At 39.8% G+C, this 72,089-nt stretch overlaps 4 protein-coding genes across 4 annotated transcripts; 3 read left to right on the top strand and 1 right to left on the bottom strand.

Annotated features, from left to right (window-relative positions):
- Positions 1 to 5,226: 5,226 nt before the first annotated feature.
- Positions 5,227 to 6,779, top strand: LOC138884355 (uncharacterized). The gene is made up of 3 exons (XM_070165518.1): positions 5,227 to 5,575; positions 5,788 to 5,966; positions 6,485 to 6,779. The coding sequence occupies exons 1-3, from the start codon at positions 5,500 to 5,502 to the stop codon at positions 6,503 to 6,505; spliced, it is 276 nt and encodes a 91-aa protein (XP_070021619.1). The 5' UTR covers positions 5,227 to 5,499; the 3' UTR covers positions 6,506 to 6,779.
- Positions 6,780 to 16,984: 10,205 nt separating this feature from the next.
- LOC104218721 (cell number regulator 8-like) lies at positions 16,985 to 20,739 on the top strand. Its single transcript, XM_009769284.2, has 3 exons — positions 16,985 to 17,433; positions 18,866 to 19,068; positions 20,270 to 20,739. The coding sequence occupies exons 1-3, from the start codon at positions 17,136 to 17,138 to the stop codon at positions 20,501 to 20,503; spliced, it is 735 nt and encodes a 244-aa protein (XP_009767586.1). The 5' UTR covers positions 16,985 to 17,135; the 3' UTR covers positions 20,504 to 20,739.
- A 443-nt stretch (positions 20,740 to 21,182) lies between these two features.
- LOC104218722 (DNA-binding protein S1FA-like) lies at positions 21,183 to 22,794 on the bottom strand. Its single transcript, XM_009769285.2, has 2 exons — positions 22,670 to 22,794; positions 21,183 to 21,594 (listed from the first exon to the last, which is right to left on the bottom strand). The coding sequence occupies exons 1-2, from the start codon at positions 22,709 to 22,711 to the stop codon at positions 21,379 to 21,381; spliced, it is 258 nt and encodes an 85-aa protein (XP_009767587.1). The 5' UTR covers positions 22,712 to 22,794; the 3' UTR covers positions 21,183 to 21,378.
- Positions 22,795 to 26,300: 3,506 nt separating this feature from the next.
- Positions 26,301 to 26,957, top strand: LOC138883723 (uncharacterized). Its single transcript, XM_070164429.1, has one exon. The coding sequence runs from the start codon at positions 26,301 to 26,303 to the stop codon at positions 26,955 to 26,957; it is 657 nt and encodes a 218-aa protein (XP_070020530.1).
- The last annotated feature ends 45,132 nt before the right edge of the window (positions 26,958 to 72,089 follow it).

The following is a 72,089-nucleotide window of genomic DNA, read 5'->3' as shown; positions in this document are numbered from 1 at the left end:
ACCAAACGGGGTCACACACACCACTTCAAAAGGTTCACTCCATTTTTACTTGAGCTTTTCCGGAAACAGACGTAGCCGGGAGTTGAACAAGAGAACCAAATCTCCCACTTTGAACTCCTTGCTACGAGCATATTTATCATGAAGGTACTTCATTTTGTCCTTGTACAAGGACGAACTGGAGTAGGCATGGAATCGAAATTCATCAGGTTCATTAAGATGTTCTACACGAAGATTGGCTGCGACATCCCATTTAAGATTTAGCTTCCTCAAAGCCCACATGGCCTTGTGCTCTAACTCAACCGGTAGATGGCAAGCTTTCCCAAACACCAACCGATACGGAGACATACCAATCAGAGTCTTGTAAGCAGTCCTATAAGCCCATAGAGTGTCATCCAACTTCTTTGACCAATCGGTCCTATTTGCATTGACCGTCTTTGATAATATGCTTTTGATTTCCCTATTGGAGACTTCAACATGACCACTTGCTTGAGGATGATAGGGAGTAGAAACTTTGTGATTGACACCATACTTTGAAAGCAAAGTGTCAAAAGCTCTATTGCAAAAATGAGACCCCCATCACTTATGATTGCACGAGGAGTACCAAACCTTGTAAAGATGCTCTTCTTGAGAAATGCAACAACACTTCGAGCCTCATTGTTGGGTAAATCCACGGCTTCAACCCACTTTGAAACATAGTCCACCGCCACAAGAATGTATGTGTTCCCACACGAGCTAACAAACGGGCCCATAAAGTCAATGCCCCACACATCAAAAATATCAACCTCAAGAATGGTATTGATAGGCATCTCATCTTTCTTCGAAATTCCACCCGCTCTTTGACATTCATCGCACCTCTTCACAAGTTCACTTGCATCTTTGTAAAAAGTTGGCTAATAAAACCCACAACTAAGAACTTTGAAAGTCGTCCTTGCCCCGCCATGATGGCCACCATAGGGAGAGGAATGACAAGCCTCCAAGATACTCAATTGCTCTTCGTCCAGGACACACCTTCGGATCACACCATCCGTGAAAATCTTGAACAAATATGGCTCATCCCAATAGAAATCCAAACTATCCTGCTTGAGCTTCTTCCTTTGGTTAGAAGAGAGCTCACACGGGATTATACCAGTCATAAGCAAATTAGCAACATCGGCAAACCATGGCATATCATTCATCGACACCGAAAGGAGTTGTTCGTCGGGAAATTAATCATTGATCTCTAGGCCGTCACGGGGCCTCCCCTCCTCCTCTAAGCAGGACAAGTGGTCCGCAACTTGGTTCTCACTACCCTTCCGGTCCACAATCTCCAAATCAAACTCTTGAAGTAACAAGACCCATCGCATCAGTCATATCATTGTTGGGGAATTCCTTCACCATTGTTCTATAACGCTCACAAATCTCATGCAAAGGTTCTGTGGGCTCTTTCTTGAAAGCTAATATCTCATCTCGCAGTGCCGCCAATCTCGCAGTGCCGCCATATGCCCCAGTGAGAAGAATTTTGTAATGAACTTGTCCGCTAACTCATCCTAAGTAGTGATGGAATGGTTGGGAAGTCGCTTGAGCCAATCCAATGCCTTCCCTCTAAGTGAGAATGGGAAGAGTCGCAACCTAAGAGCATCCTTGGACACATTAGTCTGCTTGCTGCTTGTAAGCATTTTGATTTGCAGCGCCCGTGAAGTACCCACGTTGCTCTAGTAAGGTCAACATCAAATTGGTTCTTTGAAAATTGCCCACCCGGATTCGGGGTGGGATAATAGCACTTGCATAACCTTGGTTTGGAAGCACTCTAGGAGCCACTCTTGGAGGTGGTGAAGGAGGGTCTGGAATATTGTCATTAACATTAGCATTAGCCTGACGTCCTCTACGTTGTCCTTGAGGTACAAGAGGCACCTCATCATATCCGACATTATCTACCTCCTCCCCCGCAATCACATTTTCAAGAGGGTCATTTGCGTTGTTCGCTGCCATTTGTTACCTGAGTTGTGACACAAACGAATTAGTAACAAAGAAAGAAGAACAATACACAAAACTAGATAAATAGATAGCCGAAACCGTTAGCTCTCCAGCAACGGCGCCAAAAAGTGATCGAGGCCTACTCTGCACTACTATTAAGTAGCGAGAGAGGGTCGAAGAGCTTTTACCTGATTTAGGATCGGGATCGATTTTCACAGAGAGCTAGAATTTGGAGTCGGGTATCTATCTAGTTTAGAGTTGCGTATGTGTTCCAAATTACACTTCTATACATTTTTGGGGTTTTTGTTTTACTTCTACTTTTATCAAACAACAATGGTAAATGAAATTAGATTAAACTAAGAGTTAAACTAAAATGGGTTGGTCAAATGGTTTACAAGGCACTAGGGTAGTGACTTTCGCCTAGGTGGTCAATTGACAGATACTTGAGTCTAAGGCATGATTGACATGTTTGGGGAGTATGATATAACCGTTGCAAGATTTTACCCACTCTACACCTCTCGGTGGTTCGAGTGATTTTGCTCGAATTGACTTTCTCAAGACCAATTGGATATGCAAATTTGCACAAACAATCAAGGTTCAAGTGAGGTATTACTCTCTCGAGGTTTAACCCTTTAATTGGGGCTGTCAATCTCTTGAGTACGCCCCAATTCCTTGTTGGACCTATTTCGGAGACTTAGGCTCTCTTTCTCAAGAAGAGCTCAAGTCAACTAAACACAAACTAGTGTTTGCAACCACTAATTCAACCATAAAACATGAAATTGGCCCAAATATCAAACACCCATAGTCAATCTAACCCTAAAATACAAGACCCATCAATTACTCACACTAGGGTTGAGCCACAACCCTAGCTTATGGGTCTATCTACTCATAATTAAAGAAGAAAAGCAAGAAAATAGATGAAGAACATCTCATATTAACTAATTACTAAGATAAACAATAAGATTCAATGTTGAAATGTAGATAAAATTGCCGAAAATAGCTAAAAGTATCGAACCCACGAGCGTCGCTCTTTTCTAAAACTATCTGATGACCTAAAAATGGGAAAAGAAGTTATTTATACTAAGCTGAAAAATCTGGACAAAAATACCCTTGCGGGGATAGTGCGGCCGCACTAAGGCTATGAACTTGAAAATTCATGTCTCTGAACTCTGGCAATGTGGACCGCACATAATGGAGTGCGGCCGCGAAGGCTTCTGGTGCGGTCCGCATGAAATGGAGCGCGGACCGCATTGGCTTGAAACTTGGAATTGGCAACTCTCTGATCTTTCTCACTGCGGGTCACACTAAATCGAGTGCGGCCGCGTTAATCCTAGTGTGGACCGCACAAAACCTAGTGCGGCCGCATTTCCTGTTTGCCTGAATGTCATGCTCTCTGAACCTCACTCATGCGAACCGCACAGAATGGTGTGCGGCCGCATTGAGCCTATTTTGCCTGAGTTTTGTCTTGTCTTGGTACTTGTGCAAGTTTCACTTCTTTTTTAGCTAATCTTTGACATCTTGTCACTTTGTTGATCAAACCTGCAATCAAGCACAACTTGTGAGCCTTTTGGGATTATTTTGTATAAATTCCTAATCAAAACATAAGCATTTCACTTCTTTTTTAGCTGATTTTTGACATCTTGTCACTTTGTTGATCAAACCTGCAATCAAGCACAACTTGTGAACCTTTTGGGACTATTTTGTATAAATTCCTAATCAAAACATAAGCAAGACGGAGTATAAAATGTATCAAAACCCCTAGTTATCATGGGTCCCATTTCATCTCGGGGTCATGTCATGTACTGTATCTTTTGTTCATATTTTTACCACGTTTTGAGGTATAGCCGGGGCCTTGTTGCCGGTATTTTCATATTACTCTTTTGTTGTATTTTGAGGCTCCATAGACAGGTTGTGGGTAGTGTTTGATATTGGGAATTGAACTAGAAATGTTGGTATTTAGCAAACATGTTTTTCATTAAATCTATAAACTCGAACTATTTTGGAAATTTTGAATGATGCTATTAATGGGAATGAAATGGAAGTGGTTAATAAAATATTTTCAGTGTTTGATTAATGTAGTACATCTCCCCTTTATTCAGGGATGAATTTGGGTAGAATGAAATCTAACATGCTTGCTCAGTCGGGTTTACTCGGTTGAGCGCCGGTCGCGCTCCTCGATTTTGGGGCATGACATCTTATCTCACTTCATTGACCACTAGGTCACACCCTTAAGTACAAATTAATTATTCGAATAATATAACTTGGTAATTGCATTGAAAATATTCACAGTTGACTCATGAAGTCCAACTAGTACAAGTTAAATTAAAGTAGAGAAAGTAAAAGTTAATAAATAGCACATATTTTCCAACCACAATATGCTACAAAGATGGAGCATAGTGAAGGGTGCCAATCCTCTGCTTAAGAAAAGAAAGTAGACAAGCTGCCCCATATCTTTCAACTGAAGTCCAAATTAACTTTTGTCATAATAAACGTACAACACGAAGTCCCCATAATGTGTAGTGTTTATCCTATTGTTAGAGTTTTCCAAATACAAAGAGGGAAAACAGAAAATTAGCAGGAAAGAAAAGTACAAGGAGGATGTGTTTTTTAGTTGTGGAAGGTGACAGCCAAGGGGTCTGCTAAATGTGATGTCCTTCTATGACATTCACAATAATACACACATGGGACTGTCCAGTCTCCACTCCTTCCTCTCCAGTTCCCACAAATAAAATCAAATATTTAAATTGGTTCTTCTAGCTACTAGTTTTATTTTTATCCACCACATGGCCGGTATAAATGACTTTTTTAATTAAGTAAATATAAAATCAATTATAGGCAATTGTATACATTGAGGATTATATTGGACTTGTCGTTGAGTGAAGGCGAGAACATGAAAGTGGATAATATTCCCTAATAGAGCTTCGATAGGAGAGTGCATATGACAAGTTAAATGGTCTGATCCACTTATTAGCCCCCAAATTTAGGTATTCCTTTAACAGACATGTACATTTTAGCTATTTTGAAACAATCAATAGGCTTACTTCGATGTTGGAGCTTGAATTCAAGTATTAGATTAATAAGCCTTATTAGGGATCTTTTTTGTTGGGAGGGTGGTGGAGGGCTCCCCAGCTCCCGTGTGTAGAAATTTTTTACGTTGAATATGGGTTAAATTCGTCGTATATTAAATTTACATGATCAAACTAATTGAATTAAGTAATAAACCTAAAATGAAAAAAAAATGAATATTATGGTTTTTTTTCTTTTCATTACATAAATGTTCCAACCCAACACATGTACATCAGGACCTTGTAACTAATTGCTGTGTTGGATGGCGACACTTTCAATTGCCAAACATTGTGAAATTCCTCAACTATGTATTCCCAGTACTCCCCTCTACTCCATGCTTATTATAATTCCTTGATCTATTTCCTCCCCATAACTTTAGATAGTTTCTTGATCCTTAATTAGCACAAAATAAATTCACTCTTTTATATATCATTAAAGAGGACATTTATCAGTTCATATATTCTTGATATTCTCTTTGCAATGGAGCTGAAGATCACTAGCTTAACTGCCATTTTCTTCCTCTTCCTCCTCCTGGTTGGACCTTGTTCTTCTTCAGGTTTGTCTTCAAAAGAAACTTATATCTATTGCTTATGATATAATTGTTTTTTTCTTTACTAATTGTGGTAGCCAAAATGAATCTTATTTTGGTTATATCAATTACTATGTTTTCATACGCAGCTTTTGTAGCAAATTCTATTTGTTCTTAGCCGGTTTGGGTAGTGCGGCTTGAGCCCATTTATGACAAAGGAAATGGTATTCTTTTTACAGGAAAAATGGATTTGTTAAACATGGATTCGGGAATTTATGAAATTGATTATAGAGGTCCAGAAACTCATACTTATATTCCTCCACCAACTGGATCAAGGGGAAGGCATAATTTTCAACACCAAAGCATGTTACAACATCGCAAATTCAAAGGCTTGAGAGCTAGTAAGACCAGAGAAAAGGTCATTTTAGACATATACTCCCTCATCTTCCTACACATGAACTATTTAGTGTATTATGAATTCACGTGGAGGCAGATCTACGATTTCAATAGAGTGATTGATATTACTCCATCAATATCTTTTTTGTGATAATAAATTCGAAGTTAATACAAGATTATAGTTCCAAATTATTTTGAACTTGTATGCATAGAATTCAAGTCGAAGATAATGGATGGCATAAATATAGATCATAATAATACTAGTAATAGTCCAATTTATGATTATAACTTAGATGAATAATAATATGGGAAAAATAGAAAATTTTATATTGCAGCTGCTTGATAAAAAAAATGAAAAAAAGACATCTTCTAGTTTCGAAAACCTCTTGTGAGTCTTCTTTTCGATTATAATCGATAGAATCGATTCCCTTGTTCCCATGGACTTTTTTTCCTTATTTAAATTCTCCCAATTTATTAGGAATTGAGGTGTAGTTGTTCTTTTGTTATTCAATTTCTGATTTAGTATGTGGCTTTTTGTAGGGGAAGAAAACTCATGGATGAATTTCTTAGAATTATGTGTTTGGGGTGTTCTTTTGAAATTTGGATCAGCAATTAAGAAGAGGTGTTTCTTTGAGATAATACTTAGAGAAAATGTTGTCCAGCATCTGGAGAATCTAGAGGGGAATTTAATTAAATATCAAATGCATAAGCTTGGGATTTTTTAAATTACCTTATAATATATGTACGAAAAATTGTATAAATGAGCCTTGTGAGACTTTGATTAGTGCAATTATATTCATTATTATTCAATAAAATCGTTGTCATTCAACATTTATTTTGGACTATCCTATTCCTTAAACCTATGTTTTAATTTTTCTAGGACTCGAAGAAAAATTACGTGTAACATCTTCAAGTCTTAGAAAAATCAATCCATATCAATAAATGATAGCTGACTATTTCCAAATGGCCTCATATATGTGTGAACGATACTGTGTTACAACAAAAATCAGAAAACAAAACTGTTAGAAGAATAAAGAAATTTAGAAAACAATAAAGAATCAAAAATATTCCGAGTCCACAATTTTCTTGTGCGTCCTTAAGGAATTTTAACCCCCTCACACGTTGCCAAGGTAATGGATTAAATCCTTCCAGGATAAAGCGGAATAAACCTTTCTGCAACAGTGGCAATACAAACTGCAGGATACCAACGAACTCAAAAACGGAGCAAAATCACACTTACGAATTTGAGAGAGAGAGACTGCGAATTAGGACGCAATGTATTCAGAAAGAAAGAAGTTCTGGAGTGTTTTTCGTGTGTAGAAAATGGAGCCTTGCCTCAGAATTTATAGGCAATTATCGATCGATCATTTGCCAAATCCAAATCCAAAGCCGAGCGAGCGACGACGACGGCGCGAGAGTTCATTCTCTTCAACTCCTTTTAAGAGCTTTAAGAAGTGATTCTATATATAAGCACACAAATGTGGTTGTCCCTCATCAATGAGGGACAAAGTGCAAGACAAAGTTCACTTTTTCAAATTTTTCATTTTCCCTCCATTTTATTTCCCTCCATTTCCAATTCACACTTCTTCTACTTTAAAGCCCACTGGCTTAAAGTCCAACAATATGTTCCAACAATTGATGTCTAACCGGGGGCGAATTTACCTTATAGGGTAGGAATGGTACGCCACCTGCACGGTTCAGTAAATTTTTTTAATAAGTATGTTGATATCCGTGAAAAACGATTATATTGATAAAGTGGCACTCAGATTGCACAAACATCATATGGTGCCATGGTTCAGTGCTGCCTTTGAAGTCTCTCACTGGCCTCAATAATCCGAGTTCGATTACTTATTAGGAGAAAAGACATGATTACCTATAAAAGTTAAAATATTTACCTTGCCCTACCTATAAAAGAATTCTACCCATTAAATAATTACAATCCCCTACCCATTTAATAAATAATAACAGAGTATCTCAAAATAACTACACACGCTAATGCCCTACCTATAAAAACGAAAAAGCTGCTCAAATTTGGCAGAATTTCACAAAAATTAGCGCACAAAAATTGAGATTTCCACTAGCATCACAGAATCGTTGTTGAAGATTTGAAGATCGCGGGCCTGAAAAAACAGAGCAAAGATGTGTCACGACCCAAAATTCACAAATCGCGATGACACCTAACCTGACCCGTTAGGTCAACCAATTAACAATTAACACAATTCTAATAAAATAAATATGATCAACAATTGATGTATTTGGATTCCAAACAACATCCCAAAGACTGGTAGTACAAAACATGAGCAACTAAGACTAGATTATTGTAAAAATAAATGTGAAATAAATTCAACTATGAAATGTACTAAAACATAATTCAATTCTAGAACTACCCAGGGACAAGTGGTAGTCACATCCGAAAGACACGAACATGTGATGACCCAAAATGTCATCTTTAAATTAAATAATCATCTAGGTATTTTAAGACCTTGAAAAGCAGTATCAATAATTTCTCAACTTGCATACGCAGTCCGCATAATTTTCCGGAAGGTTTTTATGTGAAAAATGGATTAAATTCTGAACTAGAGCTTTAAAACTCAATTGAGTTGACTTCGGTCAACATTTTGAGCAAACGAATCCAGATAAAAGTTTTGATCATTCAGGTAGTTCCGTATCATAATTTGGGACTTGGTCATATGCCCGAAATCGAATTCGGAGGTCCCTAGATCAAATTATCGTTATTTAACGGAATCTAGAAAATCTAAGGCTAAAGATTTCTTAAGTTTGACCGGAAATTTGACTTTTGAGAAAAAGACCCCGGAATGGAATTTTGATGATTCCAATAGTTTCGTGTGGTGATTTTGGACTTAGGTACATGTTCGGATTTGGATTTGAAAGTCTGTAGGATAATTCGGCGCATTTTGGCGAAAGTTGGAAAATAGAAGATTTTTGAAAAGTTTGACCGAGGGTTGACTTTTTGATATCGGGTTCGGAATCCAGTTTTGAAAATTTTCATAGCTTTGTTATGTCATTTATGATTTGTATACAAAATTTGAAGTCATTCGGACTTGAATTGATAGGTTTTTGCATCGAACATAGAAGTTGGATGTTCTTAGTTTTATTAGGCTTGAATTGGGGTGTGATTCACGGTTTTAGCATTTTTCGATGTGATTTGAGGTTTCAACTAAGTTCGTATCATGTTTTAGGATTGGTTGATGCATTTTGTTGAAGTCCCGAGGGCCTCATGTGGATTTCGGAAGGTTAACGGATAAAATAAAATAAAAAAGCTGCTGAAATTTTCTCTTTGGACAGTTGCTGATTTTTTCTACCTCATATGAACAATGTCTGTGAACAGTACCATGAATAGTACCCATGAACAGTATCTGTGAACAGTATTCGTGAATAGTCCCATGAACATTGTATGTGAACAGTACCCGCGCGTGAACAATACCGAAATTTCTGGACAGATTTAAGTCCAACAGTCTGGGTTTTGGGTTGAGGCTTGCCTTGTACCACGATAGGCGCCATCACGACGGATGAGATTTTTGGGTCGTGACAAGTTGGTATCAAAGCACTAGGTTACATAGGTCTCACGAGTCATGAGCAGGTTTAGTAGAGTCTTGTAGATTGGTACAGAGACGTCTGTACTTATCTTCTATAGGCTGCAGAACCCTTTAGGAAATTCCACATTCTTGAATTCTTATCGTGCGACATTGATTAAACTTGAAGCATAATTCCTTGAATTCCTTCCACGCATTCGTGTGCGCACATGGGCGCTCGGTATCTGTTGTGCATCGACAGGTTGTGATTCTCTGGATGAGGTGAGAGATGTGATTTCTATGTGTGATGTTGGGCCAGTCTATAGGACTTGAGGCCAGGTTTTGTCTGTGGCTTGAGTACTAAGATTTCGATTGTGTGAGCACGTGCATTTGGGACTTATATGTCCGTTTATGTCCTTACTGGTGGGAGTTGTGACTGGATGACTAGGGGCTGAGTATGATTTAATTGCGAGATGTGTTCAAATTGTTCAAATGTGACGGGAAGAATTTGCTGAGGATGTAGCAAGGATTATTAGGTGTTTGACTTCTGTCTTGAGTTGGCATATGGCCTCGAGCTATGGGTGTATTGAAGGACCTCTCGTGTAGTTTAGTAGTGGAGCGGAGTAAATCTTCATGTTGTGTTATGAGTTCAGACTTAGAGTGGAGTTAAGTGATTATGTAATTGTTATAATTATGGAAGAGTATAGAGAGATACCAGTTTGAGATGGATTATCTCCTGCGGGACGTTTTGAAGTTTGTGTGATTCTTATCTTGTTGGTTGGCAGTCCTCTTTTACCAATAAAATATACGTGTTGCAATTTGAGTTTGGATCACTTATAAGAGTGGGCTTGACTGTTACGAGGGTGAATGCGAGATTTGCAAATGGTTTGAGGAATTAGATGGATTGTGCTGCATGAGATTAGGAAGGATTTAGCTTAATCTCATCCAGTTGGGGCAGCTCAACCAGTTATTGCGGCACAGACCGATGACAAACATGCCTTGTCTTTTAAGGCTTTGCTGAGATTGGATAAGTTTACCTAGCTATTTCCAGTCTATCTCAGTGGTACACCTTCTGAGGACCCACATGATTTTCTCAACCGCTGCTATGAAGTATTGTAGAACATAGGAATAGTTGAAAGCAATGGGGGTTGATTTTACTGTGTTTCAGATAATGGGTTTCACCAAGAGGTAGTGGAAAGATTATATATTTACTAGACCTGTTATGGTTCTGTCTGAAGATGTGGACGCATTGAGAAGATCACCCAGTGAATCATGTAGGGGTGCAACGGACCTTGGCGTCTGGTTGATTTATATGAGTTACAAAGGTCAACATTATGAATTATTGGACGTTGTGACCCATGGCTTCGCGCCAAATGGGGATGTCTACTATCAATGAATGGATCGAATGGTCATTGTTATATCAGTCTTGACCTGAAATGTATATATATATATATATATATATATATATATATATGGTACTGAAAGGCTCCCCAAAAATTTACACATATTTAAGTCCTGAGACATGCAGGGGATAAAGTTAGGACTTGCGGTATGTCTGCCTCCTTAATAATCCAATACTTCAGTTTCAAAGGAGTTAGAAAAAAAAACTTTACAAATCAGAAGATTTGCTCAGTGTGGAAGTCAAGGTTAAAGATTTTGGGGTGCTTCAGAGAAAGTACAATAGTTGACGATCTTCTGGACTATGTAGTTCGTGCCAAGATTTATCTTGATGGAGCTATACTTTTGTGATTATTGTGCATAATTAGGGAAAAGAGTTAACCCAAAGAAGAATCGAAGAGTATATGAAAAAATAGGTTAGCTCAGCAGTGTTGAGTCAACATAGCAAAAGAAGAAATTAGTCGTCGGTGTTTGTCGCAAGCCTATGAAGAGGGCAGACTAGCCAATGCAATACCACCTACATGGCTTAGTTCTCAGGAATGTTTTTTTAAAGGATTTTGTCTCTCGGATTCTTTGTAATATGTGGTATATGGGGTATGAAAGGTTGTGTCAGGTCACCATGACGATGTCATAATAGGTCATCAGGTTCAATAAGTTAGCCATCATACTCCTACTTTGGTTCCTAAACTAGAGAGCGAGTCCACATGCTTATTAAAGGACTCAATTATGATATTGAAATTTTGTACAACTCGGGAAGCTACAGGCTAATGCTTCATCTCGGCTAGGGGTAGAAATTACCAAAATGTTAGAATGTGTTCTGGATAAGGAAAATAGGAAGCTAAGAAGACCAATAGGTCTCGAGGTTTTAAAGGATTCAACAGATTCTACTCTACAATTACAAATCATTATGACAGGGGCTCGGGTAGCCGGCCAGCCCAGTCAATATATCTGATTACTCAGGGTGCTCCAGTAAGTTCTTTTAATGCACTACCGATACGAGCTTCGTATAATGGTTATTCCAGTTATCTAGCATAGACTCAGTATGAGCAGCTGAACCCTCAAAGGGATTGTTATGAATGTGATAGTACTACGCACATCATGGGAAAATTGTCCTAGACTTGGAAGAAACATATTTTTTAAAAGCACTCTAGCTACATGCCCCATTGCAGTTACTACTCCACTTAAATGACCAGCCAGAGGTAGGGGTTGTGATGTTAGAGGTGGAGGTGAGACTCCTAGAGGTGGAGACCGAACCCGTTGATATATTTTTTATGGTATGGCTGAGGTCGCAACACCAGATGGTGTCATTACACGTACGGTCTTGAATTATTATAAAGCAACAATTTTCTTAACTTGATTCGGTTCTGAGTATCGAGGCAAGTCCTCCTATTGTGCTCCACTTATGAGTGAACTTCGTAATTTTGAAATCTATTTATGTGAATACTCCTGTTGGGAGATTCGATGGATATAGTTATGTCTATCATTATGTGTTGTGATTTTGTTAAATGGAAAATTATTCAAAAGAAGAAAATGGAATGTTCTAGTTTGGCACGATGTGCATATTACTTGTGGTACAGAGTTGAGGATGAGATCCTTGTATTTTATATAATGTGAAATATTTAAACAGGGCTACAAGCTGCGGTACATGTTATATAAGGACGAGGTCCTTGTGGTGAAAGAAAAAAAATTATGTGTTTAAATGCCCCCTTGTGAAGTTAAAAATTTATACTATAGTACTTATAGAGAGTCATGCCTATTAGACTTATTTGGGGAAAAAAATCTTGTAGGAATATCTTTGTGCATAATTTGCCAGATTTGTATTGTAATCATTAAGTTTTAGACTACGAGGTGAGTGCCCGGGGGATGTAAATTGTTACTCGTTAATTCAGGTAAGTAACTATGAGATCTCCATGCCTCGTTGTTTGAAACGAGATTTTGTTAACATGAGGTTAATTAGTGATGTTGTTATCTTTTATGAACAACTATTAAGACCAGAGATGTGGTTATGGTCATACATATGATGTGTTTCATGTCAAGATATCATTATGATATTGTCGTGCTTGTAATGCGGAGATTAGTGTTATTAATATATACTTTATGGTGCTTTGTTGGGTTGTGGACATGTTGTTAGGAGCTCTTTTGGTGTTACTCTGGCAGGTGGATAGGCCCAATTATAGGGGAGACTTTACCGAAATTTTTGAAAAATTTGGGAGTTAGAAAAATTTGGGATATTGAGATGTGCAAAGAAAGAGATAAGTTACATTATGTATTTAAGGACACGCTCTACTTCTCATTTGAGGACGAATGACCCTAAGTGGGGGAGAATGAACTATCCCGTATTTGATGGGTACGTAGGCACGAGTCGCTATAGCCAGTCGAGACTAATATCGTGTGTTGATGTGAAAATTGGACCTTTCTGGAAATGATTGGAGTGTAAGAAATTTGGTCTTAAAGTTTATAAATATGGATAAAGGAAATAATCTCGATTGAAATAGTATTATCAGACTTATGTTGAATGCGGTAATGTGGGATCAACCGCGAATATTTGTGTAAAAGTTAAATCATCAATTTGGTAAACTGAGAATAATTCTTAGTACGTTCAAGGACGAACATTTGTTTTAGAGGTGGAGAATGTGATGACCCAAAATGTCATCTTTAAATTAAATAATCATCTCGGTATTTTAAGACCTTGAAAAGTGGTATCAATAATTTCTCGACTTGCGTGCGCAGTCCGTATAATTTTCCAAAAGGTTTTTATGTGAAAAATGGATTAAATTGTGAACTAGAGCTTTAAAACTCAACTAAGTTGACTTCGGTCAACATTTTGAGTAAACGAATCCGAATAAAAGTTTTGACCATTCCGGCAGTTCCGTATCGTGATTTGGGACTTGGTTATATGCACGAAATTGAATTCGGAGGTCCCTAGATCAAATTATCGCCATTTAACGGAATCTAGAAATCTAAGGCTAAAGATTTCTCAAGTTTGACCGGAGAATTGACTTTTGAGAAAAAGACCCGGGAATGGAATTTTGATGTTCCAATAGTTTCGTATGGTGATTTTGGACTTAGGCACATGTTCCGATTTGGATTTGGAAGTCAGTAGGATAATTCGACGCATTTTGGCGAAACTTGGAAAATAGAATTTTTTTGGAAAGTTTGACCGAGGGTTGACTTTTTGATATCGGGGTCGGAATCCAGTTCTGAAAAATTTCATTATCATTTATGACTTGTATGCAAAATTTGAAGTCATTCGGACTTAATTTGATAGGTTTTTGCTTCGAACATAGAAGTTTGACGTTCTTAGTTTTATTAGGCTTGAATTGGGGTGTGATTCACGGTTTTAGCCTTTTTGATGTGATTTGAGGTTTCGACTAAGTTCGTATCATGTTTTAGGACTGGTTGATGCATTTTGTTGAAGTCTCGAGGGCCTCGGGACTTCAACAAAAGAAGTCCCGAGGCCCTCGAGACTTCAACAAAATGCATCAACCAGTCCTAAAACATGATACGAACTTAGTCGAAACCTCAAATCACATCGAAAAATGCTAAAACTTTTACATACTGGTATCCTTAAATGTAAGGCATGGCATAAGAATGAAATAAACATTCAAAAGTATTTATAACTATTCTTGATCCTTCATGAATTTTCATCATGAAAATGGCATATAAGAATAACATAAAAATCTGAAATTTATGCACATATATTAAAATAATCATCTAAACTTACTTACTACTCCAATTAAGTACATATTAACTCTTTTATGCAATTCATCAAACACGTTGTATGCGTGCATTTGTGAGTTAAACCACTTTAGTAAAGGGTTATATCAACTCACCTAAAACTTCTCGAGCCAATACATATACCTCAGTCCAATTTATATCCGTCAAACAATCGATTCTACAACAACCAGTGAATTTTAATTAATTCCAAAGTTTCACACCTAAACATGGAACTTACTGTTGATACAGAGGAAGAAGGAAAATAACTATTCAATTCTTACCTATTTCTACTATGGGGTAATTGACAATAGGAAATTTTATATACCTGAGTTCAAGAATTTGTGATTTGTAAAGAACCCTAGATTTTTTTCGTTGACTGCGTGAGTCACTGCCTCTGTTTCGTAGCCTTCGTGCTTGCTACGCGAACAAGACAATGTTCTATTTCTCTATTTGGAATAAGGCTTTTTAGCCTTCCTCGTGAATGAACAAAGTCTGTTCGTATAAGGCTTTTAAGCCTTGAGCCCCTTTTAATCTAATTTGTTCGACGCTTTAAGCCTTTTAAAAACGTGTCCTCTTTTTTTTTAACTTAACTAATAATTAATAATACCCACTTTTAATAATTAATAATATTAAAGTTATTAATATTTTATTAATTGTATATCCAATTATAAGAGAGAGAGAGAGTGTGTGTGTATATATAAGCAAGAAAAAATAATAATTTAATTCTATAATTAGCATGTCTCGAAACTTTTATAAATTTGAGGAGTGTTACGGTATATCTATATGCCTTTTTGGTATCAAAATATGTACAAAAATAAAAGTGGTGCCCCAAATGCAACATGTGTACATATATCGTTAACAAAATGAGTAAGCTTTGCGGCTCATGTCAGTATTGAAGTATAACAAATTGGAAGCCATTTACATGCAGTTACTGCAGGAAAAAAGGTACTCAAATACAATGTGATACCCAAATGATATATTTGTATTCCTTATTGGTATATAGTTGTATTGCACTAATATGGTTAAACCAAAATATTTGTAGAAATACAAGTGGTGCACCAAAAAATGCAACATTTGTATATACTTCCTCAATAAAATGGGCACAATTTGCAACTCATGTCAATATTGAAGTATAACAAAAAGGTACTCAAATACAATGTGATACCGAATGGTATATTTGTATCCCTTATTGGTATATAGTTGTATTGCACTAATAAGGTTAAATCAAAATATGTGCAAAAATACACGTGGTGCACCAAAAAAATGCAATATTTGTACATACTTCCTCACCAAAATTGGCACACTTTGCAACTCATGTTAGTATTTACATCTAGTTGCTGTAAGAAAAAAGGTACTCAAATACAACGTGATACCCAAATGGTATATATGTATACCTTATCGGTATATAGTTCTACTGCACTAATATACCTGAACCAAAATCTTTGCATAATACAACTGGTACAACGATGCAAAATTTGCACAGAATTTCTTAGATTCAACTACAACTAAAAACTGCCATCAATACAAATTCAAAATCAATTCGCTTTCTAAAAATATTTCTTCTTATTCAAATCAATGGTCGCCTTGTTCTTCAACCAAATAGCAACATAGTTCCTCTTTTGAACGTTTTAACTCCCTTAAAAAGACATCTCCAAAAATAACTTTTGATGTTGTATTACAGCGAACTAACAATGCTCCTCCTACTACAAATGGCAGTACTAAAGTCAAGATTTCAGTAGCAACTCCACCGGTCTCTCCTAAAGTAAAATCGCCTAGACAACCAATTATCAAAAGAGGGAATATTGATCCTAATGGCTTGACTTCAAGTACTGAGAAAATTTGATCTCCGAAAGGCACGGCTAATAAACCAACAACTTTATTGAAAAAGCTTAAGAAAAGCAGTGGAGGAATAACTTCACCCCCTGCTGTGAAGAATTCTTTATTGAAATATTCGTCCTCGTTGATAGTCGAGGCTTTAGGAAGCATAGCAGCAGCAAGAAGGGAACAAGTTGCAACCGCGCAAGTTCAAACGAATTTGACAAATAATAATTGGTTATTACTGCAATTAGTATTTAAGTTATATATGCTAGCCGGTAGTGTTAGTAAATTCTTATGTCCAAAACGCCCACTACAAGTGCACATTTCAAATAATTGAAAGTTAAATATACTTATTCAAATATTACAAAGACCAAATTAGAATTTGTCAAAATTCAAGGATTAAAAGCGCACGTTTCCCTAATTAGTGACCCTTTACTCTTCTATCTCACTCTCCTCCACTATTTACGGTCATCCTCGCCTTAAAAAAAGAAGAAAAAGAAAGATGTTTTTTTATTTATTAAAAAAAACAAAAAAAAAAAGAGAAAAAAGTAATGTTCCTATTTACGCATTCCACACGGTTTCTGTAAACCGTAAAACACACATACAGTGGAGAGATCTTCGAGGTTGACATCTCTTAGATTCCTCTACTTCATTCGTCCCTCTTTCCAATTCTTGAAAATTGCAATATTCAAATCAATTCTGGGTATTCATTTTTTCCTGTTCCGATGGCCAATAATATGGAAGAATCAAGCCCATTTTTACCCAGGCAAAAATCTGAGACGACAAACAATGAATTGAAGTCGACCAAGCTCAATTCTTCAACCCCAGCTCCTCCGGTTGCGGCGGAGCCGGTTAAACCGACGGCTTCAGCTGCTGTTCCGATGGGATGGACGGCTAATGGGTTACCTATAGGCCACGGGCCGGTGGTGGGGGAGCCCATTATGCGTAGGGCCCAATGGGAATCAGGCCTTTGCTCTTGTTTTGGGAAGAATGATGAATTCGTCAGCAGCGATCTTGAAGTTTGTGAGTTTTTCATTCTATATTAGTATTAGTTTTCTTTCCCTTGAAATTTGTTAAAGTTTGTCGCTTTGATTTCTCTTTATATCAAAGGATATATTTTGTTATGTTTAGGATGTTTAAGAAGAATGAAAATTCAAATTAATCAAACCTAGAAAAATTGGAAAACCAAAGTGAAGTTGAGCTGATTTTGTTTAATACTTACTAAATTGTAAAAAAAACCAATAAATATTTGTTTTAATTTGGTGTTAGGAAAAATATAACCATTTTTTGATGTTGCTGTTTAGCTGGGAATCTATGTTGTTTTGTTCTATATGCTTTAACGGCAGTTTGGTTGGCCACATAAAGAAAACATATGTCCTCGCTTAATTAATGCTGCCTTTGGCTGACCACATATGAAAAAACAACAATGTGTATTAGCAATCATCCAATCGTGGATAAGAATCCTACTCCTTAAGTAGGTAATCATTTCAGGTGATCGCAAAACAATTTCTAAATTATTATTATTATTATTATTATTATTATTATTATTATTATTATTATTATTATTATTATTATTATTATTATTTACCACATAACAATTCATATAGTATTATTCATGAGCTGAATGAACTGGTTGAGAAGATTTAATCAAGCATTACCCATTCAATGTTTTTCAATTGCAACCAATGGAAGGTGCAGAGTTTTTCTGTATTAGCTTGTTGATGACTAAGAAGGTTTTTACCAAATGATCTTCTCAAGTAAATTTGAAAGGATATTCTTCCAAGTTTCCCAGTGAAAAAAATAGCTAGAGAAATGTAATTGATAGAGGTGATGATTGTGGAACGAAAGTTATATTTTCTTTAGTTATTGTAAGACTTAGAATTTAATTGTACACCCTTCCTAATCCAAAGATTTTTGTTGCTTCTTCTGATGACTCAATTGAATGAAAGGATGACAATGTTAAGGAGGCAGTATCAGATAATTTTTGTTTCCAATCAGTCTTTATATTGGTTCAAGAACCCAATATATTATATTAATTTGCTACAACTGCAATATATCTGTGGTGCAGATTTATGGGAATGGTCATATGCGTCGATATACAGAGTCAAACTACTATGTCAGAGAGTCAGATTTTTTCATAAATTATTCTTGAAATATTGCTCGTTTTTATGTAATTAGTTCACATCTACCTCCACTGGATTCTGCCTTGGCAAGTTCAATATAAGGACACATGACACTCTTTCTTCTGTATTTCCCCTGTGCTTCACTGAATCAAGTACTACGGTTCAAGTTCTTGCCTCTTAGTGTTATATTTGCATACGGATATCTTTGTTGATACTTCAGACCTTACCTTCTTCTCCTTCCAGGAAGCATTAATAGATGTTATGAGTTTCTTCTCCTTGCTTTCTTGTCTTCTCTTTGTCATACTAACAATGCCAGCCGTGTCACTGCACAGGTTTGTTAGGAACTCTGGCACCATGTGTGCTCTACGGGAGCAATGCTGAGAGAATTGGATCTGCTCCTGGAAGTTTTTCCAATCACTGCTTGCCTTACACTGGTCTATACCTGATTGGACAGTCCTTTTTCGGCTGGAACTGCATGGCACCCTGGTTTTCATATCCCAGCCGTACCGCTCTCCGGCAGAAGTTTAATCTGGAGGTTGGCTGTCTCTTTGCGTTTTTCTTTTTCTTTTTTCCCCTTCAAGTGCTTTATCATTGCTGGTATTATACCTCAGCATTTTGGTTTTTGTCAATGCAGGATTTGATTAATTTGGGTCTAAGAGCTGCGCTTCATATTTTCGCTTTTCTTTTAATTTCAACTCTGAGGATTTTTCTGATTTGTCAAAATCTTGTCCAAGCATGTCAGATTTGCTCTGTGTGTCTTATTCAAGTCCAATGCCTTATCTGTTGGTGCTAGACAAGTTTACTAAGGTTCTTTTTTCCCGTTAAATGCCTGCAAAATTTGGTTGTTCTGGTCATTTGTGTGTGGTTTTCTACACATTATTTAGTATCTACTGACAGTTGTTAAAGATGGGACTTTTGCGGTTGAATTTGAGGGATTAGGTGGTTCAAAACCTTTCCCTATGCTTTATCTCTGTCATTCGGTCAAGTTCTTGGGGATGTGACCTAAGAATTAACAGTTGTTTCGGTGCATGTTTCGAAGATTTTATGTGGCTGTTTCTTTCCTCTATGTGAGGATTGGAATGCTGAGCTTTCCTTACTAAATTCTTCCTATGAAGATAGACGTTCGAAAAGAACTATTCTGCTAATGCTCTTTTTATTCTTATTTACTCTTAACTTATTTATTTCTGGGATTAGATGTTCTAATCCTACATTGCAATTTACTAGGCAATATGTTAATGTTTCATCTTTATCCAGCAGCTAGGTGTTGATTTTACTTTATCTTGGATCCGATTTGACATTATTAGGTTTGGATAAAAGCTTGTAATATTGTCAGTTTAATGCCCTTGTCATGTTTAAACTTCATGCCTTAGGCTACAGAGTAACAACTACTACAACGCCTCAATTAAGCCCAAGCAAGTGAGGTTCGACTATATGAATCCTCATTGACTATGTCGTTTCAATTAAGGTCATCTGAGCTTTAGGCTATGGAAGATGTGCAAAGTGGTTGATCTCTCTTGTTGTATAATGCCTACATTTTGGTTAACATCATCTAACTTTCTTAGTTTCTTCTGTTTCTGCATCATTACATTTTTAACGGATGGTAGCTGGGGGAGCTCTTGCTTGTCTTTCAATAACCTTAAACTGGTGGCAGTAGTAGTTGTAGTAGGATATTATCGTTGTTTCTTATTCCACAAGGAATGCTTGGAAACTAATTCTAAGATTTATTTCCTTTGCAGGGTAACTGTGAGGCAGTCACCAGATCATGTGGGTGCTATGGGGGCTTTGTCGAAGATGAGGAACGACGCGAGCAATGTGAGTCAACTTGTGACTTTGCAACTCATATCTTTTGCCACCCTTGTGCTCTTTGCCAGGAAGGTCGTGAACTTCGTCGTAGGCTCCCTCATCCTGGGTTCAATACCAAACCAGTCCTCGTTATGCTTCCCCCTGGGGAGCAGAACATGGGTCGCTGATAGCAACTACTGTGGCATTGATTCCATACTATTTCCTACTTGGTTTTAGCTGTTACAATGTTCTCTGATATTGTATTGGAACATTTTTACTTAATTGATGGAAAGTTGACAAGTAAAACTTGAGACTATATAGGTGATATTATATTATATAATGTATTGTACACACATAAAAGAGATGGATTTGCAATTTGTATGAAATGATAGGATTAATCATACAAGAAATTGATGTTGATGAATCTGTTATTGTATTGTAGAAGAGATTTGAAATGGATGCAAGTAAGTTAGCTCGGATACCATCTTATAATTAAAAGAAATACAAAATGGGAACAGTATGCAAATGCTTCGGACACCATCTCCAAAAAGCTATTGTTGTTTGTTTCTTTTAGGCTGTTAGAATAAGGAAATGTCTCTTTTGTATTAGTCCAGCAACAGAATTTTCTTTTAAGCTACAACAGCAACAAACCCAGTAAATTTGGGAGGGTAAGATGTACGCAGCGTTACCCTTAACCTGGAAGGGCAGAGAGACAGAATTTTCTTTTAAGCTGTGAGCATTTATTTCAATGCAACTGTCATCTTTCGAGGGCTAAAAGAATTTCACTATTATGCAACCATGAAAGCAACACTAAGCATTAACCTGGCCAGAAATTTGGACATAACAGCAAGGTAAGGAGAGCAATAGTTCATCTAAAAGAGATTAGGAAATGAGTAGCTTATAGGAAAACAACTTCTGAGTCACTATAAAAATAGCAGAATCTTTTGGTTAAGTTCTAGCTATGATGGTGGGAAATTGGTAAAACTATAAAGTACAACCATCTATTGACTAGGAACATCTTCTATCAAAATGAAGAGGGGGAATACAGGTGTGTCCAAGATATCTATTCACCAGGTGCTGAAACACCTTGCTTCAGTCTCTCCCTCTTCAGTTTCTTCTTGGAAACTGGCTTCTTTTTCTTTGGAGGAAGAGTTTTCTGTGCATACATGTAAAGTAAATAGTTCCCAACAAGGAACGCCAGTAACAGTCCGCCGACAACAATTAAGACGATCAATCCTGGGTTGAATCCTTGAACTTCAACATTTTTGGCCGTATTTTTCTGCAGAATAAATATATTAACAAGTGTTAATTCGTGTCAAACTCACACGGTATAGTTCAGTGCAAAAATACAGAGTACACCGAAGGGAAAAAAGCTTCTACTAAGCCCAAAATATGTTGAACAGATAGCAAGTAATGATTTTTGTTGAACTCCCAAGGCAGAATTCAGTGCAACATAAAGAGTACATATCATTAAAAGTGAAAAGAAAAAGGAAATTTTACTATGCCCAGAATGGTGTAGAACAATGTCTAGACTAAACAATGAACATTACTGATTGAACATATTATGAAAATTGTTAAAAAACAAAAGGAAAGTTGAGGGCTTCAGTCTACTGCATGGGTAAGGAAGAACAAGAATGAAGTAGGACAGGTTTTAGACTTGCTTTACTTTTGAATCAACAAAAATTTGCTTTTAAAGTTCCATGGTGAGTGAGCAAGTGTTGCAGACTCGGGGGCAAACTAAATCACCTAGCTTTTTCCTACACAGGGCGGAGCGAGCCTATTAGGTGTACGTTTGATCGAACCTGGTCACTTTTGCTTAGATACTGTATTTATATTAGAATTTTTTTTAAATAAGTCTAAATATTTAATTGTGAACTCAGTAACAAAGATAAGCTATGGTTTCCAAGGTAAATTCAGAACCCATAAACTTCAAATGCTGGCTCCACCTTTGCCCGTACAACTATCTGTAGGTTTGGTTTAGGTATATGGGAAAGAATCACACAGATTTTTGTCTTTATGAAATTTGAATCCTAGTTCCCAATGGACTTAATTCCAACTTCATTGATTGACCTCTACACTTGACTCTTGGATGCATCTAGAAATGAATAATAACAGGAATAATATGCTTTGACCATAATTCTCATGCATAACTTTCTAAAGCAATTATCTACAATACCGGGATTATGCAAGAACAGAATTTATGACATCTGCATCTAATCCAGTTGAATCCTAAAATTCTGATAATCATCTCAAAATCCCCATAAGAAATGTAACAATCAAACTAACCCTTCTCCGACTAAAAGACAGAAAAAGAATGAATTGAGAAACATAAGGAGAGAAGTAGAAGAACGTACCATGGGATCAAAAGACGGAGGAGGATCGCCTTCGTAATCCATGGCTTCTACTTGAAGACCAAATCGATCTTCACAGACTTCTAGAGAGTTCGACAAGGCAGCAAAACAGAATTCTTACTGTTAAATTGTTGCTAAAAGAGTGTGGTTGCACTGTTGCACTCGCTTGCTCGTGGATTTTTTTAGTATATGTAGTTTTTTTTTTTAAAATAAAATATATTTTTACAAAAGTATGTTATTTCTTTAGATAATTTTTTTCGAATACAATTATGATAAAATTTAGATAGAACTATATTATTTAGGCTAAATTTTTTTATTTGACTAAAAACAATAAAGTTTTAGTTAAGCTTTTTTTGAATTTGACTTGAAAATAAATATTTATACAATTGAAATAAATAGTCAAGGTATCTAAAAAGTTATAAAAAATACATAATTTGAAATTAATTATTTTGGCTATAACTTTTTATATAGCTCTAAATTATGGTGCTCTAAATATATATATATATAGATTTACAGATTTTACCTGAAAAGGTAAAAATACACAGTTGAAATAAATATTCATTACATCAAAAGAAGAAATAAAAAGAGTGTACAATTTCTTCAACTGTGTATTTTTATTTCTTCAACTATAAAAAGAGTGTACTCTTTTATTTCTTCTTTTGATGCAATGATTATTTATTTCAACTGCGTATTTTTACCTTTTCAAGTAAAATCTGTAAAAAAAATATATATATATTTTTAGAGCACCATAATTTAGAGTTATATAAAAAATTGTTGCCAAAATAATTAATTTCAAACTATATATTTTTTATAACCTTTTAGATGCCTTGACTATTTATTTCAATTGTATAAATCTTTATTTTCAGGTCAAATTCAAAAAAAGATTCACTAAAACTTTATTATTTTTAGCCAAATAAAAAAATTTAGCCTAAATAATGTAGTTCTATTCAAGTTTTATCATAAATTGTATTACAAAAAAAATTATCTAAAGAAGTAAAATACTTAAAAAGGTAAAAATATATTTTATTTTTCAAAAAATATGTCACATATAGAGGAAAAATTCACGTGGCAGGCGAGTGCACCCGCACTTTTTGCCACATCAGCATCCAGGGGGCAATGTCTCTCAAAAGGCCAAGTTGAGGGGAGTAATTAAGACCACAAATAGTTTAAGAGTGTAACTAAAAATCCATGTCAAGTTTAAGGGGGTTTTAAGGTATTTTGCCTTTTTATTTTTGTTTTTCACTCGCACACACTTTTGATTTTTCATTTTCTGCATATAACGATTACTTACTACAGTAGACATTTCCATAATCATATTTTACAACGACATTTCACTATAACAATCAAGTATTCTTCGAAATTAAATTTTTATATTATATTATAATATATATTCTATATAACAATATTTTATTATAACAATCAAAAAATAATATATATTATATATAATAATACTTTACTATAACAGTCAAAAAAATTCGAAACAAACAAGAATGTTATAAAGTTGTTGAGTACTTTAAAATGTTTTTTCCTTTTCGCTTTATGGCATCCAAATTTGGTGCAAAACAAATTATTGTAAGATTGGACTAAAACAAGAACTATTTGGAAATAATATATGAGGATTGGAAGAAAAAACTTTTGTATTGTGTCGACACACGTTTCATGAAAATTAAGGGTGTAGGATGGACAAATTAAATTTAATCGAATTAAAAGAGACAACATCATTCCTCTAAATTTGCCTTACGTAAATATGTAATGAGTTAATTTTAGGGTGAAATTTAAAAATAGCCAGATTTACAAGTGTTAATTGAAAAACAACTAAAGTTTTAAAGTAATTGAAATTTAGCCACTTTTCATATAAAGATAAATCTAAACGAAAACACTGTTCAAAATTCGGAAAATATTCCAGCATAATATACTGCAGTTCCAGTATAATATACTGGTCCAGCATAATATGCTGGAAGTTCATGCATATGTGCTCCAATCTCCAAAATATTATGCCGGAACTTTCCGTGTTGCAACAAAATAGTGATTATTTTTCAATAACTTTGCAAATGCTGGCTGTTTTTCAATTACCAGTCCAAAAACTGGCTAGCCCGTACTATTTTCACTTAATTTTGTCCACGCATGGGATATTATCACCTGACCTGCCTAATTCAAAATTTTTCCAGTTTTTTTTTTTCTTGTTATAATTTGCTTAATTTTTAAATCAAATTAGAATAGCATTTTTCAGCATTTTTTTAGGAGATAGAAATATACCTACCAGACTAAAAAATGTATTCATTTCCTGTTTTGACAAGTTATTCTTAGGTCAATTTAGGGTATCCGGAGATAGTCCGAATTGATTCGGACTTTTCGACGTGCTACAATTTGATTAATCAATTTCATTAAGCACATTATTCAAATCGCTCGCAAAGATAATTTTACTTTTAGTCATGCATACAGAGAAGGTAGTATTGTCGCTGAACAACTTACTAATTTGGGGGGAAATCTAAGAGTTAAACCACTTTTTATACCATTATCACTATTTTGCTGCAACAGAGACGGTCCACCATAATATACTGGAGTTCGGTACACCTATGTATGAACTCCAGTATATTATACTGGACAATTATACTTGCTGGAACTCCAGTATATTATGCTGGAGTTCTAGTGTACTTATGCTGGAACTCCAGTATAATATGCTGGAGTTCAAGCATATTTATGCTGGAACTCCAATATAATATACCGATATATTTTCCGGGTTTTGAATAGTGTTTTCGCTCAGATTTATCTTTACATGAAAAATGGCTAAATTTTGATTACTTTTGAAATTGGGCTATTTTTGAATGACTAGTTGTAAATCTGACTATTTTTTAATTTCTCCCAGTTTTATATAGTGTTGGCTGATAAAGGCCCATTTGTTATGTTAGCAGATATCTAGTTAGGGCCCAATTGTATTTATAGCTTAGCCCAATATGGCAATAGAGTACGACATTCATTTTATTTTGTACTGGTTTGAGTTGTAAATACTGGACCAAAAACTAATTTTGTATATAATAGAAGACATTAGTCCCTGGAAGGTTCGGATGCTCAGTTTTCACACTTTACACAAAATATCTCACCTTTGTTCTTTCTTCTTCATTATGATTTCGAATTCTCTCTTCGGAACAGTGGGATTACGATGAATTTAACATGGTATCAGAGCAATGTATTTGGGTGATTTGAGCAGTGTTCTTAAATTTCATGGGCATCTCGTTGTTCTAGTTGTCGGACTAAGGATCGCATTTTCTGTTTGCCGGAATATCGTCGGACTTTAGTTTTTTCGCCGGTGATTTCTCTCATTTTCTTTTCGATTTGCATTGAATTCTATTTTACTGCATTCCTTTCCCACAATTTTGTTTGTTTGTGATAGGAAGTTATAAAGTAGTTGAAACCCTAAATTTGTGACAATACTGGATTCACCTCTTCCGTTATGGGCTCTCTAGTTTCTGATAAGTCTCCTTCTACTTCGTGTGAGCACTCTGGTTGTGGTAATTCACCCGATGACACAATTGATCATAACCATTCCCTTTACATTCATCCATCAGACAATTTGGGGCTTTTACTAGTGGGAAGCGTATCCGATGGGACTGGGTATAGCGATTAGCGTAGAAGTATGCTTATTGTTTTCTCGGTTAAGAATAAGTTGTATTTCATTCAACCTGACTGTGAGAGGCCACCTCCAAATTCAGCTTTCTCTCGTCAATGTGATATGTGTAATAATATAGTGATATCATGGATCCATAATCTTCTTTCTCCAGTAATTCGTAAGAATGTCCTCCATTGTCAACTTGCCAAAGATGTTTGGATGGAATTGGAAGACAGGTATGGTCATCCGAGTGGAATTAGGGTTTATCAGGTCAAAAAGGAACCTACCTCAATCTCTCAGGGCTCAATAAGTGTTCCTGAGTACTACGCGAGGATGAAGAGTGTTTGGGACGAACTCAGCATACTGACTGTTCATACGGATTCTTACTGGACTTATGGAGGTGGTAGACTGGATATTCAAAAATGTGAGGAGAATCAGAGGTTCTACCAGTTTCTGATGGGTTTGAATGATAGTTATGCCAATGCTAGGATTAATCTGGTTATGATGAGTTCCTTCCCTACTATTAACAAGGCCTACTCTCTTCTGGTGAATGATGAGCGACAACGAAAAATTCAACCTTCTCCTTCCCATTTCAGCTCAGAATCTGCTTCATTCTCGGTGGGATCTCAAAGATCTACTTTTCATCCTAAGACCACCTTTGATCCCAGGAGGCCTAATGTGTAGCTACTGCAACAAACCTGGGCATACAGTGAATAAATGCTATAAGAAGCAGGGGTGACCCTTCCATAAAGCAAGTAAAGCAACCGCTTTAGGCCCCATATTTGTGGAGGCCCCATTTTTTGTTACATCTAATAGACTATGTAAACGTTTTAAAATAAAGTTCCGTAAAACGAAAAAGTTTGATTTTTTTCTTTAACAAATATAGAGAAGAAGGATTTGCAACTGCTATGATTTCTACCAAGAAAATTGCACTTGAAATGAATATCGAACCCGAATTTTATAAGAAACATGTGATATATAGGAAGTAACAATTTGATGCGAATGTTGAAAATTAAATCTCAAAATCTTTCGAAGAGTTCTTTAGAGTTGGTTACTTTTATACATAATAGACAAGGCTATTTTTTCACTTCAAAATAGATTTGAACAATTCAAAGCATATGAAAATATTTTTGATTTTCTATTTAGCAATAAAAACTAAGATCAATAGATGTTGGAAATTAAAAAAAATATTGCCTTAATCTTGAATGTTCCTTAAAGTATAATAATCAATTCGATATTGATGGTTTAAATTTATTTTCTGAACTAAAAGTATTAACGAAAATAGTACAATTAGTAGATAACAGTTTAATGAATACATTTTGTAATGGATGAATCTCTATAGACTAAGTTTTATTAATTGTAGTTTGACCCTCCTTAGTTTTACTTTTACAGTTTAGCCTTAGTTAATAACCTATTTTCATTATTAGCCATGATAGACTTGCTTTATATTCTCTAAGCAGAGAATTATCGAGGCATGTTGAATGAAAAATCAGAATTTTTATCTTTTAATTTCTTTTCTCCTTTAAGTTTTCAATGGAGAATCTACCGTAGGATTCGCTACATATTTAATCAAATAAAAAGATTTAATTTTTTTTCAAATGCCTAAATTTCTTATGGAATAATGTTAATAACTCATGTTACCGTTGCTTCAGCGTAAAAAAGTTTTCAAAATTAAAATTAATAAAATCTTACCTAAGAATGATAGATCTTGAATATTCTTGTCTTATGTTTTGATGATCTAACAAACTTACTGTTAAGAACAAGATAGGGAACCCGACCTACTTGGATTGCTACAAACTTTAACGGATTCCAGCTAAAGGTGAACTGCTACAGCTTCAGGAGCTAGGAACCAACACAAGGACCTGATGCTCTTGTGGTTTCCTCATAGCAGTACAAAGTCAATTGGACACAGCTGGAAATGAAGTGACTGACGGCACTGTTTTTGCCGCACTGCACTACACTGTCAGCCCACTCATTCTCTAACCAAACAAAGTACTCACATTATTTCAAGTGATGTGATCAAGATGTACCCAATGAGCTTTATACAAAAACATCACTGGAAGGTTTTTGTTTCTTATTCAAGCCTCTTGAAAAGAACAGAGAAATCAATCCTCACAAGCTTGAAGAATAAGGTTGAACGCTACTACGGACCAGTTCCTAAAAGATAGATCGTTGTTGTCCTAGTTGAGTTGTAACCTTGTTATTGTACCTAGTGTATCTCCTAAACTGCTTATCTAGAAGCATTTTGATTAGGAATCCTCTTGTAAATCCGTAAATTCATTGAGTTTATGTTGTGACTAGATTTAGTCATAAGGAAAAGTCTTTGTAATTGCAAAATTACAAAGTGGCTTGTGGTGATATCATCACAAGTTAGAAAAAGGCTTTGTAACTAGGATAGTCACAAAGTGGCTTGTAGTAAAGGTACCACAAGTTATTTGAGTAAATCCTTTGCAATAGAAATTATTGTAAAGTGGTTTGTAATAGGTAAGATTACAAGTTAGTGAAGTTAAAAGCCTACAGGTGTAGGTCGTGGTTTTTGATCCCCTTGTGTGGGATTTTTTCACGTAAAAATACCCTGCCTTATTTACTCACTGCTTTATTAAGTACTCTCAGCAGAATCTTGTAGAGGACCAGGTACTCTACGATTTGGTGGACCCATACAAACTAACAATTGGTATTAGAGCGGGTTCCTCCTATCAGGCTAACACCTAGGAAAGATCCTCATGGCGGCTCCACTAAATTTTGAAGAAGGTCAATCCATATACCGACCCCCGAAGTTTGATGGAAAATGCTATTGGTGGTGGAAAGCTAGAATGCATGATTTCATCATAGCTGAGGATTATGAGCTATGAGATATCATTTGCGATGGTCCTTTTGTTTAAGTCAAGGTACTAGATGAATTTACATTTTCAATAGAAAAAACCAGCAAAGAATACACTGAAGCAGATAACAAAGCGGTGGAGAAGAATTTTCGTGCCAAGAAAATTTTAGTATATGGATTGGGACCTTAAGAGTACGACAGAATCTCTACCTGCGACACTGCAAAGGAAGTATGGGAGGCTTTGAAAATAGCTCATGAGGGAACTACACAAGTAAAACAAGATAAACCTAATACTGGTGATAGTTCCATGATAGCAGTTAAAGGCGAGGAGATTGGATATGACTCAACGTTTGCTTTGATGGATCAATGAGATTATGATGATGAAGATAATGGTAACGAAGAGGTAAACTTCAGGGATGTTCATAGAAATCTGAAATCTTATTCTCCAAAACAACTCATGTGTTTAGCTGATGTTTTAATTACTGCCTTTTGTAGTTTTGTGGAGGATAGGGATTCCTTGATCTTAGAACTAGAAAAATCTGAACATACTACAGAAGACTTAGTGGCCGCAGTTACTGATCAAAAGAAAACCATTGAAATTCTTAGAAAAGAAAAGAGTGATCTATTGGCAGAAATTACAGACAATGGGAAACAATAGTAAAGCCATGGACTAAGTCAAAACCTAAAAGCTCTAAAAGAGGAGAGGAGATAGTTAGTGAGGAATACCTTAGGCTTGAAGATGAGGTGAAAGCTATGAGAAGTAGGATGTGTGCTGAAATTGAGAAAAACGAGCTCCTCCAAGCCAATCTAGAAAAAGTAATGAATGATCTTGAGAGATCCCTAAAGTGGGCCTGGTCCTCAAAATCTACCACTGCCTTGCTTACTAATGATAGTGAAGAAAGGTAGGGACCAGGGTTCCAAAGGGAGAAAACTCCTTACAACCCTCACACTAAGAGCGTCACTGTATCTGATAACTGGCCTCGTACCCAATGTGGGAACACTGGGCGCTTCAAGGAAGGTGTCCAGGCCAAGAATCAATCAGTTCAGAAAGACAAAGTGGCTGCTGAAACTGTAACCACAAAATAGGGACCAGGTTCTACTCACAAAAAATGCACATTATCTGCATGGAATAAGAGAGCCCTTATTCATCCTCTTGCTTAATACAAGGGACCCAAACTTATTTGGGTTCCTAAAACTAACTCCTAATCTCTTGTGCAGGGGATAGTGAAAGAAAACGGTCAACAATGGTTCATGGATAGTGGATGTTCGAAACACATGACTGGGAACACCACAGACTTTCTTTCACTAAAAGCCCTGCAAGGAGGGAGTGTATCCTTTGGCAACGGTAAAAAGGGGTACATTCTTGGAGTTGGAAAAGTTGGGAAGTCACTCACTCATTCTATTGAAAATATGTACTATATCAATGGACTTAAGTACAGTCTCCTGAGTGTTTCTCAAATTTGTGATAAAGGAAACAAGGTGGAATTCTTGTCCAAAATATGTACAGTTACTGACCTTGTGACCGGTGAAATAGTTCTGGTGGCTAAAATATACAAGAACATCTATGTTGCTAATTTTGAATCTTTACAGAATGGTGATCTGAGTCGTCTGAAGGCAGTTGACGGTGATGCTGAACTATGGCACAGAAGACTGGGCCATGCAAGTTTTTCCCTTCAGAACAAACTAATTCAGAAGGACCTGGTCCATAGTCTGCCTATGTCACAATTCAAGATTCAAAAATTCTGTGATGCCTGTGCTAGAGGAAAACATGTAAAGTCCTCATTTAAGTCAAAAAGAGATGTGAGCACCTCAAAGCCTCTTGATCTCCTGCATATGGATCTGTGTGGACCTATGAGGGCGCAAAGTAGAGGAGGAAAGAGATACATTTTCGTAATCGTGGATGACTACTCCAGATTCACGTGGACTCTGTTTCTCAGAACAAAAGATGAAATTGTTGAAGTATTTGTGGCCTTTGTGAAGAAAATCCAGGTGAAGATAGAGTCTAGAGTTGTATGCATTAGATCAAATCATGGGACAGAATTTGACAATGTCAAATTTGATGAATTCTGCAATGAAAATGGCATCACTCACAACTTCTCAGCTCCCACAACTCCCCAGCAAAATGGAGTAGTAGAAAGGAAGAACAAAACTCTGGAAGAAACGGCAAGACCAATGCTGATTGACAATGAACTTGCAAAGAACTTTTGGGCTAAAGCTATCAACACTGCATGCTCTACTTAGTGAACAGGTGCATGATCAGATCACTTCTGAACAAGACCCCGTATGAATTGTTGAATGGAAAAAAACCCAAGTCGATTCACCTAAGAACATTTGGATGCAAATAATATATTCTCAACAATGGAAATGATCAACTTGGTAAGTTCGATGCCAAAAGTGACGAAGGAATATTTCTTGGTTACTCCTCTCAAAGCAAGGCTTACAAGATATATAACAAGCGGACTCAATGTGTTGATGAAAGTGTCCATGTTATTTTTTATGAATCTCATCCATCATTTGAGAAGAGTGCTGAGGAAGATCAAGATGGAGAACCCTTACTTGTTCCTGGTGAAGCCATTAACATGACAAACGGAAAAGCAAATATGATGAGTCAAGTGAAGGAGCCAAATAAAGAAAATGCTATCTCATCATCAACAGAACCAAACACTTCAATTACAACCACTGAAGCTGAAGAAAGAGTGGTTGATGCAGTTTAGGGAACTCCACTGGCACCTGGGAGAAGGATAGAGGAAAATCAGCCAAACATACCTTCCTCCTCTCATAATGAACCTCAGACGTCCAACTAGAGACATCAAAGCTCTCACCTTATAGACAACATAATCACTCCTCTAGATTCCGGAGTTCAAACAGGTCAAAAGCCAGAAATTCACTTGCCTTCTCAGCCTTTCTCTCCTAGATAGAACCCAAAAACATTAAGGAAGCCTTGAAAGATGCAGACTGGATTATAGCCATACAAACTGAGCTGCATCAGTTTGAGAGAAACAATGTGTGACACCTGGTACCCAGACCCCCAGATATAACCATTATAGGAACCAGGTGGGTATTCAGAAACAAGCTCGATGAACATGGAATTACTATAAGGAACAAGACCAGGCTAGTGGTCCAAGGCTACAATCATGAGGAAGGGATTGATAATGATGAAACATTTGCTCCAGTGGCTCGTATGGAAGCCATCAAAATTCTAATCGCATTTGCTTCATATGGAATTCACCTTGTTCCAAATGGATATCAAAAGTGCATTTTTGAATGGACTCCTTAAGGAAGAAGTCTATGTGAAGCAACCCCCAGGATTTGAATGTCATGAGCACCCTGAATATGTGTTCAAATTGGACAAAGCTCTGCACGGACTAAAGTAGGCTCCTCGAGCTTGGTATGAAATATTGTCAAAATTCCTCTTAGAAAATGGTTTTAAGAGAGGGAAAATTGACAATACTCTTTTCTTAAAAAAATGAGGAAGGAACCTGCTCATTGTTCAGGTTTATGTTGATGATATTATTTTTGGAGCAACAGCTGACTCTGTGTGTGAAGAATTTGCAAAACTTATGGGAAGCGAATTTGAAATGAGCATGATGGGGGAATTAAATTTCTTCCTGGTTCTTCAAGTAAAACAGTCCCCAAAGGGTACTTGATAAGTTAGGATTTTAACATGTTTTATGCCCCTACTTGCCTATGCTTTGATCATATATTGTTACAAAATAGTCTTAAAAAGCTCACAAGTTGTGCTTGATTGCAGGTTCGATCGACAAAGTGACAAATGTCAAAGATCGACTCAAAAAAAGGAGTGAAACCTGCACAAGTATCAAAAATCAAGAAATCTAAGGAAAGAAGGCCCAGTGCGGACCGCACAAAGTTGAATGCGGCCGCACTAGGTGGTTCAGAGAGTTGGTAAATCAGGCCAGAAGAAGCGCGACCGTGGTACACATCTCGCGGTCCGCGGTGAAGGCTCCGCGGCTGCACTACTCATTTGTGTGGTCCGCGGTCATGAGATTCAGAGAGATGAAAGTTTTTAAAGCTAATGCCATGCGGTCTGCGGTCATGATTTCGCGGACCGCACCATCTCCCTCCGCGACCACGGTCCATTCTACACGTGAGGCACCATCTCCCTCAGCGGCTACGGTCCATTCTACGCGGGCCGTGAAGTCTAAGTTCAGAGAAGCAAAAGTTAAAGTCAAAGAGCCCAGTGCGGTCGCGGTTTATTTAGTGCGGCCCGCACTAACCCCGCAGGGGCATTTTTATCCAATTTTTCCAGCCTAGTATAAATAGAACATTTTGCCATTTTTTAGGTTATCAGATATATCATAGTTGAGCTGCGCTCGTGGGAACATCATTTGTAGCCATTTTTGGCATCTTAGCTTCAAATTAACAATAGATTCTTTGTATTTACATTAGTATTTAATTAATATGCCTTGTTCTTCATCTATTTCTTTATTTTCTTCTTCAAGCATGAGTAGCTAAACCCATTAGCTAGGGTTGTGGCTCAACCCTAGTGTGGGTAATTGATGGGTGTTGCCATCTAATGTTAGATTGACTATGGGTGTTTGCTATTTGGGTTGATTTTATGTTTTAATCTAGAATTGGTGGTTGCAAACACTGATTCAAGCTTTGTGGGTTTAACTCTTCTTGAGAAAGAGAGTCTATGACCCCAAAATTGACCCAACAAGGAATTGGGATGGACTCATGAGAAATGATAGTCCCAATTAACGGGTTAAACCTCGAAATAGTAATTACCCTACTTGTACCCTAGTTGCTTGGTCTAATCTGCCTAACCATTTGGTCTCTCGAGAGTCAATTAGGCAAAATTACGCTCTCTACCAAGAGGTGTGAGAGTGGATAAAATTGTGCAACGGTTATAGCATAAGCCCCAATTATGTCAGCCAAACCTTGGTAACATCTACCCGTCAATTAACCACCTAGGTAGTGTCATGACCCTAGTGCCTTTCTTCTCATTAGATACAACTTAGCAATATTCTCGTAGCATAATTTAGTGTTAATCAATAGTTTTATAAAAAAATAGTTATAATTCGAAAACCCAAAAATGTTTGAAGTGACATTAGGAGTACAAACACATCTCTAGGCAAGACAGACAATCCAACTCCACTACTAGCTCCTTGAGGAAATCGATCCTGACCCTCATATCGGGTAAATTGCGACCGGCTCTTCCTACCTTAATGTAGCGTCGAGTTGGCAGTGATCACTTTTTGGCGCCGTTGCCGGGGAGCTTACGGTGTTGACTATATGTTTATTTAGTTTTGTGTTTTGCTTATCTTTCCTTCTTGTTTACTAATTCTGTTTGTGTCGATCAATCAGGTACAAATGGCTCTTAATGCAAATGACCCTCTCGGCAATGTGATAGCGGGGGAGGAGATAGAGGATCTAGAACAAGATGAGGTCTTACCTCAAGTTCCATGGAGAGGCCGAAATGCCAATGTAAATGCAAATGAAACCAACAATATTCCAGACCCTCCTCTGCCACTGCTGAGAGTGGCTCCCAGAGTTTTACCAAATCAAGGATACGCCAGTGCTATTGTTCCTCCCCGAATTCGGGCGGGGAACTTTCAAATCACAAATGTTGTGTTGACCTTGCTCGAGCAAAGAGGGTATTTCACTGGTGCCTCCGATCAAAATGCCTACAAGCACTTGAAGGGGTTCGTGGATACATGTTGGGGTAGCAAGCAGACAAACGTGTCCGAGGATGCGTTAAGATTGAGGCTTTTCCCGTTCTCTCTTCGGGGTAAAGTATTGGATTGGTTAGAAAGGCTCCCCAATCATTCTATTACAACATGGAATGAATTAGCGGACAAATTTATTGCCAAGTTCTTTTCTCCAAGTCATATGGCGTCTCTTCGGGATGAAATTCTAGCCTTCAAGAAAGAGCCAACGGAACCTTTGCACGAGATATGGGAAAGATATAGAACAATGGTGAAAGAGTGCCCTAATAACAACATGACTAAGGCTATGATTCAACAAACATTTTATCGGGGCATCAATACCACGAATCAATGCATTGTGAACCAATTGGCCGAAGGGAACTTTATGAAACTTTCTTACCAAGAGGCATGTGATGTACTTGATGAAATGGCCAACACCTCTTCGGCATGGCAAAGCCGAGCAAATGTGCCCCGAGGTGACCCCACGGTCATCTATTTGCACAAGGAATTGCATGATCATGGCCAAGCTATTGCCGAGCTTACAACAACTATGAATCAATTGACAAGGGTGCAATTGCAACAAGTCCAAAACCCGCGCCAAGTAATGCAATGGAAGGTGTTTCTATGTTGAAAAGGAGGCAAAGAGGGCAACAACCCCAAGGTAATTGTGAACAATATGACAACAACAATGATGGTGGTGGTTATTCAAATGAGTGCTACTTCGAATCAATAATGGCGTCCTCAAGGAAATTGGGGCAATCAACAACAAGGCGGAGGTAATTGGAATAACAACAATCAAAAACAAGGTGGTGGAAATTGGAATAATAACAACCAAAACAACAATTGGGGTAATCAAAGCAACGAAGGGAATTGGAATGGTAATAACAATAATTGGGGCAACAACAACAAACAAGGCGGATGTAACAACAATGGAAACTAAGGCAACATGGGGATGGGTTTTCAAAGGCCCCCAATGTATCAACAACCGAGCAATCCACCCCCTTTCCCCTCTCAAGGTCCTAGTTCTTCCGGAGGTGATATGAGAAGAATTGAAAGCATGTTCGAGCAAATGATGAAAAAGAACCAAGATTCCGATGCCCAATTGGCTTCTCATAATACATCTATCTAGAACTTGGAGGTGCAATTAGGCCAAATCTCTCAAGCATAGAATACTCGTCCCAAAGGTGCTCTACCAAGTGATACGGTAGTGAACCCGAAGGGTGGGAATAATAATCATATGATGGCGGTTACAACAAGAAGTGGGAGAAGCGGTGATGTGAATGCCTCAAAGCAAAAACAAGTTGTGGATGAAGATGTTGAGTTGTGGGATGATGATGTACCTTTGATTGTTGATGATGTGGTTAATCAAAATGTGAACAATGATGTGCAAATTGATATTGATGATGAAACCGAGGTAGAGACTCAAGATATCGTGAACCCGTCTAGGGAACACGTGATTGACATGCCCGAGCCGGTTTTACCAAAGGCCAAGGCACCTTTGCCTAGGCCACCTCCACCTTATCCTCAACGGTTAGCAAAGCAAAAGAGTGACAATCAATTCAGAAAGTTCATTGACATGATGTAGAGCCTCACAATCAATGTGCCTTTGGTGGAGGCACTTGAGCAAATGCCGGGGTATGCTAAGTTCATGAAAGATTTGGTAACAAAGAAGAGGTCGATGGAGTGTGAAACAATTAACATAAATCATCAAGTGAGTGCCATAGTGCATTCAATGGCACCCAAGCTTGAGGATCCCGGAGCTTTTACTATCCCTTGTACTATTGGAAGTGCGGATTTTGTGAAGGCCCTTTGTGACTTGGGGGATAGCATAAATTTGATGCCGTACTCGGTCTTCAAGACTTTGGGAATTGGAAAACCTCGAACTACCTCAATGAGACTTCAAATGGCGGATCGATCGATGAAGCGACCTTTGGGCATAATTGATGATGTACTTGTCCGGGTGAATAAGTTTATATTGCCGGCCGACTTTGTCATACTGGATTGTGAGGTGGACTTTGAAGTGCCGATTATTCTTGGTAGACCTTTCCTGGCTACGGGGAAGGCATTGGTTGATGTTGAAGCAGGTGAGTTGACTTTCCGAGTGGGGGATGAGAAGGTGGTATTCCATGTTTGCAAATCAATGAGACAACCCAATAGCACAGAGGTGTGTTCATTTGTGGACATTGTCACAACTATGATAGTGGATGACACAAGTTCCATGATCCATGTTGAAGATCCCCTTGAGGTCGTGCTTCTTAATATGGATGTCAATGATGATGCTAGTAGAGTGGAGTGCGTGAATGCATTGCATGGTATGGGTTAATATTCATATGAGCCTAGGAGGCTATCTTTGGATCTTGAAAACCGCAAAACTCTACCAACAAAGCCATCGATTGAGGAGCCACCGGTGTTGGAGTTGAAGCCACTTCCTCCACACCTCAGGTATGAATTCTTGGGTTCAAATTCTACTTTACCTATTATTATTTCTTCTTGCCTTACTAACATGCAGGTTGAGGACACCTTGGTGGTTCTTCAAAAGCGGAAAAGGGCAATCGGATGGGCTCTAGCTAATATTCGGGGAATAAGCCCCGCATTTTGCATGCACAAAATCATCTTGGAGGAGGATGCAAAGCCTTCCTTGGAGCATCAAAGAAGACTAAATGAGGCGATGCAAGAGGTGGTGAAGAAAGAGGTTATCAAGTGGCTAGATGCTGGGGTGGTTTATCCTATTTCTGACAGTTCGTGGACTTCTCCGGTGCAATGTGTGCCGAAGAAGGGTGGTATGACAGTGGTGACCAATGACAACAATGAGCTCATTCCTACTAGAACGGTCACCGGGTGGAGAGTTTGTATGGATTACCGAATGCTGAATAAGGTGACTAGAAAAGATCATTTCCCATTGCCATTCCTTGACCAAATGCTTGATCGTCTTGCGGGCCGGGCTTTCTATGCCTTTTGGATGGTTATTCGGGGTACAATCAAATTCTAATTGGCCCAGAGGACCAAGAGAAGACCATATTTACATGTCCTTATGGCACATTCACCTTCTCTAGAATGCCATTTGGATCGTGTAATGCTCCGACGACCTTCCAACGTTGCATGATGGCTATTTTCACCGACACAGTGGAGGATATCTTGGAGGTCTTCATGGATGACTTCAGCGTGGTTGGGGTTTCTTTTGAGGAGTGCTTGGTAAACTTGGATAGAGTGTTGAGCCGATGTGAAGACACCAACCTTGTTCTCAATTGGGAAAAGTGCCATTTTATGGTAGAAGAAGGTATAGTGTTGGGTCACAAGATCTCGAAGAGAGGAATTGAAGTTGATAAGGCCAAGATTGAGGTTATTTCGAGGCTCCCTCCCCCTACTCCTCTCAAAGGGGTGAGGAGTTTCCTTTGGCACGTGGGTTTTTATCGGAGGTTCATAAAGGATTTTTCTAAAGTGGTATACCCTTTGTGCAAGTTGCTCGAGAAAGATGCAAAGTTCTTGTTCGATGAGAGTTGTATGAAAGCATTTGAGCTACTCAAGCTCAAGTTGACTTCTACCCCCATCATCACCGCACCAAATTGGAGCTTACCTTTCAAGATCATGTGTGATGCTAGTGACGTTGCGGTTGGGGCTGTTTTGGGCCAAAGAATCAACAAGATGTTTCATCCGGTGTACTACGCAAAAAAGACCATGAATGAGGCTCAAAGAAATTATACGGTCACCGAGAAAGAATTATTGGCTATTATGTTTGCTATGGGAAAGTTTCGACCTTACCTTATGGGGGCCAAAGTTATAGTGCACACCGATCATGCCGCCCTTAGGTATTTGATGACCAAGAAAGACTCCAAGGCGAGATTGATGAGATGGGTGTTACTTCTTCAAGAGTTTGATCTAGAAATTATTGACCGAAAAGGTAGTGAGAATCAAATGGCGGACCACTTGTCCCATTTGGAGGAGGAGGAGAGGCCTTGTGACGGCCTTGAGATCAATGATTCATTTCCCGATGAACAACTCATTGCGGTGTCAATGAAGTATATGCCATAGTTTGCTGATGTTGCCAATTACCTTGTGACCGGAATAATCCCGTGTGAGCTCTCTTCTAACCAAAGGAAGAAGCTCAAGCGGGATAGTTTGGATTTCTATTGGGATGAGCCATACTTGTTCAAGATTTGCACGGATGGTGTGATTCGTAAATGTGTCCCAGAGGAAGAACAATTGAGTATCCTAGAGGCTTGCCATTCTTCACTCTATGGTGGCCACCATGGTAGGGTGAGGACCGCCTCTAAGGTTCTTACTTGTGGATTCTATTGGCCCACCTTGTTCAAAGATGCAGGTGATTTGGTGAAGATATGTGATGAGTGCTAAAGAGCGGGCGGTATTTCAAAAAGGGATGAGATGCCCCTCAATACGATTCTTGAAGTGGATATCTTTGATGTTTGGGGCATCGATTTCATGGGTCCACTTGTTAGCTCTTGTGGGAATACTTACATTCTCGTGGCGGTTGATTATGTCTCAAAGTGGGTTGAAGCCGTGGCTTTGCCTAATAATGAAGCCCGGAGTGTTGTTGTGTTTCTTAAAAAGAACATCTTCACCAAGTTTGGCACTCCTCGTGCTATCATTAGTGATGGGGGGTCTCACTTTTGCAACAAGGCTTTCGACACGTTGCTTTCTAAGTACGATGTCAATCATAAGGTTTCGACCCCCTATCATCCTCAAGCTAGTGGCCAAGTGGAAGTCTCCAACGGAGAAACTAAGAGTATCTTGTCTAAAACTATCAATGCTAATAGAACCGATTGGTCGAAAAAGTTGGATGACGCTCTTTGGGCTTATCGTACGGCTTACAAAACTCCGATTGGTATGTCTCTGTATCGGTTGATGTTTGGGAAAGCTTGCCATCTTCTGGTGGAATTAGAACACAAGGCCATGTGGGCCTTGAGGAAGTTGAACTTAGAATGGGATGTTGTGGCAAATCTTCGGGTTGAACAACTTAATGAGCTCGATGAGTTTAGATGCCATGCCTACTCCAGCTCATCCTTGTACAAGGACAAAATGAAGTACCTTCACGACAAATATGCTCGGGGTACGGAGTTTAAGGTTGGAGATATGGTTCTCTTGTTCAATTCCCGGTTACGTCTGTTTCCGGGTAAGCTCAAGTCAAAGTGGAGTGGGCCTTTTGAAGTTGTGTTCGTGACCCCATTTGGTGCTTTTGATCTAAGGAACAAGAATGGTGAAGTATTCAGAGTCAATGGACATCGGGTCAAGCATTATCTTGGGAAATTTGATGATAGCCACGTGGTTGCACTTCTCCATCTAAAGTGATGTGCTGGTAACATGCATTGTGCCACGACGTTAAATCAGGCGCTGCTTGGGAGGCAACCCATGTCTTTTTATTTTTGTTGTTTTCTGTGTTTTCTTGGTAGTGTAGGTTTGATTTTTGAGCTAATTGATTGTGAGATGTTGCAGGGATTTAGTTGATGCTGTGCAAAGTAGTTTGAAAAAAGTTGAATAGTCTCTGAAGATTGCCAATGCTGCCGCATTGCACTTTGTGCGGTCCGCACTGGTGATGGTCAAAAGTGGTTCTCTCTGAAGTTTGCCACCGCGGCCGCATTCCATTTAGTGTGGTCCGTGGTGGACCTCCGCAGCCGCGGTCTGGTTTGTGTGGACCGCGGAGGTTGCCTACTCAAGCTTCATTTGAACAAACCTAGCGCGGTCCGCGATCGGTTTTGTGCGGCCCGCGCTGGTAGGTAAGACTGGATCCCACATCATGTTCTATAAATAGAGCTCAGGGGTCACCATTTACACTTTTCGAAATTTTAACACTCAGAGACCTAAAAGCTACTGTTCATACCCTCTTGTGATTGTAATTCTTGCTTAGACTGACTAATTGCATTTCATCTTCACATCTGGTAGTATTTCACTCGTTCCTTGTTCGTTTAATTGATTAATTTTGTTTTTATTTTATTACAATTAGCCTGTAACTTCTTTTTCGTCCTGTTTTCTCTATTTTTGTTAGCTTAGGTTGGTTTAAGTATTAGTTCTGGGGTGCTTAATTTGCATAATGACTAGGTAATTTGAGTAGGGACAAAGTAAGTGAAACTTGAACAAAATTGCAAAAAAATTGGAAACCCTAACTTAGTGCCTATGCAATATACTTTCTGCGGCCCGCGGTCGCCTTTGTGCGGTCCGCAGTGCCCTGGCACGGTCCGCAGTGCCATTTTGCGCGGATCGCGGTGCCCAAGTGACTGAAATTGAACCTATGCCCAGCGCGACCGCATTGCACTTTATGCGGTCCGCGCTGGCCCACCACGGCCGCGATGCTTTTTTGTACGGGCAGCGGTGGTTAGATTCAAAGAGGTGGTGTTATAGACCTCACCTCAGTGTGGACTGTGGTTGCTTTTATGCGGTCTGCGGTGCCCCCAATGCGGCCGCACTACTTTTTGTGTGGGCCGCGGTGGGGAGAAATAGAGAGATGTTATCCAGGGCCTTGTCCCAATGCGGATCGCGGTCGCCTTTGCGCGGTCCGCGGTGCCCCTAATGCGGCCGCACTCCTGTTTGTGCGGGCCGAGGTGCCATGTTCTGCAACTGTTTCTGCAATATTTAATCTGTTGTCTGCAATTCAATTTCAACTCTTGTTTCACTGCATGTGCTGATATTAACTATGTTAGATGTGTATGCTTGCAGATAATGGTCAAACAACGAGGTAGAGGTGCCAAACAACCCGACCGAGGTAATTCCTCCCGGAGAGGGAAGCAACAGATGGTAAAACTTACTCCCCGGGCTAGAAAAAACATAAAGTACATGAGGAAAGCAATCAAAGCGGCTGATAAAGCCCTTGACAAATCGGGGAGTGAGTACGAGCCCTCCCGGGAGATCTCTTCAGATTCAGTCCATCTATACATCCCGTATCCGTAGAACGCCATACATAGAGACACTCCCCCATCTTCCCCTGATGCTCGAGCCTCAATCAACATTTCTTCTGGATCGTCTGAGGTCTCAGCGACAGGTAGTGGGGATGAATACTCTACCTCTCCTACAGCGTCAATATCTGGAGAGGGTGCTAGAGGTGATGGGGGAGATGGAGAGTTACCAGGGGGTGGTGTGCCTCAGGTTGGGGGTGTTGACCGGACTAGAAATCCCGATGTTTGTGAAGATAGATTCGTCAGCTAGGTGGCGTTCCACAAGTTTAGAAAATGGTGGCCGACATGAAAGTTGATTCTCGAAAGGAGTTTCATTGACAAAGACCTTCTACCTCTACACCCTAATGTACATAGACAGTTTCGAGCTCGAGTGGGTTGGGAGTTCTTTAAAAATAATTGTGTGAAGGCGAATGAGCATATGGTCAAGGAGTTTTATAGCAATGTGGCCCACATCTTGAAGGGCACTAAGGTGACCAAAGGTCGAAACAAAAATGTGGTATTTACCGGGAAGGCACTAAATGAATACCTGGGGTTCAATGAAGAAGATGAGTCCCTTTACAATGAAAAGTTGGCAATGGGCGAGGAGGTTCGTCCGTGGTTAGCTTCATACCTGGCAATCCCGGGTACGGTTCCAAAGTGGTTGCAAGTAGGGGCCAAAATACTTCGGAGAACCTTTAACTTTGAGGCTAGAGGGTGGTTGACTTTTGTTTGCAGTCGGCTCGACCTCACTACCTATGATCAGACTATTCCACTTGCCCGGGCTGTTCTTGTTGCTTCTATTATGGCAGGATATCCTATCAACATAGGCAATGTGATGTCCCACGTCATTTATGCAGTGGGGGTTGAGCATGACCGGAATTACCCTTTTCCCAGCACCCTCACTATGTATTTCCGGGACTTGGAGGTGGAGAAGAGACCTTTTGACATCAAGGTCAAACCTGTGGCTCCGTTTTCATGGTACAGTTTGAAGGGGTCAGACAACCCCAAGGACAAAAATTACAAGCCACCTGCTTCTGCCCCAACCGGCCTGTCTGAAGAGCCAGTTGCGGTAGAGCCCTCCACTGAGCCTACCTCCACAGTTGCTGACATGCCTCCCGAACCTTCCACTACTGCTGGTCCCTCTACTTCAGCTAGCCCGGGAATTCCATCTTACCGGGCCCATCCTATCACCGCCCACCAGTTTAGCCAGGCACTTCATAGCTTGAATAACTGGATGGCGACTGCGTCATCCAAGTTGTCCACCTTGTCTTCTACCATTGCAGCTCAGTCGGCACCACAGCCAGTGCAGGTGCCCCAGTCTATCGAGGATTCACTTAAGGTGATTCTTGCCAATCAGCAAAAGATCCTTGATTCTCAGGCTGCCTTGGCTAAGGCAGTGGATTCTCATAGCAATGCCCTAAAGGAGCTTGCTAGGGAGCACAAGAAGCTGCGCAAAACACGGGCTTCCAAGGAGTCTGTGAAGGCGCTGAGGGAGGATATTGACAAACTGAAGGCAAACCAGCTACCTTAGACTTGCTATTCGAGGATCCAGCCCCAGCAGCAGCACCAGTAGCAGAGCCACAGCAGGATTAGACACAGTAGCTTCCAAAGAAGAAGAGGACGCGCCCTAGTGCAGATGAGGCGATCATCCAGTTGGCGGACCCACCGGAGGCTTCCTCCAGTCAGCCACAGGATGTTCCTGATATTCATCCCGTACAGGTCCAGGCCCCAGTCCCAGCAGCTGAGCAGTAGAAGACTGGGAACCAGTTTGAGGTTCCCGTACATTCAGAGGACCTGGGGACTGTCACACCTCCTTTTTCCGCACCCGCGAGGGCGCAAGGGAGTTTTTTCCAATTAAAGGACAATCGAAACGGGATTGGTTTATTAATTTCAGAGTCGCCACTTGGGAGATTTAGGGTGTCCCAAGTCACCAATTTTAATCCCGAATCGAGGAAAAGAATGACTCTATATTACAGTCTGCGTACCAGAAATCCGGATAAGGAATTCTGTTAACCCGGGAGAAGGTGTTAGGCATTCCCGAGTTCCGTGGTTCTAGCACGGTCGCTCAACTGTTATATTCGGCTTATTTATCTGATTTTTAATACAATTATGAACCATGTGCAAATTTTATCTTTTTACCGCTTTATTATTATTATTTTAAAGAATGTGAACATCGCCTAAAACATGTCTTTGGACTGCGTCACATGAAATGCACCCTTAATCCGGAACATATTTTATTTGACGTTTTGGTATTTGGATTTGGGTCGCATGAAATGCACACCCAAGTTTAAGAAAGTAGATTATTAAACACGCGCCTAAAGAGACTATCGTGTTATTATTTTGGGAAGGCCACGAAATTCGCTAAGCGGCCCTCCTGAATTCTAAGTAAATTTAAAACAAGTATTTACTGAGGGCCCCGTAATTTATATTTTTTATTCGACGAGGCTCATCTCATTTATTATTAAAAGGAATTTACAACGTCGTGGAAATGCATCTCGGGCCACGCCATAATCAATATACCCGCGATTAGTGACACATTTCGATTTCGTTGAGATTTGGATTTGGGTCACATAAATGTGCACCCGAATTTAGGGAGATAACATTATTAAAGGCGCGCCTAAAGCAACTAGCGCATTATTATTTTTGGGGTAGGGCCGTGAGATTTGTTAAACGACCCGTCCCGGAATCTAAATATTTCATACATATATTTTGTGAGGGCCTCGCAATCTGTACATTTTTATTTGGCGAAGCTAGTCTCGTTTTCTATTTATTTATTTATTTTTTCCTCTTTTTTTTTTAGAAAAAGGCCAAGACTAAAATAACTACGTTTTTCGCTATTTCACGAGATCATGGGTTATAAATTGAACTCATTTGATGAAGCGGTTTTTTTTTCTGCGGAATTAAAATTGCTACTAAAATTTTAACATTACTACCACATGTATAAACAACTATTAAGACAAACTAAGCAATTAACACCTTTCAGAATAGGAAATCCGATATTCAACAAATCCGATACACAAACAGTGCACAGGAAATCCATATCATTTCATTCCATTTAAGCAAATATAACAAGTTTGGAAATGTGTATGCACCTGTTTGAAGCAAGAACAACGACCAAACTGTCCCGACAACTATCAGAAACCTCTCCAATGACGGAACGACGGAACCTCGACGTCAAGCTCAACGTACCGGACCTCGACGAACCAAAGTCGACCTCGACGGAAAACAGAACGCTCGGCCAAGCAGGCTCGCAGCAAACCACAGCTGCTCGCGAAAGATGAAACAACGTCGACAACAGTAAGGTCGACGCGAAGGGGGCTGCTGACGGGTGTTGGAACGGCGTCGACGCGAGGAGGATGAAGCAGAAAAAGGGGTCATTTGGGAGCGAGGAAGGAGCAGCTGTGCGTTGCTTGGAAGCGCAGCAACGACTGCTTGTTGGACTAACAATGGCGGAAGTGCTGGGTTTTCGACAGCTGCGTGGGGGTGGTGTTCGGACGATCGAGCTGGGTCAGTGGTGGTGGGTCGTTGATGCTGCAGCTGTTCCGGCGAGGGAGCAACAACAGCTGCTTCGTGATAGCAGCGGACGCGGGGGTCGTTTGACTTGAAGAAGTCGGAAATGGTGGTTTTACGTGAGGGTTTTGGAGTAGGGTAGTGTACGCCGATGGAGGGAAGGGTGGTTTGTCGATGGTGGTTGAAGGGTCGTTTGGTGTTTTACCGGATGGGTTTTGCCTGAGGTGGTTCAAGCGTGGGGGGAGGGGGGGCTGGCTCCTAGGGCTTTCTCTTCTTCTTCTTTTTGAAGAAGAAGATGAACAGTGCTCGAAAAAAAATTTCCCCTTTTTTTTCTTTTTTCTGACCAAAAGTCCCCTCCTTTCAAAGTTTGTCCGTGTATTTGTATAGTCTTTGCCCAGAAAAATGAGCCCCACGCGTGGTGGGGTTCAAGGCATATGTCCCCCACGCGTGGTGGACTCGGTTTATTATGGGCTAGGTCCGAAAATTAGGCCTAAAACCGGGTAGTTTGAACCCGAATATTATTCTTTTGCCCGGACCCGAGAAATAGGAACACGTTGCTTAACTAGTCCTATGTAAGCAAAATAACTACCAAAAATAAGACTAGTATTTAAACAAAACTATATCTTTTTTAAATATTTTTCAAGATTTAAAATAGCTACAAAATATTAATAAAACTATTTTTTTTGTAATTTTCGTTTTTATATAAAGATAAAATATAAAGTAATACTTTTGCATTTTTTCCAAATTAAAATGACTACAAAACCTTAATAGAATTATATTTTTTTTGTAATTTTCGAAATTATATAAAGTAAAAAATAAAGTGCAATTTTTTACTTTTTCAAGTTTATGAGGGATACATAAACTAATATTTATATATATTTTTTGTAATTTTTCTTTTGCGAGAAAACTAAAGTAAAGTCAAAATAGCTATATTAGTCCTAAATTAAGTATTTAAGCTTAAGAACGTAAAATTCCCGGGGAGGGTCAAAAATCACGTGCTTACAGCTACAAAATATGCTTTCAAAGTTTGCTTAACTAGTCCTATGTAAGCAAAATAACTACCAAAAATAAGACTAGTATTTAAACAAAACTATATCTTTTTTAAATATTTTTTCAAGATTTAAAATAGCTACAAAATATTAATAAAACTATTTTTTTTGTAATTTTCGTTTTTATATAAAGATAAAATATAAAGTAATACTTTTGCATTTTTTCCAAATTAAAATGACTACAAAACCTTAATAGAATTATATTTTTTTTGTAATTTTCGAAATTATATAAAGTAAAAAATAAAGTGCAATTTTTGATTTTTCAAGTTTATGAGGGATACATAAACTAAAATTTATATATATTTTTTGTAATTTTTCTTTTGCGAGAAAAATAAAGTAAAAATAGTCAAAATAGCTATATTAGTCCTAAATTAAGTATTTAAGCTTAAGAACGTAAAATTCCCGGGGAGGGTCAAAAATCACGTGCTTACAGCTGCCCCTCTTTGACTGGAAACACGAAGAGTTTTCCGACAAAGAACGACTAGACGTGTTTTTGACCCGACCATTACTTGGACGGACTACACTAAGGAAAGGGAGGGAATGTGACCGAGCCCTGGCATCTGAGCTGCCTACATATCCTTGGTTATACAGGAATCAGGCCACGTGTAGTTCGGAAATGAGAGAGATGGTAGAGGGTACCGATGTGAGGAGCCGATCGAGGTGCCGTTCCGTTGAGGTTCCGGTCCGCGGTCCTGTCATTACAACAAAAATGAAAACTGAAAAAAGACTAACTAAGCCTATCAGCTACTAGTTACAGGGATTCCTATCTGTAAGTCTTCTGAAACTTAGTCTTGAGTCTTGAATGGTGCTTCATACCGACTTCAGATTTGAACCTTGATACTGCTAGTTGTAGGTGCTAGTTCTTTGAGCGGACCACATCTGTTCTCCACTTCCGTACTTTGGGTTCTTTTCCCCTCTTGTTTTCTTGTTGTCTTTTTTGACCAGCCTTTTGTGAATGCTGGGGATTTTATTGCTTCCTGCTGGAGATTCCTGTTGTATTCCTCTGCTTCACTGATTCTAAGTGTGCTCCTTCCTCATATGAGCGGGCTTTTGACTTCAATACTTCAATTGTATTCCCTTATTCTCCAGATGGGTGCCTGATTTCTATTTCTTTTATCCTTGTTCTCCAGGTGGACGCCTGATTTCTTCTTTTCTTTATCCTTATTCTCCAGGTGGACGCCTGATTTCTTCCTTCCTTCGTCCTTATTCTCCAGGTGGACGCCTGATTACTTCTTTTCTTTGTCCTTGTTCTCCAGGTGGACGCCTGATTTCTATTTTTCTCTGTCCTTGTTCTCCAGGTGGACGCCTGATTTCTTCTTTTCTTTGTCCTTGTTCTCCAGGTGGACGCCTGATTACTTCTTTTCTTTGTCCTTGTTCTCCAGGTGGACGCCTGATTTCTATTTTTCTTTGTCCTTGTTCTCCAGGTGGACGCCTGATTTCTTCTTTTCTTTGTCCTTGTTCTCCAGGTGGAACGCCTGATTTCTATTTTTCTTTGTCCTACAACAAACTCCGTTCTACAGGCGGGTCTCCTATTGGTAAGATTAAACTTAGGAAGTGCGTCTCCTATGGTGAAACTAAACTGAGGAAGTGCGTCTCCTATTGGTAATGACATGCCTGCATTTATACTTGTGGGCGACCTGGAATATGGAATGAACAGACAAAAGGTACTCCCGCATTTTACTGGTGAGCGACCTAGAACTTAAATGTATTCCCGTATTTTACTGGTGGGCGACCTAGAACTTAAATGTATTCCCGCATTTTACTGGTGGGCGACCTAGAACTTAAAAGTATTCCCGCATTTTACTGGTGGGCGACCTAGAACTTAAATGTATTCCCGCATTTTACTGGTGGGCGACCTAGAACTTAAATGTATTCCCGCATTTTACTGGTGGGCGACCTAGAACTTAAAAGTATTCCCGCATTTTACTGGTGGGCGACCTAGAACTTAAATGTATTCCCGCATTTTACTGGTGGGCGACCTAGAACTTAAATGTATTCCCGCATTTTACTGGTGGGCGACCTAGAACTTAAAAGTATTCCCGCATTTTACTGGTGGGCGACCTAGAACTTAAATGTATTCCCGCATTATACTGGTGGGCGACCTAGAACTTAAAAGTATTCCCGCATTTTACTGGTGGGCGACCTAGAACTTAAAAGTATTCCCGCATTTTACTGGTGGGCGACCTAGAACTTAAATGTATTCCCGCATTATACTGGTGGGCGACCTAGAACTTAAAAGTATTCCCGCATTTTACTGGTGGGCGACCTAGAACTTAAAAGTATTCCCGCATTTTACTGGTGGGCGACCTAGAACTTAAACGTATTCCCGCATTTTACTGGTGGGCGACCTAGAACTTAAATGTATTCCCGCATTTTACTAGTGGGCGACCTAGAACTTAAATGTATTCCCGCATTATACTGGTGGGCGACCTAGAACTTAAATGTATTCCCGCATTTTACTGGTGGGCGACCTAGAACTTAAAAGTATTCCCGCATTTTACTGGTGGGCGACCTAGAACTTAAAAGTATTCCCGCATTTTACTGGTGGGCGACCTAGAACTTAAATGTATTCCCGCATTTTACTGGTGGGCGACCTAGAACTTAAATGTATTCCCGCATTTTACTGGTGGGCGACCTAGAACTTAAATGTATTCCTGCATTTTACTGGTGGGCGACCTAGAACTTAAATGTATTCCCGCATTATACTGGTGGGCGACCTAGAACTTAAAAGTATTCCCGCATTTTACTGGTGGGCGACCTAGAACTTAAAAGTATTCCCGCATTTTACTGGTGGGCGACCTAGAACTTAAATGTATTCCCGCATTATACTGGTGGGCGACCTAGAACTTAAAAGTATTCCCGCATTTTACTGGTGGGCGACCTAGAACTTAAAAGTATTCCCGCATTTTACTAGTGGGCGACCTAGAACTTAAATGTATTCCCGCATTTTACTGGTGGGCGACCTAGAACTTAAATGTATTCCCGCATTTTACTGGTGGGCGACCTAGAACTTAAATGTATTCCCGCATTTTACTGGTGGGCGACCTAGAACTTAAATGTATTCCCGCATTATACTGGTGGGCGACCTAGAACTTAAATGTATTCCCGCATTATACTGGTGGGCGACCTAGAACTTAAATGTATTCCCGCATTTTACTGGTGGGCGACCTAGAACTTAAAAGTATTCCCGCATTATACTGGTGGGCGACCTAGAACTTAAATGTATTGAAATTGCTTCCCCGTTCTTCCGAGAAAATTTTCGACAATCGGCAGAAAATTTTCTGCCCCGGTTTTTGGTGGTTTCCCTGGCGTTGCGTCTTGCTGCCATTATCAATTCTTTGTTCTCCTGCAGCAGACAAAAGGATTTAGTCAGTTTTAATCGTGGTGGTAGAGGGTGCCTTTCCGGCGAACGATTTTTCTCTCTTCCCTTTTCTTGCTCTATGTCCCCATAATTGATTAATGGGCAGAGTTGCCTGCTGGGGGTCTCTAGCCTGCTGGGGATTGGCTTTCAATTAATCCCCTTTTCTGATTTCTCTTTAAGCACATGTTGTGGGAGTCTGCTTTTAACTCCTGAAACCACTCCCTTTATGAGCTTACTTCCTCCAAAATTGCCGGGCACGATCACTGCATTGCCTGGGATCGGCCTTTAGGACTGTTTGTATTATCCTGCATTGGATGAATTCCCCTCTGGTTTCTGGTAGTAAGCTTTGAAAAATCCTTTCAAGACACATTTTATGAAAAGAAGTAAAAGGTAGAAAAAGGAGAAAATCTTTCTGAACCAATATTTTGGTGGGAGAAGAAACTCAAAAGAACTTATCTGGAGGATATGACTGGTCCCCGTGATCATGACGTGCACCATAGATTCCCGACCCAGTCTATTTGTATCAATCGACTTGCCCGATGGTCTGACTTGCTGGGGATGATAAATGATTGTCCATTTCTTTGCAAATGTGGTCGCTTTTTGTTGATCTGTCTTGCCGCCTCATAGTGCCCTTCGAGGGGTTTTCACTAATGAGACTCTCTCTTTCTCTCATCTCCCGGCGCCTTATGGTGCCTGTGAAGGTTTTCACCAATAAGACTCTCTCATTTCATATCCCTCATCTTACATCGCCTCTCGGTGCCTGTGAAGGTTTTCACCGATAAGACTCTCTCATTTTATTTCTTTCGAGGAATCGGGGTGTTGTAGATACGACCCTCTCTTCTGGAGATTCCTTTGACCATCAATTCATTCCCAGTCTTACGATCCTCTTCTTTGCTGGGGATCGGTGTATTATTCTCGGCCTTATTTGCCTGACTCGACATCTCTTGAACATTGATCGGGAGGTCTTTTGGATGTTGATGTTGGTTTTGGTGTGGGGGTTAAAGAAAGGCTATAAAACTGAAAATAATTTGATGGGTGATGTGCTACAACTTTTGGAATCAAACCTTTGTTGGAACTTAAAACATAACCTCTGCCCCAGTTTTCTTGCTTGGGGAATTTATTTTTTACACTTATGTTGCGCTATGTGCGTTACGCACACTGTGCCTATTATGCACACTATGTACATTATGCATCCTATATTCACTATGATGCATACTATGACCGAGCCGTGAGGCGCCTACGTATCCTCTTTGAGGAATCAGGTCAAACGTAGTTCCCACGGTTTTGTATTTCTTATGATTTTATCTTCTTCTCTTTTTTTCTTTTCCTTCTTTTCATTTTCTTTCTCTTTTCTTTTTCTCTTTTTTTTCATGTCTTTTCCATTAGTGATTCCAAAAGAGGGGTATGAAAGAATTACTTAAGGCTCAAAGGGGGAAGCAAGGGTTAAAAGTGTTTGGATAGAAGAAAGAATTGCCTCCGTCATCTCATTATCCAATAAATGCCAAATACAAACAAATAAACCAAAAATTGCCATAATTAAAGAAATTACGCATAATATCTCTTGACTGCATCAGAATTGATAGCCATGTCGACACATCTCCCCTCGACATCTGTCAAACACAAAGCACCGTTGGTCAATACTCTGGTCACGATATAAGGCCCTTGCCAATTTGGGGCGAATTTGCCTTTTGCCTCGACCTGATGTGGGAGGATCTTCTTCAATACCTGCTGCCCTACTTCAAACTTCCTGGGGCGCACCTTCTTATTATATGTTCTTGCCATTCTCTTCTGGTACAGCTGACCATGACACACTGCTGCCAATCTTTTCTCATCTATCAGGCTCAACTGTTCCAATCGAGCTTTGACCCATTCATCATCATTAATCCCGGCTTCAGCGACAATTCGGAGGGACGGAATTTCGACCTCCGCTGGTATTACGGCCTCAGTTCCATACACCAACAAATAAGGAGTTGTGCCTATGGAAGTTCGGACGGTAGTGCGGTAACCCAACAAAGCAAAGGGTAATCTCTCGTGCCATTGTCTGGACCCTTCCACCATTTTTCGCAGTATCTTCTTGATATTCTTATTGGCTGCTTCGACTGCTCCATTCGCCTTGGGACGATATGGGGTGGAATTGCGGTGTGTAATCTTGAATTGTTGGCATACCTCTCTCATCAAGCTGCTATTAAGATTCGCACCGTTATCCGTGATGATCACTTTTGGGATCCCAAATCTGCAGATGATATGGGAGTGAACAAAGTCCACCACTGCCTTCTTGGTTACTGATTTGAAGGTTTTAGCCTCAACCCATTTGGTGAAGTAATCAATGGTCACTAGAATGAACCTATGACCGTTGGATGCTGCCGGCTCGATGGGCCCAATGACATCCATGCCCCATGCCACAAACGGCCAGGGTGCTGACATCGTATGTAACTCTGTTGGCGGAGAATGAATCAAATCTCCATGTATCTGGCACTGATGGCATTTCCTCACGAAAGTGATACAGTCGTGTTCCATGGTGAGCCAATAACACCCTGTTCGAAGGATCTTTCTTGCCAATACATATCCGCTCATGTGTGGCCCACAAACTCCAGCATGTACCTCTGCCATAACCGTCGTTGCTTGACTGGCATCTATGCATCTCAACAATCCCAAATCCGGGGTTCTTTTGTACAATACTCCTCCGCTGAGGAAGAAACCATTCGACAAACGCCGAAGGGCTCTTTTTGGTCTCCAGAGGCATGTTCTGGATATATCCCCATTCTGAGGTATTCCTTGATATCATGAAACCAGGGTTCGCCATCTGCTTCTTCTTCTATGGCATTGCAGTAGGCGTGCTGATCACGGACCTGGATGTGTAGAGGATCAACATACATTTTGTCAGGGTGGTGCAGCATTGATGCTAAGGTGGCCAAGGCATCCGCAACCTCATTGTGAACTCTCGGGATGTGTTTGAACTTCACCGATCGAAATTGCTTGCTCAGATCATGCAAGCATTGTCGGTATGGTATGAGCTTTAGATCTCGTGTTTCCCATTCACCCTGAATTTGATGTACCAAGAGGTCCGAGTCTCCCAAGACCAAGACGTCTTGGACATCCATGTCAGCAGCCAAGCGCAGACCCAGAATGCAAGCCTCATACTCGGCCATATTGTTGGTGCAATAGAAGCGTAGTTGAGCCGTAACAGGATAATGCCGTCCTGTTTCAGAAATGAGTACTGCTCCTATTCCAACCCCTTTCGCGTTTGCAGCTCCATCGAAGAAAAGCTTCCAACCCGGTTCCTCAGGCAATTCCAACTCATTTGTATGCATTACCTCTTCGTCAGGAAAATACGTTCTTAAGGGCTCGTATTTTTCATCAACGGGATTCTCTGCCAAATGGTCTGCCAGCGCCTGGGCTTTCATGGCCGTCCTCGTTACATAGACGATATCAAACTCTGTGAGCAGAATTTGCCATTTTGCCAACCTTCCCGTGGGCATAGGTTTCTGAAAGATATACTTCAATGGGTCCAAACGGGATATGAGATAAGTAGTATATGAAGACAGGTAGTGCTTCAACTTCTGAGCTACCCAAGTTAGGGCGCAGCATGTTTTCTCGAGTTGAGTGTACTTGACCTCATGCACTGTGAATTTCTTGCTAAGATAGTAGATGGCTTGCTCCTTCCTTCCTGTGTCGTCATGTTGCCCCAACACACAACCAAATGAATTTTCCAAGACCGTCAGGTAAAGAATTAGGGGCTTCCCGGGCTTAGGCGGGACCAATACGGGTGGATTAGACAGATACCCTTTGATTTGGTCGAAAGCCTCCTGACACTCTGCCGTCCAACCTACCGCAGCATCCTTTCTCAGCAGCCGAAATATGGGCTCACAAGTTGCTGTGAGTTGAGCGATGAACCTGCTGATGTAATTGAGTCTACCCAGCAAACTCATTACCTCTGTTTTGTTCCTTGGCGGTGGCAAATCTCGGATGGATTCAATTTTGGATGGGTCTAACTCAATCCCCCGTCGACTGACGATGAATCCTAGCAACTTTCCTGATGGAACCCCGAATGCGCATTTGGCCGGGTTAAGCTTGATATCATACCTCCGGAGTCTTTGGAAAAATCTCCTTAGGTCTGCCACATGGTCCTCCTGACGCCAAGATTTGATGATCACATCATCGACGTACACCTCTATTTCTTTGTGTATCATGTCATGAAACACAGCAGTCATTGCTCGCATGTACGTTGCCCCGACGTTCTTTAACCCGAATGGCATTACCCGATAGCAGTAGGTTCCCCATGGCGTAATAAACGCTGTCTTCTCAGCATCCTCTTCGTCCATTAGGATCTGATGATAACCCGCATAACAATCCACAAAGGATCCGATCTCGCGCCCAGCGCAATTATCGATCAGGATATGAATGTTGGGTAACGGAAAATTGTCCTTGGGACTTGCTTTGTTGAGGTTGCGGTAGTCGACGCACACCCTGATTTTTCCATCCTTCTTTGGGACTGGTACCACATTGGCCAACCACTCGGGATATCGAGTGACCCGAATGACCTTCGCCTGCAACTGCTTAATCACCTCTTCTTTGATCTTTACACTCATTTCTGTTTTAAATTTCCTTAGCTTTTGCTTGACCGGAGGGTATGCCGGGTCAGTGGGCAATTTGTGAACCACTAAATTGGTGCTTAATCCTGGCATATCATCATATGACCATGCAAAAACATCTTTGAATTCCATGAGGGTTTTGATCAATTCTTCCCTGACATTCGGCTCAATGTGGATGCTAATTTTGGTCTCTTGGACGTTATCAGCGTCTCCTAGATTCACAGCCTCAGTGTCATTTAGGTTAGGCTTGGGTTTCTCTTCAAATTGGCACAGTTCTCGGTTTATCTCTTCGAAGGCTCCCCCTTCGTCACATTCAGATTCATCGTCACAAACGACCTCTTGCATCATTGAGTCGGATTCAGATTGATTTATTAGACTAGGTCGAAGATCCGCTGTGCATGCCATGTCATTAGAACCAGTAAAAAGAGAACTGTTCAGAAAGAAAAAGAACAAAACAAAATTAAAATGGGACAAAAGAAAAGAACTTCATTAAACTTGCGGGATAAAAGGGTTCACACTTTTACAAAAACGAAAGTAAAATTTGGATTACACCCTTGAATAATCCGGACAAAACAAAACATACAAAACATAAATCAAAGCCTACTACCAAGACTCCCCTCGGACAGGAAGAGGAGTAACTGTCCAATTGTTGGTTTTGGCCTCAGGCCCCACAAACTGTATCTCTGCTCTGCTGGAACCTTCTCCAGCTTCCACCATACTGACATCCGCGAATAGCTTCTCAAAACTCTGATTCAGGTCTTCATTTATACCGATCAAAGGTCCTAGAATCTTTGGGACCGGTGGCCCCTTGGCACTTGCTTTGACAAAAGACCTTGAGAGGCGTGGCACTGGTTTAGGCAGAAACCAGACCCTCTTCTTCATTTTTCGCGCTTGCTTTCTATCTGCTGCGGTTGGTTTGAACCCCAATCCGAAAGTTTCCAGATTTTTAGGAAGGGAGACAGGTTGGACAATCCCTTGAAGCTCGACTCCCAGGCCTTTTCCCGGCACGAATCCATTACCCAGCATTTCTGAGACCATCATGACTGTTGCGGCAGCTACCCTAGGGTGCGGGATGATTTCTCCTTCAGAAATTTTGTTGGCCGACCCTGTATCGAAAATCTGGTAGACCCAAGGACCTTTGTCATCAGCGGTCTCTATGAAAGGTACAATGGTTCCGCCCATGGTGCACGTTGTATCCTCGCCGTGTAACACGACCTCTTGTCTTTCCCACTCGAACTTCACCATCTGATGTAGGGTGGAAGGCACCGCTTTGGCTGCATGAATCCAGGGTCGTCCTAACAGCAGGTTATAAGAAACTGTGGCATCTAACACCTGGAATTCCATGGTAAACAGGACTGGACCAATGGTCAGTTCAAGTACAACATCCCCTACAGTGGCTGTTCCGTTTCCGTCAAACCCTCGGACACAGATGCTATTCTTGCGGATTCTTCCGCGGTCGATCTTTAACTGGTCCAGAATGGATAATGGACAAATATTGGCACTTGAGCCGTTATCCACCAATACTCGAGTTACCACCGAGTCTTCACATTTGACGGCTAGGTATAGAGCTTTATTGTGCTCTGTACCTTCCACCGGCAGGTCATCATCTGAGAATGTTACCCTGTTTACCTCGAAAATCTTGCTGGCAATGGTTTCCAGGTGGTTTACAGAAATCTCACTGGGTACATGAGCTTCGTTCAATATCTTCAGCAGGGCCCGACGATGCTCCTCAGAATGGATCAGTAACGACAACAGTGAGATCTGGGCCGGTGTTTTTCTCAGCTGTTCGACCACAGAATAGTCCTGTACTTTCATCTTCCTCAGGAACTCTTCAGCCTCTTCTTCGGACACAGGTTTCTTGGTTGCAACTGGGTTGGTTCTTCTTAGCTCCACCGGAGCAAAACATCGACCTGATCGAGTCAGCCCTTGCGCTTCACAACTGACTTCTTCCACCTGTTTTCCTTTGTACATCACCACCGCCTTTTCATATTTCCAAGGCACAGCCCTGCTGTCAATCATCGGCAGCTGGACCACAGGCTTTATGGTCACCCGTTCTCTACATACCCCTTTCAACATGACCGCCGGTGTGGGCGGGATCCCTGGTATTACCAACTTGCTTGGCTCGGGTTTGCTTGTTATGGCGGACGGGCTCTTTCCCAATATCACTACCGGCTTGACGCCTTCTCCCTGCGACTGTACACTCGTTCCTCCACTGGTTGAGACTTCTTTCGGGGCGGCTTGGATCATCATCACTGTTTGTGAGGGTTTTCTCAATTCTCCTCCCTCACACACCAACTCAATCATGTGAGTTTCGTGGTGCGCTGGCAGTGGGTTTTGGTTGATGTTAGGAGCTTCTGGTGTCTGGACCTCGATCTTATTGGTGTCGATAAGATCCTGTATGGCATGCCTTAATTTCCAGCACTTCTCGGTATCATGCCCGAGCATCCCTGAACAGTATTCACAACTGATTGATCGATCCAAGTTCTGAGGTGGGGGATTTGGTTCTCGAGTCTGGACAGGACTAACCAAACCCAATTGCCTCAGCTTGTGGAACAAAGCGGTGTAGGTTTCTCCCAACTCCGTGAAAGTTCTCTGCTTCCGCAACCTGTCATTCCTAGCATCTGGATTTCCCCGGAAGCCTGCCCCTGAAGGGTTTCTATACGCCCTCGGTGGAGGATAGGTGTTTTGTGGTGGTGCATATATGTTCTGGGGAGCCGGCGCGCGCCATTGTGGGCGAACCGGAGGCTGAGTGTATGCTTGGGCCTGGTGTACGGAACAATGTGGTTCTCGAGGCGGATAGAAATTTTGTGGTGGGTTGTATGGGTAGTTTGACCTGTGAGGTCTGGGTTGGTTGTAGTGCGGCCTGCCAGCCCTGGACCAACTGCCTGCCTCGATCGTGGCAACCTCTTCTTTCTTTCTTCTCAGCGCACCTCCCGTGCCGCTTTGAATAGCCTGGGTTGTGGCTTTGAGTGCCGAATAGTTCAAGATTTTGTCAGACCTCAGACCCTCTTCTATCATGACCCCTATCTTGACCACCTCGTTGAAAGATTTTCCAACTGTTGTCACCAAGTGACCAAAATAGGTTGGATCCAGTGTCTGCAAGAAATAGTCCACCATCTCTCCCTCTCTCATGGGAGGATCGACTCTAGCTGCTTGCTCTCTCCAGCGGAACCCGAACTCGCGAAAACTTTCCCCGGGTTTCTTCCCAGTTCTCAATAATGTGAGACGGTCAGGGACTATCTCGAGATTGTACTGGAAATGACCTGCAAAAGCCTGCGCCAGATCATCCCACGTGTACCACCTGCTGGAATCCTGCCTGGTATACCATTCTAGTGCAGATCCGCTCAGACTTTGGCCGAAATAAGCTATCAGCAGCTCATCCTTGCCGCCTGCCCCCCTCATTTTGCTACAGAATCCCCGCAAATGTGCCATGGGATCACCGTGCCCTTCATATAAATCAAACTTAGGCATCTTGAACCCAGCCGGGAGTTGGACGTCTGGGAAAGGGCACAGATCTTTGTATGCTACGCTGACTTGATTGCCCAGCCCGTGCAAGTTCCTGAAGGACTGCTCCAGGCTTTTGAACTTTCTCAATACTTCATCCTGTTCAGGGGCCTTAGCCGGCTTCTCAATCTCTGCCGGCACTTCCAAATGTGGATTGTAAGCCTGTGGTTCGGGGGCATGAAACGTAGGCTCGGGGGGGTAGTATTGTGTATCGTGAGCCTGAAACAATGGCTCACTGGTCGTTCTTTGCAAAGGGGCTGATGTTGGTCCCACAAAAATGGGAATATTGGGTGTTGGGAGAGGTTGATGGGGTGGTGGAGCTTGGGAATCATGAGGGCTTCTTTCTTGATGATAAAGGGGATTTGGGCGGCTTGTGGAAGGGCCAGAGTGAGGGTATTCCGGCATGTGCCCCAGTGTTTCAGGGCTCTTTTGTGTTTTGGCTATGGCTAGCTGCATTGCATTCATCTCTAGTCCCATCCTTTCAATCTTTTCCATCGCTTCTTTTAGCAACTGGCTCATCGGCCTCTCTTCCTCATTACTATTCTCTGAAGTAGTCATGCTGGTTGCTATCGGTCCCTTGGATCTGGTTTGATAGGAGTGTGCTGCCAGAGTTCTTTAACAACTAATTTGTTTGATTCAGACAACAACAAACTTTGTTAGCGTTAGAGTCTAACAGATTTGATCATAACACATAGAGGATGCAATGCACCTAGGCAGTTAACCGTTTCTACATGCTTTGCTTCAAACAACATGCGTCATCCCGGTTTGCTCATTCGTCCCCTTTTAAAGTACTTTGGGAAACCCTGTGTTTTATTTTATTTTGTATTTTCTTTTCTTTCTTTATTAAAAGCGGTCGAATCTTATGGGGATTGCCTACGTATCACGTCCCCGCGTGAATCAGACCAGGCGTAGTTCTGCCTTAAAGTAAAGAAACACAAAATTCTTGTGAAATCGTTAAATTCATTCTCAAAATTTTGCTATTACAAATTACTTCAAGCAAGGAATAGCAATAGTACAGACTCCACAGTTCTTAACCCGTTTTGACTAAAAGAAAAGAAAACAACATATGGAAAAGCAACAAAGCCAAATAAACAAGACTCAACCAAAGATTAATTTTCCAACTTAGGGGCCCGCGAGGCATCATTCGGCCTTTCCGCGGCCCTTGGTGTGAGGTCCCTCTGCAGGCTTTTCAACTCATTCATGATTCGGTGGACGCAACCCATGATGGAAACAAGGAGGGTCTTCCGAGGCATTTGCTCGCATGCCAGGCATCTCATGTAGATGTAATGCCCAATCTCGTCGATCCTTCCTCGAATGTTGTCCCTTTCTGCGAACAAATGCCTTATCTGTCGGTTCTTCAATCCCAGTGTTTGCGCATTGTTGGCAAGCTGATCCTGGAACATCTCCATTTGTCTTTCCATTCTGGTCATTGCATCGTAACATCGCCTTCTGTCGGCTTGGGCATCTCGTGCTTGTTTGACGATCCGATCATGTAGAGTGGAGTTCGTCTCCCTTAATATTCCGACGCTCATCTCATAATCCCTTATGACCTGTTGCAAACGCTGCTTCCGGGCCATTGTGTACCTTGCCCATCTGACCTTCATCCTTGCTATGCAAGCTTCTGATTGTTCTAATTCTTCTTGGCTCTGGATGACCTGACTTCTCAAACTTGCTATCAATCTTTCGTCAGAGCGACGCTTCTGTCGGTCAACGTTACTCTTACTGGCTTGGCGAAGGCGGGCCTTCAAGGTTTGGTTTTCTTGGGCTAGCTTGTTTCTTTCAACCTGCTCCGAGGCGACTTGCACATTGTTCTCAAATACAAGCCTTTCGACTTGTTGCTTTAGCTTCCCGATTTCAACCCGGTAACCTTCCTCCCTTTTTAACCATCCCCATTGCTCTTGTGAATCATCTGTGAAGTGTTGGACGTGTGCCCTTTTAGCAGGTCTTTGCCGAATCTGAAACCTTCTTTCGAACCAAGCATCGTACTTTGGGTCTACCTCACCTTTAGCTAGTTCTCGCACCATGGTCTTGGGCTCCAAGAATCTACATTCATGCCACAGTTTTCTAATCTTCCCCTCGGGGAATATGACTCCCGGGCTTAATTCCAAGGCATGCTTGCTCAGATCTTCATCAGTAGGGACTACTTGAAACCTGCCCAGTTGTCGTAATACCCGATGAGGGGCATATGGCTGGATGCTGCGAAGCCCCATTAAGAGAACATGACATTCTTCAGCCGACATGTAGATCACCTCAGTATCAGTCAACCAACCGAATGCCCATTCAATTTGGTCGGCTGTTGTTGACCTTAACCGTGTAAACCACGCTTCGACACCTTCAGGAAATCTGGCGCCTGTCATGCGCTTCTTGAATCCGCTGATACAATTCCTCTCGGTCAACCCGTGGTTCATGTATCCTACTCGGTGATGGAGATGTTCCTGCATCCATAGCTGAAGTAACAGGTTGCAACCTTGGAAGAACTTGCCTCCTTCTCGGCATATAGTCAGAGCCCGGTAGATTTCGGACAAAATCAAAGGAACCACAGTACTATTGGTTCTTTTGATTGCCACGTCGGCCATCCCTACCAGACCTATCTCTATCTTTTTATCCTTCCTTGGACAGACCATGACTCCCAAGAATGCTGTGATAAAAGCCAAAGTACGTCTTGCTTCCCATTTGTTTCTGTTCCCGCCGTGAGTTAGCCCAAGGTTCGGTTCCTCGAAACCCTGCGGGGTTCCGTACCGCTGATACAAGAAATGGAGATCACAATATCCTCTCGATAAATCGTCATGTTGTACCTTCCGACTAATGCTTAGTAGATCCAGAAACGCATGCGGAGACACTGGCCTTGGCGAAAGCAAATATTGCCCTCTTAACCTCTCATTCAATCCCGCATATCCGGCGACTTCCTCAAGTGTTGGTGAAAGTTCAAAGTCAACAAAACGGAATACATTGCGGGTTGGGTCCCAAAATGGTATTAGAGCTTCAAGAATATCTGTCCTTGGCCTAACGCCCAACAAATTTACAAAACCTCCCAATATTCTTCCTACTACCTCTTTGCTATTGGCTTCCAAATCATTCCACCACATGTGGAGTTGTAGGGGGACCTCGCTGAGGGCCGAGAATGGTTCATTTTGCTCTGTGCTCATCCTGCACATTTATTAAGGTGACCTTTTAGGCGAAAACAGAAACCTTTATTTTGACTCTAAACAAAAATCTTGGAAAACAAAACAAACAATATATGTATTTATATACATGTGTGTACATATATGCTTTATGGTATATCATTATTGGTAAAATGAAAAAGGGAGTTGGACCCGATGAGGGTTGCCTACGTATCTCACATCCGGTGAGAATCAAACCGACGTAGTTCGGGTCAATAAGAGATAAACAATAATAAACATTTTTTCAATTTTCATATTAAAACAGAGTAAAATAAAATAAAAACTCACTCCTCATTCCCAGCTTGCCATTTGTGTTTTTCTCTTTTCCTTTTTCCTTTCTTTTTCCTTTCTTTTTTTCATTCTTTTTTCATTCTCTTTTTCGTTTCTTTTTTTTTCTCTTTGTTGTGGTCGAATCTTATGGAGATTGCCTACGTATCATGACTCCGCATGAATCAGACCTTGCGTAGTTCGGACCAATAAAAGATAAACAATAATGAACATTTTTTCTTTTTCACTTTTCATATTAAAACAAACTGGGTTTCAAAGGTTTAAAGATGACCTACCAACTTGAAAATCAAACAACCCGCCTATTTTAATCAAAAGGTTTACAAGCTTTAAAAACAAATGGCCAACTTCCTTCTTCCATTTGCTAATTTTAACCAAATGGTTGTTTTTGCAAACGTGGCCCTTTCCAACTCTCACATGAATTTTGAGGCCGAGGAGGATTATTTTATGACGCTTTACAAACTTGTCCATTCTTTTACGAAAATAACCTTTCGACAACTGAAAGATACTCTAAGGCTATTTCGGCAAGAACGGTTTAAGACGCGGCCGAAGCTGGCTCGGCTTATTATGACAAAATTTGAATGGTATTCACCTGACCGCCGACTCTTTGTTTTTTTTCAAATCACAATAAAACTTGGTGTTGCAAAACACGGCCATTCAGCGTCTCGGGGACGAAGGTTTAAAAGGCTGTGTGGGTCAACTAGACCAAAAATCTTAAACATGACCCAAAAAGTGACTGTTTATGCAAAGTCAGCCTTCCGGCGTCCCTTTCGGGAACATTCGGCTATTTATGACAAACAGCATCTCCTGACTTAGTTACGGCTCTTTTATTGTTTTTCAAAAATAGGAAACTCAATATTGCAAACACGGCCTGTCAACGTCTCGGGGACGAAGATTTTTAAGGCTGTGTGGGTCAACTGGACCAAATCTTAAAAAATGACCCGAAAGTGGCTGTTCATGTAAAGTCAGCCTTCCGGCGTCCCCTTCGGGAACATTCGGCTATGTCTTGATAAAACAGCGTCACCCGACTTCTTTATGACAAAATTAAAATTTTGACATTTTTGTTTTTGCTATATTATTTGTAAAAGGGGGAAGTTACATCACTAGACTTATTTACGACAAAATTAAAAATCTTTGACATGTTTTTTTTTTGTTTTTCATTATTATTTGTTTTTGGCTTTTTAGAAAAAAAGGGGGGTTGGACCCGATGAGGGTTGCCTACGTATCTCACATCCGGTGAGAATCAAACCCGCGTAGTTCGGGTAAAAGAACTACTTTAAAAGAAGAAATGAAGTATATTTTTTGGATTTTTGATTGATCTTTTTTTTGAAAGAAATACTTCTAAGATATATTTTTGAATTTTATTTGCTTTTTTCTTTTATTCTAAAGAAGAAAAATATATTTTTTGGAATTTTACCTTTAATAAAAGAAACGCTCTAAAATGTTTTTTTTTTGAATCTTGAATTTTCTTTTCAATTTTTGAAAGAAGAATCAAAATATTTTCGGATTTTTATTATAAATATATATATATATATATATATTTAAAACAATTAGAAAGACTTTCTAAAGAAGTGAATAATGGAGAAAATATTTTTGGATTATTTTAATTTTGTCATTTTCATAAACAAATAAATAACACAAATCTTAAAAACAAGACTCTTTTTTTCATTTTTATGGCAAGACAAACTATAAGACAAAACAATGATTATTTTTTCTACTTTTCCTTTGCTTTAATAAAACAAACTAATAAGACATTTCTTTTCATTTTTCTCAAAATTTCGGCAGAGTTTCGATACTACTTGGACATTGGTTTTTTTTCCTTTCTAAAACTAAGTAGTTATATCTCTGCACTGCCATTTCCTCATCTTTTCACGATTTTCTAATTTGTGGAAAATGATGACAACATACAAAATCTTTTGAATTTTCATGCCTTGTTTTTATATGTATTTTTATATTTTTTTTTATATTTATTATTATTTTCAAAAATGTGGCATGGGAGACATAATGATTTCCAAGACTTCTTGGATTCCGCAAATACTACCCATGCGCTTTTCCCAACATATGAAGCGTGGGGGACATAGGGGAATTCCAAGACTTCTTGGATTCCACAAATGTTCCCCATGTGCTTTCCCAAAAGGCAAGCGTGGGGGACATAGGGAATTCCAAGGCTTCTTGGATTCCACACATATTCCCCATGCTTTGATTAAAATAACATCATGCTGGCAATGACCAAATGACTCATTCGCCCTTGACTAAATACAACATGTAGCACATAGGATGCCATAAGATGGTCTATTATTTTCAGGTTGCTTGTCCTAGACGGACCCAACCCCTATGTTGAGTCCCCTAAGTCAAATGCACATGATGCAAATAAACGTTCCTACTAGGGATCCGGCATGTGGCTTTGTTATTCTAGATTCAAAACCTGGGTGTTTGTTCTAGACCTGGCTTACCCGAGCGGACAGCTCGAGCCGAGGGGGGGCAGCGTACCGGGAATACAGAAGCTTCACCGGCTTAGCAACTTATCCGAACCTCGTTCTAAATTGGGATTTGACACTATACAGAAAAGAAGTCATACGAAGTACGCCCTTCTTCATGATTTAGAAGACTCAGAAAGTATAGGGGTTTCGGCACAGTTTATATACAGTTCAAATAATATCAAAGCGGTAAAAGCAGCATTTAACACATTAGGCTCAAACATGTAAAAATCAGATAATAGATAAAGCCAAATAATAACAATTATTTTAAGCTCGAATTCTTAACCCTGAACCAGTGGTTCTGGGTCTATGAACTCCCCAGCAGAGTCGCCAGAGCTGTCACACCTCCTTTTTCCGCACCCGCGAGGGCGCAAGGGAGTTTTTTCCAATTAAAGGACAATCGAAACGGGATTGGTTTAATTATTTCAGAGTCGCCACTTGGGAGATTTAGGGTGTCCCAAGTCACCAATTTTAATCCCGAATCGAGGAAAAGAATGACTCTATATTACAGTCTGCGTACCAGAAATCCGGATAAGGAATTCTGTTAACCCGGGAGAAGGTGTTAGGCATTCCCGAGTTCCGTGGTTCTAGCACGGTCGCTCAACTGTTATATTTGGCTTATTTATCTGATTTTAAATACAATTATGAACCAATGTGCCAATTTTAACTTTTTACCACTTTGTTATTATTATTTTAAAGAATGTGAACATCGCCTAAAACATGTCTTTGGACTGCGTCACATGAAATGCACCCACAATCCGGAACATATTTTATTTGACGTTTTGGTATTTGGATTTGGGTCGCATGAAATGCACACCCAAGTTTAAGAAAGTAGATTATTAAACACGCGCCTAAAGAGACTATCGTGTTATTATTTTGGGAAGGCCACGAAATTCGCTAAGCGGCCCTCCTGAATTCTAAGTAAATTTAAAACAAGTATTTACTGAGGGCCCCGTAATTTATATTTTTTATTCGACGAGGCTCATCTCATTTATTATTAAAAGGAATTTACAACGTCGTGGAAATGCATCTCGGGCCACGCCATAATCAATATACCCGCGATTAGTGACACATTTCGATTTCGTTGAGATTTGGATCTGGGTCACATAAATGTGCACCCGAATTTAGGGAGATAACATTATTAAAGGCGCGCCTAAAGCAACTAGCGCATTATTATTTTTGGGGTAGGGCCGTGAGATTTGCTAAACGACCCGTCCCGGAATCTAAATATTTCATACATATATTTTGTGAGGGCCTCGCAATCTATACATTTTTATTTGGCGAAGCTAGTCTCGTTTTCTATTTATTTATTTATTTATTTTTTCCTCTTTTTTTTTTTAGAAAAAGGCCAAGACTAAAATAACTACGTTTTTCGCTATTTCACGAGATCATGGGTTATAAATTGAACTCATTTGATGAAGCGGTTTTTTTTTCTGCGGAATTAAAATTGCTACTAAAATTTTAACATTACTACCACATGTATAAACAACTATTAAGACAAACTAAGCAATTAACACCTTTCAGAATAGGAAATCCGATATTCAACAAATTCGATACACAAACAGTGCACAGGAAATCCATATCATTTCATTCCATTTAAGCAAATATAACAAGTTTGGAAATGTGTATGCACCTGTTTGAAGCAAGAACAACGACCAAACTGTCCCGACAACTATCGGAAACCTCTCCAATGACGGAACGACGGAACCTCGACGTCAAGCTCAACGTACCGGACCTCGACGAACCAAAGTCGACCTCGACGGAAAACAGAACGCTCAGCCAAGCAGGCTCGCAGCAAACCACAGCTGCTCGCAAAAGATGAAACAACGTCGACAACAGTAAGGTCGACGCGAAGGGGGCTGCTGACGGGCGTTGGAACGGCGTCGACGCGAGGAGGATGAAGCAGAAAAAGGGGTCATTTGGACGCGAGGAAGGAGCAGCTGTGCGTTGCTTGGAAGCGCAGCAACGACTGCTTGTTGGACTAACAATGGCGGAAGTGCTGGGTTTTCGACGACTGCGTGGGGGTGGTGTTCGGACGATCGAGCTGGGTCAGTGGTGGTGGGTCATTGATGCTGTAGCTGTTCCGGCGAGGGAGCAACAACAGCTGCTTCGTGATAGCAGCGGACGCGGGGGTCGTTTGACTTGAAGAAGTCGGAAATGGTGGTTTTACGTGAGGGTTTAGGAGTAGGGTAGTGTACGCCGATGGAGGGAAGGGTGGTTTGTCGATGGTGGTTGAAGGGTCGTTTGGTGTTTTACCGGATGGGTTTTGCCTGAGGTGGTTCAAGCGTGGGGGGGGGGGGGGGCTGGCTCCTAGGGCTTTCTCTTCTTCTTCTTTTTGAAGAAGAAGATGAACAGTGCTCGAAAAAAAATTTCCCCTTTTTTTTCTTTTTTCTGACCAAAAGTCCCCTCCTTTCAAAGTTTGTCCGTGTATTTGTATAGTCTTTGCCCAGAAAAATGAGCCCCACGCGTGGTGGGGATCAAGGCATATGTCCCCCACGCGTCCTGGACACGGTTTATTATGGGCTAGGTCCGAAAATTAGGCCTAAAATCGGGTAGTTTGAACCCGAATATTATTCTTTTGCCCGGACCCGAGAAATAGGAACACGTTGCTTAACTAGTCCTATGTAAGCAAAATAACTACCAAAAATAAGACTAGTATTTAAACAAAACTATATCTTTTTTAAATATTTTTCAAGATTTAAAATAGCTACAAAATATTAATAAAACTATTTTTTTTGTAATTTTCGTTTTTATATAAAGATAAAATATAAAGTAATACTTTTGCATTTTTTCCAAATTAAAATGACTACAAAACCTTAATAGAATTATATTTTTTTTGTAATTTTCGAAATTATATAAAGTAAAAAATAAAGTGCAATTTTTTACTTTTTCAAGTTTATGAGGGATACATAAACTAAAATTTATATATATTTTTTGTAATTTTTCTTTTGCGAGAAAACTAAAGTAAAAATAGTCAAAATAGCTATATTAGTCCTAAATTAAGTATTTAAGTTTAAGAACGTAAAATTCCCGGGGAGGGTCAAAAATCACGTGCTTACAGCTACAAAATATGCTTTCAAAGTTTGCTTAACTAGTCCTATGTAAGCAAAATAACTACCAAAAATAAGACTAGTATTTAAACAAAACTATATCTTTTTTAAATATTTTTTCAAGATTTAAAATAGCTACAAAATATTAATAAAACTATTTTTTTGTAATTTTCGTTTTTATATAAAGATAAAATATAAAGTAATACTTTTGCATTTTTCCCAAATTAAAATGACTACAAAACCTTAATAGAATTATATTTTTTTTGTAATTTTCGAAATTATATAAAGTAAAAAATAAAGTGCAATTTTTGATTTTTCAAGTTTATGAGGGATACATAAACTAAAATTTATATATATTTTTTGTAATTTTTCTTTTGCGAGAAAAATAAAGTAAAAATAGTCAAAATAGCTATATTAGTCCTAAATTAAGTATTTAAGCTTAAGAACGTAAAATTCCCGGGGAGGGTCAAAAATCACGTGCTTACAGGGACCACTCATGTTCCCATGCATACAAACGAGGCTTAGGGAGCTCCTATATCCTTTCATCTTGATTTTTGATGCTTATTTGTTTAGTTGACATTAGGGACAATGCCAACTTTCTTTTGTGGGGGTGCGCCCTACCTTTTATCTAGATGATTGTATATATTAATTGACTTAGTTTATGTTTCTGTTGATTTCTATTTGGTCTGTATATAACTTTACATTTAGTTACTTTTATCGCACTTTTTATCTTTTCTTTGGTCTGTATATAAAGTTACATTTTTGTATATATTCATCCCTCGTTGTATATTCTAATCTCCTATTGTAAATATTTATTCTATTTTCTATTTTCGTACAAATTTTTCATTTTTAGCTTAGTAGATAGGCTCACAGCCTTGTTGTTCGTTTTTGGCGCTTTCGATAAGCCCTTGGTTTTCTTAATGCCACGGTTCTTTCCAAGGGTGGAGTATTGTGCGAACTGGGTGGCTTTTCCCGATGATGGATGGCATGACAACCTTCTTATGGGTTTGAGTCCGTTTTTGATTTTTCTTTTGTTTTTAGTAGTTTATAGTTAAGGGTACCTCAAGCAAAGCTTCACCTGGGCCTAACACATTTGCCTTTGATATCATGGTCAAATACAAGTGGTTGTGTTTAGGATGGTGAAAGTAGTGACCTTGAGAATCTTGTTTTGACCAAACAAACATCATGTGGTCTTTCGGGACTATTGTTTTCTCAATTGTGTCTAAGGTTGTTGTGGGCCCCCGACTCTATGTCTTTAGCAATCCTTGAGTGTGTGTGGTGAGAAATCGAATTGTGAGTCCAAGTCCCGAGCTAATGGTCTAGAACTTGCTCTAAATGTTTGTTGAGGCAAAATTTTGAGTGAAAATTCGACTTGAGAAGTGATTATAGGCTCTCCTTGATCCAAATAATAGTCGAACAATTCCATAGCCTACCAATGATATAATCTCTAGCTAATCCTTTTGAGCCTTAAACCTTTTTCTTTCAAGAACCAATGCTACAAGCCTATACCCGTTCTAAATTATACCCTCTCTTGGCACCCAAATCGTCCCTTGAGTAATGGCAAAAGTCTAAGTTTGGGGGGAGAGACAAGAAAGGAAACAAAGTGGTAAAAGGTACAAAAGCAAAAGGAAAGGAAGGCAATGAAAAATAAAGAAAAGAAAAAAAAAGACAAAAAGAAAGCCTAATGTGCAAAGAATAAAACATGATTCAAGAAAAACAAAAGTGAAAAAGGTGTGGAAAAAGTAGAAAAAGGAGAAATGCTTTGAATTGCATAAGAAAGAGTGACAATGTATCTCTCTAACCCCTTGAAAAGAAGTGAAATACTCAAAGAGTCAAAGAGAATTGTGCCAAAATGAATCAAAATAAGTGTTTAAGGGAAGATGGAACCCATATAGACCAATAACTCTTCCTACCTTGAACCAAAAGCCTTCACATTGACTCCACAAAAGTCCTATATGATCTTGAGTTGGACGACGCTCGCATTAGTGTATACTTACATAAGGGTCAAGCATATGGTACTTAGAGCCGGACTTGTGACCTTTCCTTGAGAGAGACGAGTGAATTCCCATTAACCTTGGTTTGTGTGCTTATACTCTAAAAGGTGAGGTTTTGCTTAGGGAGAGTTGAGGATGTGTGAGTTTGGGTTCCACATCGACCAAAGTAATTGAGAAAGCTCTTTGATGCAGTGAGTCAATTCTTGATGCTCTTGTGTCACACTTGATCCATAGTTTTTCAAAGTTTAAATTTTGTTAATGATCCATTCGTATTGAGGGCAATTGTTAGTCCCAATTGATGCTTGTTGAGGTTACTCTAGGACATCTGGAATTACTTGGATTTTTCTTTAAGGGGTGAGTCTTATTTTGTTTGCTTGAGGACAAGCAAAGGTTTAAGTTTGGGGAAATTGATAAGTTAGGATTTTAACATGTTTTATGCCCCTACTTGCCTATGCTTTGATCATATATTATTACAAAATAGTCCTAAAAGGCTCACAAGTTGTGCTTGATTGCAGGTTTGATCGATAAAGTGACAAAATATCAAAGATAGACTCAAAAAAAGGAGTGAAACCTGCTCAAGTATCAAAATCCAAGAAATCTAAGGAAAGAAGGCCCAGTGCGGACCGCGCAAAGTTGAATGCGGCCGCACTAAGTGGTTCAGAGAGTTAGTAAATCAGGCCAGAAAAAGCGCGGCCGCGGTACACATCTCACGGTCCGCGGTGAAGGCTCCGCAGCCGCACTACTCGTTTTTGCGGTCCGCGGTCATGAGATTCAGAGAGATGAAAGTTTTTAAAGCCAATTCCATGCGGTCCGCAGTCATGATTTCACGGACCGCACCATCTCCCTCCGCGACCGCGGTCCATTCTACGCGTGACGCGCCATCTCCATCCGCGGTCGCGGTCCATTCTACGCGGACCGCGGAGTCCAAGTTCAGAGAAGCAAAAGTCAAAGTCAAAGAGCCCAGTGCAGCCGCGGTTCATTTAGTGCGGCCCGTAATGACCTCGCAGGGGCATTTTTGTCCAGTTTTTCTAGCCTAGTATAAATAGAATATTTTACCATTTTTTAAGTTATCTGATATATCAGAGTTGAGCTGCGCTCATGGGAACATCATTTGTAGCCATTTTTGGCATCTTAGCTTCAAATTAACAATAGATATTTGTATTTACATTAGCATTTAATTAATATGCCTTGTTCTTCATCTATTTCTTTATTTTCTTCTTCAAGCATGAGTAGCTAAACCCATTAGTTAAGGTTGTGGCTCAACCCTAGTGTGGGTAATTGATGGGTGTTGCCATCTAATGTTAGATTAACTATGGGTGTTTGCTATTTGGGTTGATTTTATATTTTAATCTAGAATTGGTGGTTGCAAATACTGATTCAAGCTTTGTGGGTTTAACTCTTCTTGAGAAAGAGAGTCTATGACCCTAAAATTGACCCAACAAGGAATTGGGATGGACTCATGAGAAATGATAGTCCCAATTAATGGGTTAAACCTCGAAAGAGTAATTACCCTACTTGAACCCTAGTTGCTTGGTCTAATCTGCCTACCCATTTGGTCTCGAGAAAGTCAATTGGGCAAAATAACTCTCTCTACCGAGAGGTGTGAAAGTGGGTAAAATTGTGCAACGGTTATAGCATAAGCCCCAATTATGTCAGTCAAACTTTAGTAATATCTACCCGTCAATTAACCACCTAGGTAGTGTCACGACCCTAGTGCATTTCTTCTCATTAGATACAACTTAGCAATATTCTCGTAGTATAATTTAGTGTTAATCAATAGTTTTATAAAAAAAATAGTTATAATTCGAAAACCCAAAAATGTTTGAAGTGACATTAGGAGTACAAACACATCTCTAGGCTAGATAGACAATCCAACTCCACTACTAGCTCCCTGAGGAAATCAATCCCGACCCTCATATTGGGTAAAAGCTATTAAGACCCGCTCTTCCTACCTTAGTATAGCGTCGAGTTGGTAGTGATCATTACTTCTATCTGTCAGCAGAAATACATCAGGGAACTCTTGAAGAGGTTTGACATGGAAGCATCAAAAGTGATAGGCACTCCCATTGCAACTGCGACTCGACTGGACATGGATGAAACTGGATCTCTTGTGAATCATACAATGTATAGAGGCATTATTGGGTCTCTCCTCTATCTCACTGCCAGTCGGCCTGATATTGTTTTCAGCGTGGGACTGTGTGCAAGGTTTCAATCAAATCCTAAGGAATATCACTTGAAGGCTGCCAAAAGGATACTAAGATATCTTAAGGGAACATAGGTCCCGGTGTTGTACTATCCATCAGGTGACAATTATAATCTAATTGGGTATGCTGATGCAAACTATGCAGGTTATCTTGTGGACAGAAAAAATACTTATGGAATGGCTCACTACTTAGGTTCATGTCTTATCTCTTGGGGAACAAGGAAGCAGAATTCAGTGGCTTTGTCAATAGTTGAAGCTAAATATGTAGCTGCAGCATCCTGTTGCGCTCAACTTCTATGGATTAAGCAGCAACTGGAGGATTTTAGGGTACTCACTGAAAGTGTGCCCCTCCTATGTGACAACACCAGTGCACTCAACATGGCAAAGAATCCAGTTCAACATAAAATGACCAAACATATTGATGTAAGACATCATTTTCTGAGAGATAATGTGGAGAAAGGGTTGATATGCATGAAGTTCTGCAGCACAGAATATCAAATTGCAGACATTTTCACCAAGGCACTAAGTAGGGAACAGTTTGACAGAAATAGAGTAAAGCTGGGACTGTTGAGGCCAAACTAAGAACCTGATTCCTCTTTGGCTGGCTCGTATCCTTAAGAAATAACTGGTTCAAAGTGTTTTCTGTCCCTTTCTAACTCACTTCAATACCGTTACAGGTAAACACACATGATGAGCATAGAACCAATAGATGGAGTGCATGACTGATAAAAGAGGATTGATTCTTTTAAAAAAAAGGGGGAAGTAAGAAAAGTTTTTTTTGGAACCAGGTTCTTGTACTAAAGGTTAGTAGTTCTTTGCATCCTTTTTAATATACATCTTAAAAAAGGTACAAAATACAACTGCCATGTCATCAACCTTTTAGTTCCTGCTATCACGTCCCTTCAATTCAAACGTTCCATCTCCCTCTGAAACATTGCAATTCTCCACGCCCAACCGCCGTTTCAGGACCGGTGCCTATTCCTCTCCCTTCATAATTATCCTCTCCTTTTAAAAAACCATCTCTTCTGCTCTTCTTAACGATAAGCCCTACTCAAGATTCACCCAAAAGGGAAGGATCATCACACTTCTTCTTCCAATGGCTGAGAAAACTTGTGATCTCTCTACTTCTGCTGTAACTACCTCTGACCCATTTATGGAACCTCTCGCTTTCACTAAGCCTTTGTCACCCTTTCTTCCCAACTCAGAAACCCTTGAAATTGTTGTTTCGTTCTCCCCGTCGCCTGTTGTTCCCACCAGTCAAA

This window comes from Nicotiana sylvestris, chromosome 12 (assembly GCF_000393655.2).
Source record: "Nicotiana sylvestris chromosome 12, ASM39365v2, whole genome shotgun sequence".
NCBI classification, from domain to species: domain Eukaryota; kingdom Viridiplantae; phylum Streptophyta; class Magnoliopsida; order Solanales; family Solanaceae; genus Nicotiana; species Nicotiana sylvestris.
The sequence above is the reverse complement of the archived record's forward strand: the minus strand, read 5'-3'. Positions and strand labels throughout refer to the sequence as shown.

Bases quoted from the DNA above. Each gene is read 5' to 3' on its own strand.
- LOC138884355 (XM_070165518.1), top strand. From the start codon at position 5,500: ATGGAGCTGAAGATCACTAGCTTAACTGCCATTTTCTTCCTCTTCCTC. The intron at 5,576-5,787 runs GTTTGTCTTCAA...TTCTTTTTACAG, and splicing joins TGGACCTTGTTCTTCTTCAG to GAAAAATGGATTTGTTAAAC. The intron at 5,967-6,484 runs GTCATTTTAGAC...GGCTTTTTGTAG, and splicing joins CTAGTAAGACCAGAGAAAAG to GGGAAGAAAACTCATGGATG.
- LOC104218722 (XM_009769285.2), bottom strand. From the start codon at position 22,711: ATGGATTACGAAGGCGATCCTCCTCCGTCTTTTGATCCCATG. The intron at 21,595-22,669 runs GTACGTTCTTCT...TTTATTCTGCAG, and splicing joins CTCCGTCTTTTGATCCCATG to AAAAATACGGCCAAAAATGT.
- LOC104218721 (XM_009769284.2), top strand. From the start codon at position 17,136: ATGGCCAATAATATGGAAGAATCAAGCCCATTTTTACCCAGGCAAAAA. The intron at 17,434-18,865 runs GTGAGTTTTTCA...GTCACTGCACAG, and splicing joins CAGCAGCGATCTTGAAGTTT to GTTTGTTAGGAACTCTGGCA. The intron at 19,069-20,269 runs GTTGGCTGTCTC...TTTCCTTTGCAG, and splicing joins GGCAGAAGTTTAATCTGGAG to GGTAACTGTGAGGCAGTCAC.
- LOC138883723 (XM_070164429.1), top strand. From the start codon at position 26,301: ATGCTTATTGTTTTCTCGGTTAAGAATAAGTTGTATTTCATTCAACCT.